A 71,007-nucleotide genomic window follows, 5' to 3' on the forward strand; every position below is an offset into this window, starting at 1 on the left:
TAGGCGCGCAAAAACCCAAAGAAGTAGATACCTCGTGTCGCGTTCGTCCGTAGTCGAACCAGTAGCGGGATGCTGCGGGTGGAAGCCAGTCGAAAGGAAGAAGCCTCGTGTGTTGGAAGGCCCTGATATTGCAATCCCAAGATATGGCGCCGCTTACAAATCCATCCGAGCTGGCTTCGACGAGTCGTCTACTGACACAGCAGAGTCGGATGACTCCTCGCAAGAAATGGCAGATGAGGCGGCTGACAGCCGAGTTTCCAAGCTGTAGGGAAACCAGGCGGCTATAATTGGTAATAGTGTTTCCGAGGGTATAACTGCGTCCAGCAACAATTCCTTGGCTACCTGACCTGAAAGCACATTGAAAATTTCCACTTTTAAGCTCGGACTGAACAAAAAACACCTGAGAAGAAAGTGATCAATGACGCGGTGCCTGCGACGCCTGGCAAAGAGTGTAGATAATATCTTCACCTTTCTGAAATGGTGGCTTCCTATGGTTCTTGCAAATTTATTCCGTGATTAAAAGAATGAAACACCAGTTCTAACACGCGTTGTGTTTGCATTTCAGTGCCTCACAACAAGTTGCACTTAATCAAGATCACTTTCTTTGTGGAAAGGAAGAATGACATGCCTGACTTCTTCCTCATCGCAGAGAGCCAGTCCCCAGGACTGCAGACGCTTCCTGAGCTGCATCGGCTGACCCAGGACAAAACCGGTGATCCGAAGGTTCTCCGTAAGGCTGAAATCGTCTACAGTGAGTATTGCAACCAAGTACCGCTCCTTGTAGTGTGAATAAGGAATTTTTCAGGCCAGCTGTACATCACCTCAGAGACACTTTATGCACTGATGATTGAACTGCTCTCTGCGGACCAATTGCTAGCACAGACCGTGCCTCCAGGCGCCACTTTCCTAACGTCAACCTTTGCTGCCCTTGATACCGATCCTGCAGAGAGAGTTGTCTACATCTTAAGCGTGCATGCGGGCACGGAGTGGCGAGCGTTCGACATGTTCAGCACCATCCTGAAGAAACATACGAAAAAAGTGTATGAATCCTTCATAAAAGCGGGTAGGCATTGTCAAAATTATGACTGGAGTTTTTTTCTTACGGTACCAACTGTCCGATTGCAGGTGGTTCGAGAAGGTTTGCCGCCATGGGCGGTTCATGCCTTACTTAGTCCCCTCACAAGAAAGTTAAGACCACGCCCGTCAAGATCTTGGCGCTTGCCGCCGGAGTAAAGTAAAACTAACATTGCTTTTTCTGTGGCAAGAACTACAGGGGGAACATCATGCGGTATCTGCGGTTTGGCCACATGCAGGAGCCTTAAATCAAAGATCTGAACGCTGAGAAGCCATCCGCGGAACGAATGAGAGCTTTCTTCGGTCAGCTTACTCATCAGACAAGTAGCCAGTGAGTTGCAGCAGGAGCGGTTCGAGGATGATGCCGAGCGTTAATTGTGGACCGAAGAGTGCCGGTTGCTGAACAAATACCTGGAAACGAAGAGGTACCGCATTTATGCGACCACAAGGGCTGCTAAGCAAAAGAAAACTTGTGAGAAGCTCCACAAGACGCATGTGTCCCCCCATGACCTCAATTGAACAACGCGCACCTGGAAGGAATGTGAAGCTACCAACACATGAACCTGCAGAAAGCGAGGAAGCAGTCTGAGGTTGAATGTCACTACAAGGCGTTGGCAACACATTTGAACCTGGCTTTCTGTTCCTTCAATGCTCGCAGGGCTACTGAGGGAAGCTTTGTTACTTTGAAGAACTATGAGCAGAGAAATAACTACTCGGGGAAGAGCAGTGATGCGCTATCGAAGCTTTATGGCATTTGGCCATTAGAATCATCATCATTTACTTTTGTAGATGACGTCTTTGAATGGACTCCTGAATGCGATGTTGTGACGAATCTGAGGGCTGGCACCGCGGGATGCGTGTTCTTTGAGGCTACGAATGGAATCGACTCGCTCGAGCTAAGCTCGGACAAAGGGATTTTCATCTACAACGTGAGTAAAAATTTGTCAAGTGTTGTTGTATTATATATTCTTTAGTTTTGAACGTCGCTGCCATTAAAAAAATGATAGTATCGACTGGCAATTCAACCTTGACCGTTGTTGTGGGTGAGGAAAGTTAGGAAAATCGCTCCATTGTCTATGCCGTCGTTTACGACTGTATCAACAGAAAGTTTTTTTTTTTAAAAAACTGATGTACATACATGTTAATTTCTTTTTTAATTTTTTTGCTATCAGCACCAAATCATAGTTCACATCAGCCTGTGCCAATGCCAGCAACTCAACTGCTGAGATGACTTCTGGTATTTTATATGATTAAATTTTCCCGTCATTTTTCTTTAGTAATTTTTTTGTGATAGGATGTGACTGTTTCGCTTGCAGTACTGAATCCTTTTGATGCGAAATGTGCGAATCAAAAGGTAAATTATTTAAAATGTGTGGTAATTTTATTTCTAATTTGTAATTTTTTCAGGTTCGGGCCACAAACCGAGGCGATGGAGCTCGAGTACTGACATGACCACAAGCGAGAATACAACACCAACCACAGTGACGACCACGACTTCACCGACATCGAGCTCGGATCAGAGTCAGCCAAAGGATCCGCGGATTCCCTTCAAAAGTGGTAGGTTATTTACGTTTTTTTTATAAAATTGGATATTAATTTATTTTTTCTCTCTTTTAAGGGATTGTCACTCTGGCCACGTTTGCAGCCATAGTTCTGCTCGCGTTTGTGGCAGTGTGGGAGTTGCTTCGCCGACGACGGGTGAAAGCAATGAGTGTGGCGGAGGATGTGGAGATGCAACATGTCCCCACTAAACAGGAGCATGACACACAAGAGCAAGCTCCAGCTGACCGGCCCCCATCAATCCCAGACCCCCCGGCAAGCGAACCAATTCAAGTGGTACGCATGACGGAAAATCAGCTTAGCGAGGAGGAGGATGACGATGGTGTGCGGACCAATATTATTTTTTCAATGGGAAAAGGTGATTGGCGCACGGTATATTAACTATATATCGATTATTTTTTAGGATTTTATTATGTGGTGGTGGTTTAGGAAATTAATATAAATTGATCGTAGATTAGATTGATGTATTTTTAAAAAAATGAACTGTTGCACGATATTTTATTTTAATTGGTTGCTTTTTTGTTATGTAAAATAATTTTATTTGAATAAATTATTCCTAGACGACGTCCACATCGTGCCCCGGGATCGAGCTCGATTAATCGAGCTCTAATTACAAATAGCTGCACTTACCTCCACTTGGTCCTTTAGTTTGTTTACCGCCGTATGGAGATTCCTTACCGAGAAACACATCTTGCTCAACGCTGATGATCGCGTAGTATATTTTATTTTAAAGGATAATGAGTGGGAGCTGGGGAAGGGTTGTTTTCACCTCCAATATTTGTTAAAAGGGTGGTTTTTTATACGGATTAAGACACAAGCTGCAGCGGTAGCTTTTTTTCTTTTGCTGTTCTCGGTTTTGTGATTATCATATCACTATAAGATAGGAAAGCTTAAAAACTACCTTATAAAATAGCTACCTGATATTGCCATTCAAAGGGATGACTTGTACGATAAATTGATTGACATTTGATATTGATAAGCTTCAAGCATTAGAGTCGGTCTGACAATTTATGACATAACATGTTCCTTTACCATTTGGTATGTTTAATTTGTGAAATAAAGAACTTTGTATAAACTCGAATTGTTTTTATTTCATCACTTTACATTTATAGATTTATTTTTTACTTAGAATGACATTGGGAACATATAACAGAAATCTCAAGGTTATTTATTACATAATTTTCCCTCCCACTTTCATGAATAAATAGGAGTGAGTTTAGACAGGAGCGATCATTAGCTTCGGTGGAGTGCTCGAGTATGCTTCTGACGCGAACGTTTGGAAAAGTCAAGGTTGGAATTGGCGTTTTTGAACTCGACGACGGCCGAAACACAATTGTTAGGATCTACCCGTGTTGCGTTATTGAACAAGAAACTTATGACGGATGCGTTGATTTTATATAAATTGAGGAGTATGTTCAAAATTCGGAGATGATGTTAGATTGTATGAGTGAAAAAAAGAGTTATAGAATAGGGAATTTTATAAATCTTCTTTATAGCGAAAATCACGGATGTTATTACATCAAAAGAATTTAGAGGAAAGTGTCTCATCCTTTCCTACTCAAGATCACAATGAATGAATTTAAGACAATAATAGAAAATTATGTAATCATTGCTGAATATTACAATTTTTTGAGTGATAATATTTGGAAACTAGAAGATTGCTGTTTTAGACATTATGGTAGCGATAAGTCGTTAGAGAATAAATGTTTGGATCTTCTTCAATAAGCTAAGGGGGTAATCACTTGAATTGTAATTTAGTTTTGGTTTGTGAAATAAAAGAATTTCATTTTATTCGTGTTTGTATGATTTTTTATACCAGACTTTAACAGAATCATCGAGTGAGGCGGGAGAAACCAAGTGGGAGGGGGGGACGTTCAAACAATCATATGCGGTGGCCAGAATCGGTTAGAATTCTCTACTACCACAACCATTCGGCCTAGGGGACACAGCTGAGGCCTAGTACTGGCTGGACTCCCACAGTCCAGGTGAGAGGGAATAATATGACCCCTCAATCTACAACCCTGGCGAAGCTCGTCTAGTTGCCCACATTGCTTTCCTCGTCTCTTCACGGGTTGGTGCAAACAGATTGTGTGTCGTTACGGCATGAGCCGCGATACGAAAAGTTTGTTGTTGCTTTGAATGAATTTCTTCACTGGAAGAAATTCTACGATTCTGTTGAATTCTTGGAATTTGTTAAAAATTTATGATTTTTGTGTGTAATTTGTGTGTGCATTGCAATTGGGGGGCATATATTTAGAATTGTAACAAAATCTGATGTATAACCTTGCCAAAAGTCAATAAAGAATATAATAATAATACAGGCGTCAGGTAATTTATTAAAGCAATTGATGGTTATTTAACTGTCTACTGTAACACTTTATTTATGATTTCAGATGGAAGACATTGCAAAACTGCTGCCTCCAAAGATCCCAGTTCATTGACGACATCCTCGGTCTGGAGAGGGATATTTTTGTTTTTTCACTTATGCGGGCTGAGAAAGGAGGGGTCTGCTCAAGAAAAGCTGAAGCAGTGGTTATCAAGAGGGAATTCGCGCACGACGAGCATTTGCAGCCAGAAGCCCCCTCCTTCCTCGGCTTCATGTAACAGCTCAACCGTGCTAATGTGATGCTAAGCTGAGGTAAGGAGGTTGTCATGATTGTTGGTTCCAAGGAGCATTACCTTCTATCCGACGCAACCCACTGGCGACTAATTGCGGACAGATGTGTCAGCTTGGAAGTGGCTAACTTTGAGTGTTGATTGTGCCTTTTGTGTTTATTTATGTATTCCAGCTTGCAAGTGCCTCGTATTAAAAATATTTCTTTTCATAACTGATCCTCATTTAACCATATCAAATTTGGATCCGTTATTACATGCTTAGCTTTATAATTATATTTAAATATTGTTACAACTTTTGAAATTTTACGGGTCGAGCAAAACACAAATCAATATAATACACTGTTTCTTACATGAGTTAAATACCATCTATAAATATATGTAACATCAAAAATTATGACAAAAATTTATGACTAAAATTTGTCTCTTTTTCGGGTTGAAGAAATAATTTTACATGAAAAAAAGAATTTGTTTAATTAAACTAGCCATATTCTGATTGTTGCATCAGTCAATAAAGATGATTATAATAATAAAAAAGCAACACTTCATTGTGAACTATTGCTAGCATCCAGCACAAAACGTCGGTTACACGCTACAACACTATGAGCCAATGTTAACTTTGATCAATGCGATTATTTCGGTGAAAATTGAGATTGATCACGTATAATATGGCTTTGTGATTACCCAAAAGTAAAAATATTTATCAATTGCACGCTCACAACAGCCTAAACAACAGACTAACACTATGATCAATATCATTTTTGGGCTAAAAAGTGACATTGATCAATGCTATTTTTTAGTTTAAAATTATGAAGAAAATAATTTGTCTATTAGCGTTTGATATAGTAAATGTATTTTTTTTTTCAAGTTTTACGCAGTTTAATTCCCAAAATAAAAATCATTTTACATATTAAATGGCTTTTACATCACAGATTCATATGCGGAAATGTTTTATTTTAAATTGAACCACTTTTGATTTGTTAAATGTTTCTGTTTCGTTTAAAATTTGTGCCAGTGCCTTTATAGCTTATTAATGATTCGAAAAACGGAGCAGCAGGAATTTTGTGTTTAATTGATATATATATATATATAGATATATATATATATATATATATATATATATATATATATATATATATATATATATATATATATATATATGACCTCCTGTATTTCAAAAAGTGCCTAGCAGGAGTAACGGACTACGACGCGATGGCACGAATTACCCCTGGCCGCGTGCACCGTGGAGACAATCCATTGCACCCTCGACTTCAGCAGCCATCCGCCCGCATCGATCTCGGGAAAAACATCTTTGACTATCGCGTCGTTAAGGAGTGGAATGATATGCCGCCCGCACTAAAGGACTGCTCAGCGGCACAGTTTCCGTCCCTCTGCAAGGCGTATGTGAAAGCATGATTTTAGTGTGATTACTGTGATGTATTTTAATGTAACTAGTCTGGGCTCATTTCGGCTATGTCCTCCTGGACAAAGTCTTAGAAACTTGTTTTCCAGAAGTGTCGCCCTTTCTCACAAGCTTTTTTTCCTATTTGTAAACTGACCTGTGATAACATGAATGTACTTTGACAAATTGTGAGAATAAACAGCTAATAATATATATATATATGTATTTGTCAATGGTGTAATATTTCTTTATTGATGCTCTCAATTTTCAACAACAAACACGCTTCATCCAAGTGTCTTCAGATTTTGCACTTTTGTTTCTTCGCGCGCAAACCGTTCATGCTCTAGAAAGCTGGTTTTCCTTTAAGTGAAAAGGGCGTGGCATTGTTTTGAAACGTTGCGTGCCGATAAGCTTACTTAATTGGAAACTAATTAAAGATGCTGTCGCTGATTAACTCGCTGTCAGGACAAAGATTCTAAAAAAAGAAGAAAGTATCATCAAAGCTAAAAATGCCTTCCAAACATTAAATCGGTCAAGTAACGTTCACAATCGAAGACAATGATGAGGAGCAAGGGCAGGGGTGTGGGAGGGCTGCTAAGAAGACAGGAGCCGGCTAGGAGTTATAAACTGTAGGTAGGAGATATTGAGGGGTGGGGGTTAATGACTTATTTGGTAGGGAAGTAGAAGCTACCTTCCTGTGTGAAGAGGACACTGGGGCCAAGGAGGATGACGGAGAGAGGGTGCGGCGTGCGTGAGGGGCGGAACCATGATAAAAGGTTGAGGAAGGACGGACAGAGGAGAAGTGTGAGTTTCGACATAGACCTGTAAGTGCTATACTATCGGAGTAAACCCTATTGTGAGACTTTGGCCTGTAGGTGCAGACTGGAGGCGCTAAAGCGGTTTTCCCAGGTAGGCAGCCTAATTATAGGAGGGTGCGAGACTCGGCCTAGGACGTCCGTCAGGGTTGGCTGGCCGGCGCCGTAAGGTACGGAAGTTGCCAGATTTTGGGGCGCGTCACACTTAGTATATTTTTTAGGTGTTCGGCTAGTGACGCGACTTTAGGAGCTGAATTCTTTAACTAGAGGCGTGTATTTTTTCCTGGATTTCCCTCAGCGGAGTGGTTCAGCTCCGCGCCATTTATCCATAATTTTCTTTTGGACTTAGTGTTCTTTAGAATAAAATTGGTCATTTAAAGTTATTTGTGCGCTGATTTTATTTGTCTGTGCATTCAGATTGGAATTTTAAGAATTGAGATTGAGAGGTATTTTGTTTTATTGTATTTCGCTGACTTGGCTGGAGAGAACCCACTTTGGAGTTGCAGGGAAAATTCCTAAAATTTTAGTCTAGCAACAACAACTTGATTTACCTCTGCGTTGTTCGTCCTCTCAAAGGTGAAAAACTGAATTGCCATTGTGTGTAACACAGTGTGCGATTAAATAATTCACTTTTATTGGATAATAAAATATAATTCTAAAATACAATTCTAAATCTAAATTACAGGACCGTTTAAACTGGACGCCCCATCATGGCTGAATGATGACTCTGTTGTGAGAATTACTACTCTTGAAGGAGCAAGATCCGTTGACGATCCTCTTATCAAAGAAATAACTATTGCGAATTTCAAAGTTCTTCTGGACAGCAACGGTTTTGCTTATGGAGGACATATGCGCTCTATTTGGTACTTCGTCAAAGTTCCCTCAAGGTAATCGGTTAGAAGGAGAAACCAATGTTTACGATTGTAGCCAAGTCATCGCTGTGGCGCGTAGGCATTCAACTAATTGGTATGGAAATATTCTCGATGTATTAAATAGCTGATGCTGAGTTAATGAAATCATATCACGGGGTGCTTCCAACGTCGATGCATCAGTTCTGTGTGGAACGCTCGATCAAAGGAATTTCGTGGGCAGAAGTACACATCGTAAGCTACATTAGAAATTGCCCAGAAATATTGTAATTTAATGATCCTTTTGTAGCCGGATACTGAAGCAGAGTCAACTTCATCTGTTGAGACCATGATTTGATGTGCTTAGACGAGTCTCGTCTTTCCCACCACGTGCCCGGGAAACAAGTAATAAATTTGTTATCTTGTCCCGAACGCAGATTGCCTATTTATATTATTTCATAGAGCGAGCAAATGATGGAAGCAGAAGAAGTGGCCGACTTTTTGAGCCGTGCTATACCAACTTTGCCATGTAACGAATGCTCGTTTGACATGAATTTAGTATTTTAAAATTCATCATAAATGCTCTGCCCCTTCATTTATTTTATCAACACAGGACAACCCTGAGGAGCTCCTTCATTTTTCTGCCAAGTTGCACTGCAGTCTAGGAAGAGTGTTACCAACTCTAAAAAGTTGAGCGAAATTTTGGTTCAACTTTTATAGAGACTGGATGATTTGAACAAACAAAACGCTGCACTTGAAAAAACCCACGAAGAGGTGAAACGTCAACTTCGTAAGTATTGTCACGATTATTTATCTAGCAGCTAATAACCTAACTTACAACTAGTTATAAAAACATATCAACACGACCAAGATTTCCAGTTCAAATATCTGAAAGAGGAGGATATTCCAGCAGAAAATGTATGTTTCCTTCCCTTGTTAAAATAATATGAATTATCTGATGTTTCCTTTGAAATAGCGAATTACATATAACTTTGTCAGCACCCACAAAAAACCACAAAAGTCGATCTTCCTAGAAAAATGTGCTGCAGGACCGGACGGCATCCCTGCAGTGCTGCTCAAAGACTGCGCTGAGACGATCTGCCCCAGCCTCGCCCACATTTTCAACCTTTCGCTGCGGACACGCGACTTGCCGGCCGACTGGAAGTGTACAGCGGTGACGCCGATCCCAAAAGAAGGTAACAAAATGATTTCAATAATTACCGCCCCATCAGCGTCACCTCGCTCGTTGAAAAACTCTTGGATAAGCACGTCCGCAACCAGCTTAAATTCCCTGCCAGACTGCCAGCACGGCTTCCGCGAGCGGCGCTCGTGCACGACAATGTTGCTGAAAACCCTGAACAACTGGACTGCGGCCCTCGACAGCCACAGCGGGCAACACGTGCACGCAGTTTTCCTCGACCGGGCGAAAGCTTTTGACAGGGTTCCACATGAGCGGCTACTGTCCAAGCTTCATCACCATGGCGTTGACGGCGAGGTCCTCGGGTGGCTGAAAAACTTCCTCGTTGGCCGCAGCCAGTTCGTGCGTTTCGGCAGCGCACGAAGCGAACCATGTGAGGTCACGAGCGGCGTCATCCAGGGCAGCGTGCTGGGGCCGCTGCTCTTCAACATCTACGTGTCCGACCTGCCCGCAGCCCTGAAAACTAACCTGGTGCAATACGCCGACGACTGCACCGTGTTCAGGGTAGTGAGCTGCCAAGATGACGTCGACGAACTGCAGGATGACCTCGCCCTCATCGACATTTGGTGCACCAACAACGGCATGCAGCTGAACGCAAAGAAATGCGTCGCGATGGACATCTCGCGCGCGAGCCAGTCGTGGACGCCCCAGTACACGATTGGCTGCGTGGCGCTCGACTACGTCTGCACGCAGCGCCTGCTTGGCGTCCATATCGCGAGAGATCTGCGCTGGAACCACCATGTCGACGTCCAGCGAAAGAAAGCAGCGCGTACTCTTGGATTCGTGGCCCGCAATTTGCGTGGCTGCACGCAGAGAGTGAAAAGGATGGCGTACCTGACTCTCGTGAAGCCCAAGTTGTTTTACGGGACTCCGGCGTGGCACCCATGGACCAAGGCAAACATCGGGAAGATGGTTAGAACCCAGAACAGAGCCCTCTATTTCATCCACGGTCGCCACGTCCCGCCACCTGAGAAGCAGATCATGCTGTCCGTGCCGGCCCAACTTGGCTACAACGACCTGCTATTTTTCAAGAAGAGTCTGTGGCCTCACAGATTACGACGCAATCACGCGCATCACCGAGGGCCGCGTGCACCGCGGTGACGACCCGCTGCATCCGCGGCTGCAACAGCCACCAGCGCGCACCGAACTCGACCAGTGTGTGTTTGATTTTCGAGTCATCGCTTTTTGGAATGCTGCACCACCTGCATTGAAAGACTGTTCAGCGGCACAGTTTCCTTCCAAGTGTAAGGCGTATGTGAGTGCGTGTTTCTAGTGCAGCTTAATCCCCTCCCGAACAGGCCCATTCTGGCTCTGCCCTCCCGGGTAGAGTTTTAGCCAGATGTTTGCCAGGAATGGTGCCTTTTCTCACTATGTACTTCCTATTTTTAATTTTTGACCAATTGTTTTTTTAACATTTATGTACATCTTTTGGTGAGAATAAACAAGCAATAATAATAATAATAATAATAAGAGTCCGATTGTTGCCGGCAACAAGAACGGACGCACTTCAAATTCGCTCCTCAGAATTTTCCCCTTTTGGCCCCGACGTTGAACTTTGACTGGAAGAAACTGGCATCTCCTTGCTCAGCTTTTCACGCCGCATCGATCGACGTCAAAATTTCTTCTGGGGAACAAGATTTCGGCCCAAAATTCTGGTTTTGAAGTTCTGCCCGGCGAGTGAGTACGATTCCATCCAAGCAACAATGGCAAAGACCAACAAGCGCCCGAGTAGCTCGCCAATGGCACCCTGCGAATTTTCGCTCGCGACACCGCAGAATCGCGCCGAGGGGCTCTGCCTTGGCGGAGAGGAGTCCTCTTTAGCCGGAGGATGCGGCTCTTCGTCCAAGAAACCGGCCACCGCAACGACCATCGAGGGATCTCAGCTTGGGACGACCCAGAGTCGACCCCGCCGTGCCCTCAACCCTACCATCGAACGAGCGACAGCCGGCACTCCTGAAGAAAGAAATTCATTTTCGGACGAGGGGTGGCTCTAAGCCTGCGAAAAAGACTGGCCGGGGGAGTGGAATCGAGTTCCAGCGCCAAATCTCCCTGACGAGTTGCTGGGGGCCAGCGTGGAAGAGCGACAAGCCTTGGCTAACGCCCGGCTGCTCACCATGCTTCTAACTCAGCCAAGTCAACTTTGAGAAAACCAATCCGAGCTGAAGACGAAGTTTCTGGCCATCATCCTGATCAGTCGAACAGGCCTCACGGCTCCTGGTGGGTGATGGCTGCGTGGGACCAAGACTGAAGTGAGGACCGGCGCCCTGAACTCGCCTTCGGAGACAACCCCGGCTAATCCGATTTGTCCAGGCGCCATTTCCCGACTTGGCCTCTTTTGTAGGCCCGTCGGGTTATGTGTATCTCTGTTCATCCAGAATAAATACAGAATAATAATAATATAAAACAACGCAAGAGCTGTTTATCGAGCGGAAGTTATATTTATATGGCCAAATCATCTGTTCAAACTCTATTCGAAATGTACGAATTAATAAATTCACACCACATGCACTTGATGTCGATAGAAGATGAGGTTAATAAATTGAATAACATTTACTCGAATCTAAATTGCAAATTTGATATACTAAACTTGGCAGATGCTATTGAACGAAAATTGTCTGCTCACGAATTCATTCTCCATTCTTCCACCAAGAAAAAAGAACTGGGGGGAAATGAATAAAAGCGGTACCGCTCACGGGTACCGACCAAACGTTAAGATGCTCTCGACGCGATCGTTCACGCTTACTAGCAACAGAGATGTCACAATAGGACTTGATGCGGAAACAAAAGTTCCTTGTATATTGTTATACGGGTTTTCAACAATTCATCAAAAAGTCAAGCTCGAATATGCAGAACTGCGTCGATGGATTGAAAACAACGGTTTTTACGGCATATTTAACGACACCTTCACAATGCACAGAACCGATATTGTGAAGATGAAAAACACAAGTGGAATATTTTATGTAAATTCATTTGTGTTTGAAAATCTTGTACTTTTACTACCCATCATGGATCTATATGTATTCAAGATAACCGTGTAAAATAAGATATTGTATTGGTTGTGGTAACAAAAATAAAAAAAATTATCAAAAAAAATTGTTATTTACTTTTCAACAACATTTACAACGCAAGGTTAATTCATTTTATGCTTCTAGATTTTTTATTCCTAGATATTATAAAAAAATAATATCAAAACACCTGAAGAGTATGTAGTTTACAATGTGAAATCGCACTCATCTCTGCAAGCGTGATAAAAAAGGGTGTTAATGAGCAACAAAAGCTAAAATCAGATGACGCTGACATCGCTTGATAATAATATTAGTTGTATTACTACATATTTCACACAAAAAAACATCCACCTTACTTATTAAAACATTACTTCAAACTGCATATTTTTGTGTAAATAGGTCATAATAATTATTAATACAAATTGAACGCTCATCTTAACGAATCGAGGTGTCTATAAGCGTCACACAAAATAAAATATTTAGAAATGTTGAATAAATAATTAATATTAATTGTATTGAAATATTTACTTATAAATATCATATGTAAAGATGTAATTACAATTGGTATTAATTATTTATTCAATGTTGATAGTTATTTTATTTTGTGTGACGCTTATAGATACCTTGATTCGTTAAGATGAGGGTTAATAATAATAAACGTTAAATATATAAATAACAAAGTTAAAATATAGCGCTATTATTTAACGTTATTATTTATTTATTTATTTAACGTTTGTCATTACTAACGCTAAAGATAATATTTAGTCGGTTCTTGCAATATAAAATCAATAAAAAAAACGTTGCACTGAAATCGATAAAAAAGATTTGTATATCGATGGAAACAAACTAGTTTTTACCGTGCTTATATGAAAATCTCATTTTTTAATTCGGAAAGGTATGATTATTTTAGGTTAAAGTAACTTTTAAAATGAATAGTCGAAAAGTTCGTCAAGTTGCAAGATTAACGAAGAGCGGTCGGTTTGCGATATTGCATCTCCTTTCCACACAGCGTCTTGCGTGATTAAAAAAGGGTGTAACTTGGGAGTAACAAAAATAAGAGTGAAAGTAAAGGAGTTGAAATGCTGCATAATATCGAGCATTAAGTTTTAGCTACTATCTTAACTCCTCAACATACGCTCAACTGAATGCGGGAATTTTGAAATTAACGTGTGAGTAAGTTTAGGAGCAGGAACACTCAAGCATGTTAGACTTAGCTATCTTAACTCCTCAATATACACTCAACCGCATGCGGGAATTTTTAAATGAATGTGTGAGTAAGTTTAGGAGCAGAAACACTCCAGCATATAAAGCTGTTGTATTTCAACTCCTTAACTTACACTCATGATCACACGCCCACCGACTCACTGATTTGCTTGAGAAAATCACGTTGGTACTCTCGGTCAACAAAAATGGATTCCCGACTGCGAATGCTTGTGTTGATTAGCATAATATTCGCTGGGGTCAATAGCATCCGCGGCCTAGATTTCGCGCACGGACGTCATGAAGTTAAGTGCATAAGCAATGGGAGCGAGCGATTGATGTTTTCTCCTTCCGTGCTCGCTGTCGGCAACAAAATCGGATCGGTAAAATTACGCGCGATGTTTCTTATTTGATTTTTAATGTTATTTTAAATCATAGATTGACGTGAAAAGGTGGATAAGGACTGATCAGCTTCATGCCGAGTACGAAATCGACGGATTCAAAACGTCAAGAGTGGCTCATGGTAAAAAAATGAATATTTTTTCAAACATTCCTCTGATTATTTCTATTCTGACAGATCTGCTAACCAGCAAACTTGAGCGGACTCTCGGCTGGACGACTACAAGCGCGTATTTGGAAACCCGAAACACCGCATCCTGGCTCAAAATCGGCACCAAGAAGATTCCCCTGGATCGTAATGTGAGTTATTCAATTTGAATTACGCTTTAAACTATTATATTTCTATTTTTTCAGAGTCGTGTTTCCATGGTCAAAAGATCTAGAATGGTTCTCGTCTTCGTAAATGGCGAACGCAAATATGAGTGACGCTGCAAAACCGCTTCACCATCGGAAAAGGTTTAACAGTAGCCCAAGGTAAGATTAAATGAAATAAACAAATATTTAAATAAATAAAGTAACATTAGAATTATTAATTTTATTTAAAAATATGTAATGTTAAAAAATTTAAATATATTAATGAATATTAAGAAAGGTACACATGATCAATGAATAAATAAAGATTAAAAGCAATTTAATATTCATGTGAAATTAAATATTTATTTCTAATTCGTCTAAAACTGTCAATTAATACATTAAAAAATGTTGAATGCAAATTAATTAATATGAAAAATGTATGATATTAATTTTAAAATATTTTACAGCTGCTCTGATGGAGTGGAAAGCTTATCTAGCGCCGTATGGACATTTGAGCAGTGAGGAAGCTGGTTGTGCCTTTTACGAAGCCTCAGAAAAAATTGAAGGTATCAGCATTGAGCAGTTTGATGGAAAATCAACCATATTCATTGTTTTTAATTAAATAGAAGTTAAATTAATTCTTTTTAGAACTCTCAAGTGTTGAACAAAGTCATCATCCCTGCTGGCAAGTCTCTCATCAACATTGTCGAGCGCGAGACACACGGAGATAACTTCATACTTCTCTACAGATCAGTCTACAACTGCCAGAATGGTATGTTTCTTGATTTTAATAATTATGTTTTTTATTGATATCTTATTTTTTTAGACATTTGGTCGTCTGACTATGAGAATGTTAAAGGTTGTACGAATGTGACTCACACCACTAAGATCTCCACACTAGGTTTTTTTTTAAATCTGCTTTTAAATCAAAAACTAATTTTTAATTATTAAAGGATGCCCGTGTTTCTCCTCCAACCTCACATCCTGTGATTGTGCTCCCTGTATCAACAGTTACACACCAAGTGAGGCGCCGTAGCGAACTATACCCATCCTTGCTACACACTTTACACATCCCGAAACAAACACCTCCACTCTAGAAGCTACCCCCACAGAAACCCATTTGACGGGAAACGAAATCACACCTCCCCTTACAAACACGAATGCTCCTGTGCAATTGTCAATTTAAACCACGCCCCCCCCCCCACACAATCGCGACGGGCTTGCCTACCCATACTAGCAGTGCGCAACCTTTAGATTTCGAATCCATTGAGAGTTCTTTGGAAGCGATTAAAACCACGCCAGTAGAGGATTTATACCGATTCTGGCCACCACTAGTCGATCGTTCCCCACTCTCCCACTTGGTTTCTCCCGCTTCACTCGACGATTCTATTATCTCCCACCTCACTTGATAATTATGTTGGATAAAAAAATGAATAAAATGAATCAGCATTTAATAATTTCTGAAGTCAGGTATAAAAATGAATAAAATGAAACAATCTCAAATAAAATTGATTACCTTTTATTTCCCAAAACCAAAAATATGTATACAAACTTGTAAAAGTTGGAAAACACAGTTAATATTCCATGAGATTACTATAATACCGTCGACATAGTTTCATTTGCTCCAATTCAATCAACTTGAAACTCATATTTAAACAAGTAGACGAGTCTTCAAAATATCGCTCCTCCAATTCCTTCAATTTGGGAACTGTCTTTTGCAACAAAGAGTGATATGAAGAAATTCTACTAATTTTTTTCATCAATATTCTATATTCAGATTTTGATAACACAAAATAGCAAGAAGATTTCACTTCTCGCAAGACAATTCCGCCAACACAAGTTTTTACGTAAAAGTAACGAGTCTGACCACGACGATTTTCATGAAACATGGTAAGGATTTCAATCGAATTATAATACATTTTCTTCAACGTGTCGTCAGAAATACACCACTTTCCATTTCGTTCACAATACAAATAAGATAAGTTGTCGTACGTAGGTCGCAACACAATCGTCGGAGCGATCATTTTCATTATCTCAAAAGGGTTTCCGGTATGAACGAGTCGACCACCATTAAGACGAAGGAAAACCTCCATCAGATAAGAGAAATCCTGCAACGTGACCGTAAACTCATCACCATACACAATCCACTCGAACGAAATGTCCTGATCCTCTTCATCGTGCTTAATTTTAAAGTGTGTTGTTTCACCACCATACTCTAAACATGATATAATGTAATGATGCTCTTCTGCGAGATGTGTCAAGGTGTCCGCGAAAAGCTCACAACTCTCCTGCGATTCTTTGTCGTATAAACTAATATCAATCTCGGACTCACCACATTTGTAGGATACGTACAAGTCCTTCTCACACCCGATTGAGAACTTTTTCTGTAAACGCGCCATGAGTGAATGTTAGTGAAAGAATCAGGTGACGGTATATATTCACGGCAAGGAGAGGGGGAAAAGGTAGCGACGGTTGTACTACGCATGTCAAAAGAATAATCCAAAAGGAAATCTTTTCACCCTCATACAATCTCCTGCTCCATTAATTTATAATGACCGTAAGGAAGAGTAGAGTGGTCTGGTAAAATAACTCGTTTATCATCATGTGGGTCCAAAGCTAATTTACATATTTTTGACGTATACAACTTATGATGAGTAGAGGTGATATTCGAAAAAGTAACATATTTTTTATCGTTTTTGAGCACACAGTTAACATAATCTGCGTGACAAAGATCGTTTTTTATAGCGCATTTTTTAATCCCTTTAGCTTTTTTACACTCTCCGTCATCGCAGATATAACTATACATTTTTGAACGAGGAGCTGCAAACTCGGTGATCAAGGACCCTTTTAATTCATCCTTGAATTTACCATATACTTTTGAATTTTCTGGCGAGTAGAGTGGGTGGTTTTTGGGCAGCGAGCTAAAATCGAAATGATGAGATATTTGTTTAAGTTCACTGTTGAAATCGGTTGTTTTAAACGCGGCGATAATCCCGTCAGTGTCGATTAAGCATAGCGAAAGACGATCACCAAACTGCTTTTTTAGCACGTCATAAAAGAACCAATACATGTAATATTTACTGTAATATAGTATGTTCATGCCTACGATAATAGGCCGATCCATGACAATTGTTCCTCTTTGCATTTCTACTATCGCCATTCCTCCATCGAGAAGTACTCGATCTATAAATGTCGGTTTCCGTACTAGTTTAGCAAGAGCACGTTCATTGTTTACTAATTTTACGTTTATACGCTTACGTAAATTTTCTATCGTTCGACCGAATACCGAGTTTGTAAACAATTTATACAGATTTTTTTCACAGTCGCTTTTCGCAGCCGCGCGAAATTCCTGCATTATTTCCACGTATGGCCTCATAAAAGTCTTTTGTTTGAACGAGAGCACTTTATGAACGCGTACAATCGAAACTCCGAGCTTTTTAGCCTGCTGCACTAGAGGGAGCGAAGCCTTACACTTGAATTTAGGAAGCAGATCTAATATCAATTTAGGAAATTTCGAGTTTTCATTAGGAATTTTATGTACAGGAAAAGGTGGCAAGCAACTTAAGTAATCATGATGCTCTCTCGGGTACACACAATCAAACTCGAGAACAAAACCAGTGTCACCCGTCGGATCCGTATTCTCCCAATCGAAATTAACCGGATCGATGAATTTATACTCTGCATATGGTAACTTGTACGTCATCATGCAGAAGCTGTACAGTGCTGTACAATCAAAATAACCGATTTTCTCCGTATCGCTAGACTTTAAATACCTACGTCCGATTTGACACATGCCCCCAGCAATTCCTGATTCGACAAAATCGAATATTTCATCATCACTGATCAATTCAATTTCAACCCCCGTTAATTTCAACATTAAATTAATCGACAAGTGGCTGATTGTGTAAAAATGACACAAATCAATCTTGAATTTCTCCCAAATGATCGAGCGGAAGAATAAAAGCACGTCGAGCATGATCAAGACGTCCTTCTTAAGGTATACTGAACAATAATCACGCATAGTGGAGCAATTGAAAACTCTCCAATGAGTCTTGGCCACCTCGTAATCGTCTTGTGACAAACTTTCCTTGCTCAGATCGTTATGAAAATAATCGATATCAGGTAAATCAGGATGCTTCAATTTTTCTAAATCAGTAAAGAATTTATAGGGGAAAATCCCTTTCCCCGTAACATGCCCGTGAACGTCGGCAGGAAAATTTTTTTTCGTCTCTATGAATAAATGGTTTGGTAGCGCTTCGGATAAAGAATCTAGAGATTCGCTGAAAAATTTGAACATGTCTAAAAATCTTACCTCGACATCATTAATCCGAACCGAGAAAGAAATGTACCGCTCGCGCGTGGATGGTATTACACTCACCTTAAAATTTCGTTTCAGAAACATCAAAATCAAGAAATGACCATCATAGTTAGCGTTGTTATGGATGAAAACAGGCACGAAATGAACTCTTTTCATATTTAAATTGCATTTGGAACAACAGGCCCCATTACGTACATTGTCACGCGACAAGCAGTGGTCATGTTCCCTGCATTTAACGTTAATCTGATCAAAGGCAACTCCACAAAAGTAACAATTTGTCGCAGCATCAAACGCAATCTGCTGACTCTCGCTAATGCTAATTGGAAATTCTCTCTGAAATACCTTTTTAATAGACAATGTGATTCTGAAAAAATATTCGATTATCGCGTTTTCGAGTTGTTGTTCATCTGAGATGTGGTAATAATACCCGAGCGGTACATCCTCCACCTCTTCGCGGTCATAGATCGAATGTAAAAAAGCACCGAACGCGAAAGGTTTATGGTGCTCGGTGACCGTAGACGAACTCGTGTTCGGCTCGCGGTGAGCAGTGAGAACAGGTACTAATAAGGCTTCCATATCGAACGCTATCAGAAACGGACATTGAAGGGCAGAGCTAAATTTCTCAAACTTAAAAAAAGAAGACGGTTTTGGCATTAGTACGCGCGTGTATCTCCCGGTCGGACATCTTACTTCATGATCGGTCAACTTGCACTGCTTATTAAAATGCATCAGACATCTTACACAAATAAACTTCTTGTGCCCGTATTTATTCACCATGCTCGAAACGAGACGGCTGAGGTCAGAAATCAAGGACCAATGCGCATGCCTACCTTTAACCAAATACAAAAGGTCGAAATGATATTTCTTTCTTTCAAATGATGTCTTTACAGGAAAAACGAGACATTTCTCGTCGAGTGTGAAAATATTGATAGAAACGTGTGAATTTTTACGCAAGAAAATTTTTACCTCCTTCATCGAGACGGGAAAATCGATTTTCCAATCGAATAAATGTTCAAATTTAGCCTCAGCCGTTACGTTAACACGTCCGTGGCTTTTTTTGTACATGGACGAGAGAATGCAATGTTTGAAGCACTTGACGCAATCTTTTCTTTTACACTTTAGGTTTACTACGGCTTTTTTCAGCAAGATGCTCTTCGGCAATGGGATATATGCGCTTCCGGGAACGAAACGATATTTACTTACTCTTATTTCCAAGCACTTAACGCGGCTAAAGGAAAACCCGCTCCCTTTGAAGGCGTAATTTTCGCTCTCCTCGACCAGCTTTGTGAAGAGCGAATCCAGATTTTCGTCAATATCGATTTCGTGGAAGAGAGTAGAGTTTTGTGTTTTGAAGTTCGTATCTTTTGAAACATCTAACGGATTTGCATAAACACAAACCATAAACAAGTTGTATTTTAACGATTTTAATAAAGCCAACTCGGATTCCAAAATTTTAACCACTCTCTCGTTGTTTAACGTTAAAAAAGATTCAATCGAGATTTGCTTCTCCTCGTTAAGTATTAGGTAATCAGTGTAATTCCCACCAAAAAGCGATTTTCCGACATAAATATTATCTGAATTCAGCTCGTAATGAAGGTTGCGTCTCCTGATCAACACGTCCTGGTCGGGAAGATCACTGACGTTCTGCATGATGTCCGCGTCGTTTCTTGTGCTGAATGATAGAAGATGAGCTTATATACGCTCTCCGTCTCCCTGCCACCACACCACCGTCAACCTTTAAAAGATACACGTCAGAAATATGATAAATATAGATAAAAAAAATTTCTGTATTACCATCCCACCAGTCGATCCATGCTCAGCACCTGATGACCCTGAAGCGCTTGAGCCATCAACCTTTTTTAAAAAGCGTCTGTCAGAATTATGATAATTAGTAAAAAAATATTTCTAATATTACCACGCTATCGGTTAATCTGTCTGCGGTGCTTGAAGCATCTGAAGAACCGTCAACCTTTAAAAAATATAACCGCCCATCAGAATTATGATAATTAATCAGTAAAAAAATAAGCGTCCATTAGAATTATGTTAATGATTAAAAAATATTTCTCAGCATTACCGTGTTGTCAGCTAATCTGTCCACCGCGACAGAAGAACCAGACGTGTCTGCTGCACCTGAAGCACTTGAGCCGTCAACCTTTTTTAAAAAAAGTGTCAATCAGAATTAATATGTCAAAATTATTGTCCATCAGAAATATGATAATTAATAAGAAAAAAAATATCACTGCATTACCGTGTTCCCAGTTAATCCGTCTACCACTTCTGAAGTCCCCGAAGCGCACTGGTCGCCAGTCTTTAAAAATTAAGCATAAGAATAATGATCACAAAAAATCTCAAAGCATTACCATGTTGACACCTGCAGCAACTGTCGCGCTTGAGCCGGCAACCTTAAAATCACCTGTCAGAATTTAACTATAAAAAACACTCAGCATTACCATGCCGACATCTAATCCATCCGCGGTACCTGCTTCTGTTGTGATGGAAACCTTGAAAAGCTTTTATCAGATTTATGATAATTAAGTAAATCATGGCTTTACCCCTGGAATAAATGAGTCTATTATGCTAGTCCTCCAAGAAGGGTTGGATCCTACTCTGAAGCCGGCTCTAATACCCGCTCGGACGCCCACTTTAATTCCAGCGATGAAACCTGCTTTAACGCCTGCCGCGTCGACAAAGTCGCTTTCGATGCGAACGGTGGTCTCGGCAAAGACGACAACTCCGTCGACTGCTTCTCCTCCCTTGAAACGTAAAAATTAATAACCACTGTGATATTTTTTTTTAAAAATAAACTTTAATCAATCGCTTGTGTTAATTACCGAGTTGTTAACCTCCGTCTGATCATCGTCGTCATCTGTTTCACCGGCCACGTCTCCAACCTGTAAATAAATTCATTTACCCTTATACTACTAATTCATCGATCATTACCGTGGTTTCGTCTTGGTCTTGTCCTACTCGCGCGACAAAGACTTCTGCTCCGACATTATCAGCTCCGTCATCATCGACTATACCATCAACCACCTTTTTTTTAAAAAAAATTAAATAATTTAGATCGATTAATAAGATCAATAAATTAAAAATAATTATACCACGTTTTCCTCACGATCGATCTCGCCACCACCGACCACCTTTTAAAATTGATCAGATCGATTAATTAGAGCAATAAATTAGAACAATAAATCAAATTAAAAAATATACCGCGTTTTCATCGCCAGGCTCGCCGTCGATCTCGTCGTCAGCCTCGTCGTCGGCCTCATCATCGCTCCCACCATCGTCATCACTGCTGGCGCTGCTGTCAGCACTGGCATCGGTTGCACTACCATCGTTAGCATCACCGTCAGCTCCGCTACCATCGCGATCTACATCCTAAAAATATACAAAAAAAAAAATCCATTTAAAAATTACGGAATCAAAAAAAAAATAAATACCTCATCATCGTCTGCAATTTCCCCCTCCTCGAGACCGTCGGAATCGTCTAGATTCACCGGTCGAGCTTTCGTGTCCACAAAGCGAAAGTAATTTCGAAAAACCTGCTCAGCGCGCTTTTCTAACTCGAATCTTTCAAAAGGATTCAACAAGTTTGCCAAGAAAACGTTGACTATACGATCTTCGTAAAGCGTGCGTTCAAAGCATGGTTTCATGGTCAGTTCTGTGTATGCTTCCACTCCATTGTTGAATGCATTAGTTCCGATCATGTAACGAAGAGACGCTTTGATACTCGGATAATCCTTGCTCATGGTGAGCGGAGTGTACATGGCAATGTTCAAAAAACCAAAGTGGGGGTGCTCTTGCGCGTTGGGACATGGGTTCCTGTGGAAGATTTTCCTCAGCTCTACAAAAGATTTTTATTAGTTTCTTTTAATACACGTGTGTGGAATAATTAGTACCTTCCTCCACCAGTTCGTATTGGTTTTCCCCTCCTCCGTGAATTTGACGAAGGTGGTTTCTGAGAACATTTTCCACACCAGCTCGATCGCGACGAAAGCCTCTAACGCCCCCTAGCGATTCGGTAGGTAACGGATACCTTTTCACGTCGATCCTCTCTTCCGCAGGCTCGGGTACTGTCAAAATTGATATATTACGCTTCGATGAAAATATTTTTTTTAAAAAAAATTACTGGTCGCTAAGGAAACGGGTAGAAGAAAGATCGCTTTCCTGCTGCACGTGCATCTGCAGTACATGCATTTTCCTTTGAATCCGCTTAGGATACAATTGACGCAGGTGGCGTGTCCGCATTCGCTGACGGCGTCGGGTGTTCGTCCTATGCACACTAGACATGCGGAAGGAAAGTCCATGTCCCTCCGCAGCACGGCGATCTGCCAGTCCGGCAAGTCATCGTACATCATGCTGCTCATGGTCACACGTTCGCGAAAGTGAAAGAACATGTTCATGAAAGGACAGTGCGGGGCGACGGCGCGATGAATCTGTGCGACTCTCTCTGGATCTAGAGCGTAATTAGAAGAGATTCACAAAAAAAAAAAATTAATACTCGTACCGATAGTCGAGAGGAAGATTTTACAGCAGGGGAAAAAAACCCCCGGCGTACCGCACAAGGTAACATACGGATATCCGCCGGCTTTGTAAATCGCCTTGGCGGCGCTTTCGCTGACGCCGAGTGCGTGGAAACCCTCTTTCACCAGGTCGAACACACCGGGACGTGTTCGCGCCTCGTAGCTGAGCTCGGGATCTAGGTGCACGACATCTGCGGGGATATTTATCTGCAAAAGATTGTAAAAGAGATGAGACGAGAAGGTATAAAAGGGAGTGATCTGACGATGATGCACAAACGCGAATCGTACATCCGTACAAAATGTTTTTAAAATATAGCCACCCGACGACAATGCTCATCAACGGAAATTCCGGTTGCGGAAAAACCTTTCTAACTCTAAAACTCCTTTCGAACACTGAAAAATATTTTGACAAGGAAATTCACGAAATTATCTACTACTACCACATCTGGAACCCGTGCTTCGCAGATTTTCCGCACATAAAATTCGTACAAGGGTTACCGGAAACGCTACCGGACGATAATCTGAATCGCATTATGGTTTTGGACGACTCGCATGACGAAGCTTTAGCACTTGCGGCTAGTTTATTCGTTCGCGACAGCCACCACCGCTCGATCACTTGCATATTCCTTTTACAATATTTATTCCTGAATTCCCGCCTCAGGATTATTTCCTTAAATTCGAAGAACATAATATCGTTCGTCAATTACAGGGATGGGTTAAGCTTCAATTCCCTCGCACGCCAGCTTCCGTTTCCGACAAAGTTTGTCCAAGGTATATATAGAGACTGCTCGCGAGCGAGATTCGGTTACTTGGCCATAAACCTCTCCAACGATTGTCCGCAGCAGTTACGCTTCAGCACGAACATAACGTCTGAATATCCCACTTATTTCGTCCCGTCGGAGCAGTACCATGGATCGCCGATCGAAATCGATCTTGAATAGAATCTTGAACATGCCGTCGGAGGAGAGACGAGAGTTGATATCGCACCTCGATAAAAAATTGATCAGAGCTCTTCTCGAAATTTTACATAATATCAGACTGAAGAACATAGAATTGAGTCAGTCCGAATCCGGCTTGATAAGGGAAAACACCGCAATTTGCAGGTGCTTGCTTCGAAAAGGCGTTTCGTGTTCGAAGAGAAAGGAGTTGATACTGAAATTGAACGATAAAGTTTTGAATCTCTTGAAGAAAAAATTGAAAAATGTTTAAAAAGCTATTTCTCGTCGACGAGACAAGTCTCGAATTGATCAAGCGACGCAAAGAACCGAAATTGATTGATTACGAAACGTTGTACGACGCGTTGATGACCGAGGAGCCCCAACCGTCGCCGCCGCCGCCGCCGCCGCCGCCGTCCGTGGGACCGGAAACGTTACCGCCACACCCACCAGAGCCGCGAGCGAAAACGCTGGAGTTGATATCGAAGCCACACCCACCGGAGCCGCGGGTGAAAACGTCGGAGTTGATATCGAAGCCACACCCACCGGAGCCGCGGGTGAAAACGCCGGAGTTGATATCGAAGCCGTCGCCGGAGAGCACGCGCACGGAGCCACGCTGGAAGCCACGCCCACAGCCACAGCGCTCGGAGAGACCTGTGACTCGCCGCCAGACGCAACAAAAAATCAAATCGGATATTATCAAAAAGATCGACAAGCTACCGATTGGGTTGAGAGATCGTGCCAAAAAGCTTTTCAAAACGATTCAAAATTCTGGCAAAATCGATATGAAGGATTCGGGCGTGTTTTTCAATAAAAAACGAATCGGTGACGATCTGTTCTCTCTGATCTTAAACTATATAAACCCCGAGGATTCGCTGCAGATCGACGATAAGCCGTTCAAATCGGCTCTACGCGACATCAGCTCGAAAAAGTGGAATAAACTCGACTTTTGATCATGGAGAGAGCGTTGAAGAAAAGTTATTACGATCTAAATTCGTCGTCCGCCTACACCAGCAAATCTAGATTGATCGAACAACATAAAAACAAATACGAAAAATCGTCGATTTTAGATTGGGCGAAAGGTCAAGATAACATCACCAAGTTCGCGCCGAGAGTCGTCAGATTTAAAGGGAACCCGACCTATGCGTGGGTGTTGGACGGGGTCTGGCACTTGGACCTGATGGAAATGCAGAAATTACACAAAGAAAACAAGGGTTATAGATATTTATGCGTGTGCGTAGACGTTTTGAGCCGATATTCTTACGTGTTCCCGTTGAAATCAAAATCCGCCGATGACGTTTTTGAAGGATTGAAAAATCTGTTTAAAATCGCAAAACCGTCATTCGGTATTTACGTCGACGCCGGGACGGAATACAACAATAAAAAGGTTAAGGATCTCTTGAAATCGTTAAACATTGAGCTCATGATCGCACGCAACGAGGAGCGGAAGGCTAGTCTTTCCGAAGCAAGGATCAAGCTGATTAAAAGCAGATTGTATAAATACATGGCTCACAAGAAAACAAAAATTTGGTATGACGTTATTCAAAAAGTAAACGATGCTGTCAACGCATCATACAATAGAAACATTAAAATGACTCCGTTGCAAGTGCGTCGATCAAAGGAAATGCAAAAACGTGCGTTTCTTAATCTCTATTCGTCATATTTAACGAAAACGCCGGAAAAACCAGTTCACGACGTCGGTGAAAAAGTGAGGCTGCCTTATTATAAGAAAGTCTTTCAAAAGAAATATCTCCAAGGATGGACCACGGAGTCCTTCATGGTATATAAGCTCCTCCCCAAAAAATATCCCTTGTACAAAGTGCAAGACGCCGAAGGCGAACAGATTCTCGGCTCATTTTCGAAACAGGAACTCGAGCCCGTAAAATGATTCTCTTCGCCAAGTCCGACTCTTTCAAAAACTTGTATCCGAACAGCCACGAGAAATTTACCCTACTCCTCCCAAGCGAAATTGGTGTAAACAAAATCGCGCTTTTGGACGCGGTCATACCCACGCTGAAACCTCTCACTTTTCTATATATAGAGGTGAGCGGATTGAAGAGCTCATTCCTATTCGAGCAATATAGACCGATTGTCTACGCAGGTTTCGCAGGTATCGACGGATTGATCAAAATAAAAAACCCACAATTTGTAGAGTTTGAAGTTGCTTCCGTTCAAGAAATCACGATCACTATTCACGCAACTTTCCTCAAACAAGAAAAAAAGGAATTACATTCTCATCTCTGTTTTAAATTGAAATGATACCCGGCGGCGATAAATGCTTCCCCCTCACCGCGACGCTCGTCGAACCGACGGTAAAAATTATCAAAACGATCGGTAATGCGTTGAAGAAGAAGAAGAAGAAGAAGAAGAAGAAGAATGCGGTCGTGCGAGGCGCGGGTATTAAAAAAAGAAAGACGAAGAAGAAGCACGTGATCGGTGCGGGGTTGAAGAAGAATAAACGTGGGTCCAAGCACCTATATATAAGACGTGTCAAAACGAAAAAAGATCAGTTGTTTTAATACGCAACATGGAGCAACAATCAATCATGCAAAAATATCGTCCGCTTAACCCAATCACGAGAGGGGGGAAAATTATTTTTAGCATTCCCAAGCAGGAAGATTATTCGCTGGACTTATCTTCAATCAAACTTTTGGTAAAATTCAAGATTCTTGATTCCGATGGTGAAAAGATCAAGCTCGAAGCTGGAGAATATTTGTCTATTGAAAATTTGCCGCTGCACAGTCTCTTCTCCCGCCTGGATTTGTACTTGAACGGGACTTTGGTCTCTAATTCAAACTTGTCTCATTACATTTCGTACTTTTCGAATGCTCTATCGAACGATTTAAGTTTTAAAAGATCGATTTTGAGCAGTGGATACTCTCACGAGCGAGCTGGTAAAAGGGGGGATAGTTCAGATCAGGGCGTCAAAAATAGAGCGAACGACGTGGCTAATGGAAAAGAAGTTTGCTATATCGGTCAATTGCAAAATTCGATTTTGAAGCAGGGTAAGGTGCTTCCGCCGAATGTGGAGCTCAACATCGTTCTTGAGTCGAATCCCGATAAGCTTTTTATTCTAACGAATAAAGACAAAGCCGACGGTCCGCATCCACAAGTTCATATCACCGCTTGCGAGATATTAGCGAGACACATTAAACTCGAGCAGTCGGTAAAGAATAAAATGAATGATATTTTAAACACGTCTTTCTACGACATCGATTACGATAGAGTGGTTGCGAAGACAATAAACATACCGAAAGAAACGACAACGTACAGCAATCCGAACTTTATTCTCGGTCCGCCTCCTCAAAAGGTTTTGATGTTTTTTGTGGAAACGGCGGCTTTCCTCGGAGAATACACTAGCTCCTGCTATTCTTTCAAGCACCACGGTCTCAACAATTTCAAATTTACATATAATAATTTACATATTCCTAATTACACGTTACCATTCGATTTTGTTTCCGGTGACGTGACCGAGCTGTACGACTATACAATTTCGCAGCTCGGATTAGACAGGAGTGGGGTGAACGTTGGACTGGGGCTGGACGAGTATAAAGTAGACGCGTTCTTTATAGCCCAGAACCTGGTTAAGGACGTGTCGACGAATCAGTTTAACAATTCACTCAGTCCTGCAATAATCGGTTTGGATTTGCAATTTGCGACGCCGACGACAAAATTGATAACTCTTGTCGTGCTCGCACAGTACGATAATAGCAAAATTCAAATAAGTAACAAAGAGATTAGGGTGTAATGAACAGCGCGGAGGTTCAAAAATTGATTCCGTTTGGAAAATTTTTGTCGCTCGACGAACTGGTGCACGAGGAACCGTCATTTCCGGCGTACTACGTAATCAACTTGTCGAAACGGAAAATCGGACATTTTGTAGGTTTGGCGTTTGTAAAAAAACGCGGAATGATCACGGCTTTTTATAATGATAGTATGGGGATGATGCCGTTCGTCAAACAACTAGCAGATTTTATCAACAAATACGCTCAAAAAATTATTTGCAACAAATTCCCTCAGCAAAGCGAAGAGAGTGAAATTTGTGGACCGATATCGGTGCTTTTCTTACATCACATTAGACGAGGTAAAGACGTGATCTTGTTCTACGAATCATTATTAAATGAGCACGCTGTGAATGATGCGATCGTAAAGAGAGAGATGGGGGAAATCGGATAAAAGCCGAGTCGTCACGAACGTAGCATTCACAAGCGAGCAACATGTTCGAGCAGAAGGTTATCAATTTGAACGCGTCGTGCACGAAGCGGATCGCAGTCGGCTTTCACAAGAACGACAAGCTGAGCCCGGTGATCCTCCTCAAGGACGGCCAATGTAAAGTAATTATCACACCAGCTACTTGGAGAGGTCTAGCGATCAGACGCGAGCGGATTTTAAAATGCATGAACGAAAATATCGCCTTCACTTTCAAATTTCAAGATGAGGGTTTGTACACACAGCTCTCATCTTCCATGATGGAAAAAAAACCGCTTTTGTACATTAAGCAGCGCCCGAAATTTGAATCTAGCGGTGCGTATATCTACATGGCTCTAACATCGGTTCAAACTCTATTCGCCATGTACGATTTGATCGATTCTCACTTGACTTATTTGATTTCGATCGAAGACGAAAACAACAAACTGTACGGTATTTTCGTAAACTTGAATTGCAAGCGCGATATAATCGACACCGTGGACGATGTGGGGGGAAAGCTCAGAGCTCACGAAATGCTCCTTCATTCGTTGATCGAGGCGAGAGTGGAGGAAATGAATAAAAGCAGACTCACGGCTGAAAATCGAGCATAGATCATCACACACTCCGAGATGACTTTTCCCATGCGCTCACCGAGAACCTTCCAAATAACTAAGAATAGAGACGTTACCGTCTTTTTGGATCCTGAAACCAAAATTCCCTGTGTGCTCTTGTACGGCTATTCCGACTTTCATCAAAGGGTTAAGCTACCCTATCTCGAACTGCGTAATTGGATCGAAAAAAACGGATTTCACACCGTCTACGACGAAACTTTTCTGAATCACAGACCGAACATTGTTAAAATCAAAAATAATACTGGCGTGTTTTATCTGAGTGTTCACATCTTCGAATTTCTCGAGATGATGTTACCCCTGCTCGATCAATATGTATCGAGCATTACCGAAACCGAATGATTTATTTTATGTTGGTGACCAACGGTGTCGGGATTTGAATTGTATTGTTTTTTTTTTTTTTAAAAATATTGATATACTTCATGGATTTGTATTGGTTTTTTAAAAAATATGTATTGGATTTGTGTTGCTTTGAAAAAATAAAAAAAATAAAAAAAAATAACCAAAAAATATGATTTTCAATAAAGCAAATTTCCTTTCATCGAAAAAGTAGTATGAAGAACGTAAATAAAAAAATCATTGAAAAATAATAAATTAGTATACAAGAACGCAAATAAAAAAATAGGATAAAAGAATAGTAATAAAAAAACGATATGTGGCCGGCGTCGCTTCTCTCTCACCATACGTGTGAGCAAAACACATCGTGCGCGTCGCACCTCGCTCCCGAGCTGAGTGTACGCAGCCTGCTTTACCTGCTGACGACGGTACGATAGCTCGCGCTCACCGTAGCAACCACCTGTTGCCACCTGCATTAAATGCGGAACGCTTGTCTCGGAAAGACGTGGTGAATTAATGCGTGAACCGACTAACAAACCGAATTCGTCAGATTCGATCAATTTTCATTCGTTAGCTAGTCTTTTGAATTTAGCGGAATTCAGATTTATTTCCTAATTGAGAGATATGACTGGTAGCAGTAGACGGTACAACCACCTGACAAATCAATTTTTTTGATAAAACTCACACAAATCGTCTAGAATTGATGATTACATGTTTATTTCCGATATAAAGGAAAAGAAAAATATGCTATATATTTACTAGTTATTGAAATAATGAATACACAACGATGATTTATGCTACTAATTTTTAAATATTCATCTTTTCCGGTTTTTAAAGCACACATTAAATTAAAAAAATGTAAAGGAAAAAAATACACTTGATCATACTAGGACCGTGCACAAAGCTGTTTTTATAAAATACCAGCCTGTTGCTATGTCGACAGATGAAGATCGAGCGAGACGCGTGATGAAATTGAGAAAATGGGTGCGCGGCCATTTTTTTTTTAAAAAATCGTAAGTGTCTTCCCACAACTTGTTGCTATGCTAGATGTCGGCATCAATCGAGACGCGAGAGGAAATTCATGAGATACAATCAAATCATGTTTATTTTCGATATAAAGGAAAAGAAAAAATATGATATATATTTAAAAAAACATTTGATTTACTAGTTATTGAATTAATGAATGCTCAACTGTGATTTATGCTACTGATTTTTAAATATTCATCTTTTCCGGTTTTTAAAGTACCCATTAAATTACATATCAAACATGCGAACGATAAAATTAATTAAAAGATTTTTGAAAAATTTCTATAGGAAAAACTGATCGCGTGATTTCTGTCAGAGGAAAAAATATTAAAAGAGCTAATCCGAAACGCCGTTAAAAAACCTAAGCATTTTTTCATCGCATTACATTCACGCATTAATTGGATGAAAAACAAACCAGTTGAAAATAGATGACTTACCGAAAAAACGCTGACGGACTAACACGCTCATTCTAATATGCTGACGATAAGAGAAGTTAAAAACAAAGCGCTTAATAAAATTAAATATGAGACGGCGTGATCGTGGTACGACGCTACGAAGCACAAGCGACGCTTTGCGCTTTGGCGATTGAGAGTGCTTATCGATACTTATAGTATCGACAATTATCAACTTTTCTGATTTTTCTATTATTTCAGATCGAACACTGTCGAATTAAATTAAATAACGCTTGAATTTAATTAAATAACGCTTCAATTAAAATTATTTCGTAATTTACTTGATTTTATTAATTTGATATATCGATATTCGATACATTGATAAATATCGATACTTTTGTGTTGTTTATGCAGCACCGCCTCCCAGATAATATGCGGTTTGTTTACAATTCTTTACTGAGCGCGTGAGACGAAAAAATTGAGTTAAAATGAAGCAAATTGTACTCTTCCTGCTGGTGATCGGTTACGTAAGGTGTTTAGAGTTCACCAGGAGATATGATGGAAGTAAGTGTACGGATGGAGGTGACGGCAAATTGAGGTTCTGGCCGCGGACTCCACCAATTCCAAATTCTGACAAGGTAAAGCTCCCAATTTTTTAATGATATTATCATAATTTATTTTATTTCTAGATTACGATCATTGGTTGGGATAAGAGTAGCGTTATTCGGAGTGATATCAACGTGAAGGCTTTCAGCAGTTCGCGATTGGCAAATGGTATGATTGATGTTGATGAGTTTTTTCATATTTATTAATTCGAGAGTATTACTTTATTAGCTCTGACTCACTACACAGACGGCAAAATTGACTGGAAATCAAATGCCCTAGTCATGGAAAGTGGAAATGAGAGTGGAGGTCAGTTCTCATTTGGTGCAAACAAGGTCGAATTAGCTCCAAACGTGAGTTGAAATTTTTTTATTTGATTTTTCGATGGTGCTAACATTTATTTATGTTTATAGGAAGCTTTGATCCTCACCAGAGATGGGGGATATGTGAGAGTGGTCAGATCTGACGGTCGGGTGCTGACATTCTTAGATGAAGGAGAGGAATTGTTTGTGAAAGATCTGTTCGTCTCAGTCGGTAAGTATTCCCATCGTTATAAATATTGTTATTAACTCATTCTGAATAGGTGAAAATTGAAAATGAGTGGGAAAATTATTAATTGATGCTATATATATTCAAAGAAAATTATTTTTTAATTTTTACAATTTTTTTTAAAGCATTTATTAATTTATGTGATATTCATCTCTCTGTCGTGATGCTATAAATATTCAAAGAAAATTATTTTTAATTTTTACAATTTTTTAAAGCATTTATTAATTTATGTGTCACTCATCTCTCTGTCGTGATGCTATAAATATTCAAAAGAAAATTATTTTTTAATTTTTACAATTTTTTTAAAGCATTAATTAATTTATGTGTCATTCATCTCTCTTTCGGAAACTAATTTCGACAGTGTAAATTTTGATATTGTCACTTTCTAAAATTTTTATGTGTCATTCATCTCTCTGTCGTGATGCTATAAATATTCAAAGAAAATTATTTTTAATTTTTACAATTTTTTAAAAGCATTTATTAATTTATGTAACATTCATCTCTCTTTCGGAAACTAATTTCGACTGTGTAAATTTTGATATTGTCACTTTCTAAATTTTTTACAATTTTTTAATTATTTTTGTAGACGACGTCTTTGAATGGACACCGGAATATGACGATGTGGTGTATCTGAGGGTTGACAACGCGGGTTGTGTGTTCTTTGAGGCTTCAAATGGCATCGACTCGCTCGAGCTACGTTCAGACGAAGGGGTTTTCATCCACACTGTGAGAGTAAAAGTTTGACAAGTGTTTTTGAATTATTTATTCTTTGATTTAGAACGACGCCGCCATCAACAAAATGTCAGTTTCGTCTGGGAATTCGACCTTGACTGTTGTTGTGGGAGAGGAAAGTGAGGAAAATCATCTCATCGTCTATGGCAGCGTTTACGACTGTGTCAATAGTAAGTTTTTTTTAAAAAAACTGATATGTACATACATGTTAATTTCTTTTTTTATTTTTAGCCATCAGCACTCAATCACTCTCCCCATCAGCCTGTGTCAACGCTAGCTACTCGACCGCTGAAATGTCATCTGGTAATTTATTCGATTAAATTTAACTGTGATTTTACTTTAATAATTTTTGATATAGATTGTGAATGCTACACTTGCAGCACTGAATCCTGTCGGTGTGAAAAGTGCGAATCTAAGGGTAAATTATTTAAAAAGTGTGGTAATTTAATTCTAATTTACATTTTTTTTTTCAGGTTCGAGCCGCACACCGAGGCGTGAGAGTATGAGTACTGACAGGACCTCCAGTGAGAATACGACACCAACCACTGCGATGACCACGACTTCACCATCATCATCGAGCTCGGATCAGCAGATCCCCTTCAAAAGTGGTAGGTTATTTGTGTTTTGTGTTTTAAAAATTTAATATTAATTTATTTTTCTCTCTTTTAAGGAATTTTCGCACTGACTACAATTTCTATCATCATCCTGCTCGCGTTTGTGACTGTGTTGGAGATGCTTCGTCGGCGACGAGCAAACGCAATGAGTGTGGTGGAGGATGTTGAGATGCAGCAGGTTCCCACTACACAAGAGCATGACGCGCTAGACGAGCAAGCTCCAGCTGACCTACCCCCATCAATCCAGGACCCGCCGGCCAGCGAACCAATTCGAGTGGATTGTGTGACGGAAACTCAGCTAAGCGAGGAGGATGATGATGATGGTGAGCGAGCAAATGTTTTTTTTTAATGGGAAAAGGTGATTGGTGCCTGGTATATTAACTTTTAATTGATTATTTTTAGGGTTTTTTATGTGGTGTTGGCGGATTAGGTAATAAATATTAATTGAATGTAGATTAGATAGATGTATTTAAAAAAATGAAGTGACGCATGATATTTTATTTTAATTAGTTGCTTTTGTAATGGAAAATAAGTGGCGTTGGTGGATTAGGTAATAAATATTAATTGATTGTCGATTAGATAGATGTATTTTTTTTAAAAAAATGAACTGATGCGTGATATTTTATTTTAATTAGTTGCTTTTTGTAATGGAAAATAATTTTATTTAAATAAATTAATCCTAGATGATGTCTACATTGTGCCTCGGGGACGTGCACGATTGATCGAGCGTTAGTTAAAATTAGCAGCACTTACCTCCACATGTTCCTTAAGTTTGTTATCAGCCGCATGGAGATTTCTCACTGTGAAACTCATCTCACTCAACACTGGTGATGAACTGATGTTAGTCTAGTATATTTTTATTTTAAAGGATAAGGAGGGGAAGATGGGAAGGGTTGTTTTCATCTCCAATATTTGATAAAAGGGTGGGTTTTTTTATATATGGATGAAGATGTAAGCTGCAACGGTAGCTTTTTTTCTTTTGCTGTTCCTGGATTTGTGGCGATCATATCTCCATAAAATAGATTTTTTGATATGGATAAAGATGTAAGCAGCAACGGTAGCTTTTTTTCTTTTGCTGTCCCTGGATTTGTGGCGGTCATATCTCTATAAAATGGAAACGCTTAAAGCCACCTTATAAAATAGCTACCTGAAATTACCCTTCAAAGGGATGATATGTATGTTAAATTGATAGATATTTGATACTGATAAGCTTAAACCATTAGAGACGGTCTGACAATTTATGCCGCAACGTATTCCTATCACATTAGATGATTAATTTGTGAAATAAAGCACTTTATATTAACTCATTTTCTTTTGCTGTTCCTGGATTTGTGGCGATCATATCTCTATAAAATAGAAACGCTTAAAGCCACCTTATAAAATAGCTACCTGAAATTACCCTTCAAAGGGATGATATGTATGTTAAATTGATAGACATTTGATACTGATAAGCTTAAACCATTAGAGACGGTCTGACAATTTATGTTGTAATGTATTCCTATCACATTTGATGATTAATTTGTGAAATAAAGCACTTTATATTAACTCAAATTGTTTTTATTTCATCACTTTACATTTATAGATTTTTTTTTATTTGAATGACATTGAGAATATATAACAGTAATCTCAAGGTTAGTTATTACATTATTTCCCCCCCCCCCAACTTTCATGAATAAATAGGATTGAGTTTAGACAGGAGCGATCATTAGCTTCGGTGGAGTGCACAAGTATGCTTCTGACGCGTACGTTCGGAAAAGTTAAGGTCGGAATTGGCATTGTTGAAGTCGACGACGGTCGAAAACAAATTGTTAGGATCTATCCGTGTTGCGTTATTGAACAAGATCCTTATGATGAATGCGTTGATTTTATATATATTGAGGAGTATGTTCAAAATTCAGAGATGATGATAGATTGTATGAGTGAAAAAAAGAGTTATAGAATAGGGAATTTTATAAATCTTCTTTATAGCGAAAATCATGGATGTTATTTCATCGAAAGAATTGAAAGGAAATTACCACATCCTTTCCTACTCAAGATCGCAATGAATGAATTTAAGACAATAATAGAAAATTATGAAAACATTGCTGAATATTACAATTTTTTGAGTGATAATATTTGGAAACTAAAAGATTGCTGTTATAGACATTATGGGAGCGATAAGTCGTTAGAGAAAAAATGTTTGGATCTTCTTCAATAAGCTATCATCAGAATTACTTGAATTGTATAATTTATTTTTGGTTTGCGAAATAAAAGGTAATCAATTTTATTTGTGATTGTTTCATTTTATTCATTTTTATACCTGACTTCAGAAATTATTAAATGCTGATTCATTTTATTCATTTTTTTTATCCAACATAATTATCAAGTGAGGTGGGAGATAACAGAATCGTCGAGTGAAGCGGGAGAAACCAAGTGGGAGAGTGGGGAACGTTCGACTAGTGGTGGCCAGAATCGGTATAAATCCTCTACTCACGCCTCACTCAATCCCGACAGAGCGAATAGTACCGACAAAAACCAGAATTGAAAACAGTGTGCATTGTCTGTCATGCTCGAGCAAATTGTCTACGGTGATGGACCAGTCTATGGAAATGGACCATGAATACTTGAAAGTAGATACTACCCTACATGCTTATCATGCCCCTCACACCCTTCCTACCGAACCACAGCTTTCAGCCGGTGTGGCTATTTCATGGCTTAGACATTATTTGCTCGATCATCCAGAGGATGCAAATTCTGATCCAACTGATTTAACCGGTATAGGAGCCTTACTCCTATTGTGCTCGAATGATTTAAGATGAAGAGGGATTGATGTTGGGAAGAAAAACACGGCGTGTCTGAAGTACTCGTATATTCACGTTTGGTGCACATACAGGACTGGAAATTAATATACAATAAATTACAAAAATGAAGTTATGTATTGCCTCGCGGTTATGTGTCAAGTATCTATTTAGACGAGCAGAATTTTATTTTACATGGGAATTAACTTAAACATAAGAAAAGAGCTCGGCTCTTGCGATGAAAAAGAAAAAGGAGAGACCACGAGAATTTAGTCGGGAGTTTAAACTGCAATCATCAAGTTAATAATACATGGGTTCAAACACATTTAACGCAGCAAAGAAAATTGTTCCAAGGTAAAAGTTTTTGATTGGTTTGAAAGCGTTTTGTGACTTGATTAAAATTTTCTATTCATTAGCGGGGTGCACAAAACCAGTATTGGTGGCTGGCTTGCCTGTGTCTCTCAGTCCTTTCAAGCAACGGAAGTCACCACTCAAGCTGCTACCTATGGGTCCAAAGAAAAGCCTCCATTATTGCCTCTACTGCCCTAAATGGTCCCATGGAAACATGCAGAGGCACATCAGACTTGTACACAGTGGTGAACAGCTTGTAATGGAAGCGCTGGCCCTTCAAGACAAGGGAGCCCAAAACAAAGCCATCTACAAGATTGTTAAAGCTGGTGATAAGAAACACAATGAGCAAGCTGAGAAGGAAAAGAAAGGCTTCATCATCCCTTTCAGGAGAGGAACAGACAGCTCCGGTGGGATCAGATATGAGTGCATGTTGTGCCACTCAATTCTTACAAAGAAGGGCTTCAAATACAGCCATGCAAAGCACTGCAAGCCCAACAAAGAACAGGTTGCCACTGAAGAAGTGCTTGAGTCTGCAGAGAATTTTGCGGTGGTCAATCTCACAACAATGAACCACATGGCCATGTCCAAATCTGGTCAAATGGATTCCTACTATGCTGACTATGTCGGTAAGCTCTTGCACGGGATGCACGCCAAGAATAGAGAGAGCCTTGCAGAATTTCTGTGCTCTGGGGACCCGCTGGTTGAGGCCGTCATCAGGACCATTGTAGTCAAGCGTGAGCAAGGCAATAATGCCATCTTGCTGGGCCGACGCCTAGCAAAACTTTTGCAGCAGCTATATCACGGTTTCAGGGATCACCTCGACATCAAGGACTTGGGACCAGTGAAAGAGCTGCGTGACCTTACCAGACGGTCAGTGTGGAAGGGCACCACTGTAAATGCGAGCATCCATGCAGAGGATCGTCTAATTTCTGTGTTACACAAGATTGCCGGGGGCAGTGTTGCTTCCACCATGTTCAAGCGGCCGAATGATGTCATGGCCCGTACATCACTTTTCATGCAGATCGCGCTTGCACGAACCACACAGCGTGTAGGCGAAACCCCAGAAGAGCAGGCCAAGATTAAAGAAGCAATCGAGGAGTTGACAGAAATCCATGCTTACTTGGAATCAGCACACTACACATCCTACACAACTACTCGGGCTGCCATTCAGAAGAAGAAAAATGAGAAGTTGCACAAGCCACGAGTGAATCCTGACGACCTCAAGTTGTACAAAGACTAATTGAGCAATGGTTGCCAGATACATGCAGCACTACTGCGCACTGCTGTATAAGAAAAGGATAGAAATAAGGCAGCCAATCAATACCGGCTGCTAGAAGAAAACCTAAACTTGCTCTTTACCACCTTCAATGGCCGGAGGACAAACGAGGCTGCTGCCATCACGGTTGATGAGTACAATGGGAGGAACAATTTTGCCAACACCCACAATGAAATTCTCTCCGAGGTGCAGCAGGGAATGGCCAAGAATTATGACATTATTGGCTCTGTTGGCAAGGGGGGCAAAAAGGCATGTATCGTAGAACGAAGACAAGTTTATTTTCAAAGCAGGCAATACTGATAAAAATAAAGCGAGTGGATTGATAGAGGAAAATTAATAAAATATATATTAAAGTACATGGAATAAATTGGTCTGTTAAGGGCTAAATTACCATGAATTTTTTAAATTTTTAAAATAACAAATACAGTATTATATACCGCTTTAAAGACCCAAAATTAATAATTTCTGTCCATGTTATTCCTTCTTTTCCAGGTACTGTCGCTGATTAAGTCTGAGTGGCGCGAGTATTTCCAATTCTGCGCGGACAGTGATGTTCGGAGACTGGCTGGAGTGCATCAATGCAACTTCCTCTTTGGCACACAGCATGGCAATCGCATGAACACTTCAAACAGGCATAATGGGGTTCTGAAGGATCTCCATGGTGCCCTTCATGATGCTTCCACGCTGAGACCCCGATATTTGAGAACAACCCTGGGAACCAATTTGGGGACATTAAATCTCTCGCATGCAGCAAAGAAAATGCTCTGTCTCTTGATGGGCCACGAAATGAGCGTGCATGATAGATACTACGAGCTTCCCACAGGTCTAGGATTCGGGCTGATGATGGGGCGCGCCCTAGAACTCTTTGAGGGTGGCATTGAAAACCTCAGGAAGCACAAAGGGAAGACATTGGAAGAGGCTGTTGCAATGGAAGCGCCTCTCTTTGAGAAGGAGCCAGAGGAGCCTGAGTGAGTTTTACCTGAAAATGTATTTTTTATATTATGAGAAACACCCCATTCCAAAGAATCGACCTTGAAGTCTTGATGGAGATGGAGAGGCCGAAGCGGTCAGCCCGGAGAGGAGATGCACCTGTGCGAGGAAGACAGATGCAAAAAGTCGCTGACAGTGGACCTCAGGAAGCTGTCCAGGGCGTTGGTGAAGGAATTCATGGAAAAAAGAATTCCCAGAGGAAGCGTGACTCATCAAGCTCCTCATGCTCCTCCACTGGTAGCAAGAATTCCGGGTTGAGTGCCCTCCTGAGTGACCTTGATGACATGCAGCCACACAATACTACCAGGACTAAGAGTAGCAGGGCTACTCCATCGACATCCAAGGCTCTGAGCGGGTGAGATGAATGAGCGATTTTATAATTTTGCAAGCTTAATTCAACATTTTGAAAACCATTAGTGCATCCAAGAAAAAGCTGGTCTCTGGAAGAGCACCTCCCAGCACGTCAGGGGGCCTGAGCAAGCAGGCAAATAGAAAGCAAGGGAAACAGGCAGCCAAGAGGTGAGCATATATTGCGGTTTGTTAATATTTAAAAACCCTCTTCCCTAGATGTCCTAAGAAGAGAGGTGCTGCCCCCAAAAAAGCGAGAAAGAGTAGCTCGAGTACTAGCAGCAGCAGCAACAGCAGCAGCGACTCTGAGACAAGCGAGCTCCAGAGTGGACCTGATGTAATGAGTTCTGAGTTGACCATTTTCATAACCCTAGACCAGCTACTTCTGCATCCCTGAAAAAGCAGGTCTCTGGAGGTGCACCTCCAGAAACATCAGGGAAGGTCAGCAAGCAGGCCAATAACAACCAAGGAGGGAAGGCAGGCAAGATGTGAGAATGTTATATCGAAGTTTTAATTTTTTAATATTTAATAACCTTCTTCTCTAGAGCTCCCAGAGTGGAAAATGACAATGCTCAAGAGCCACCCGTAAAAAGGAAGAGGGGCAGACCACCCAAGACAAATGTGAGGTGGGTACCGCCACATTTATATGATCAATTCCACCCACACTACTCTATAATGTTTATTCTTTCCAGCAACCCAGGAAAAGTTTGAGCAAAGCGTGTGCCTGCAGTAAAGGATTACACGTGACAGAGTCATTTCAAACATATCAACCATTTGATTGGCCGTTTTCTTTTTTGGTTTTTCTTTTTTCTTTAAAAATCTTCGCTAAGATGCTGCGCAATTGTGGGGTTTCGTAAATTAAATGCAAAAAAGTTAAAAAGCTAAAAAATTTATTTCAAGATTTTATTTGAGTAACAACTACCCGTGCAGAAATTTATTGGCAAAACATATTCCAGGAATAATCCAACTTTGTCAAAGAATATTCCGCGAGAATATAATTCGATTAAGAAATGTTTACGCTTTATTTAATCCAGGATTAATCCAGAGAATATTCCAAAAAAGATATTCCAGGAATGTTCCTGGATTAATCCAAAAGAAGAACTTTCGAAATATAAAATTTCTCCTTTGGTTTAATCTAGGAACAATCCTGGAATATCTTTTAGGAATATTCTTTGGATTAATCCTGGATTAAATAAAGCGTAAACATTTCTTAATCGAATTATATTCTTCTTATGTAGCTTATAATATTCCTAGAATAGTCTTTTTTCCCCTTTTAGATAATCTTAATTCCCAGAACATTTCCTAAGGGTGAATTGGGTTTTATTAGGTAATTATTTAAATAATCAACAACATATTTTTTAAATTAAAAATTTGCAAAATTTATTGATTTATTGACGCATTTCACATTTTATCAATTCATTACATTTACATTTTTTGGTGTATCTTTTAAAAATCTGATGACAACGAAGGGTTTTCGCGACCGCCATGTGATTTTTTTCTGCAAGAAATGATAACACACAACGGGGTTAAACACAAAACAAAAATATTTTGCTCACCAAGCGTTTTACCGTGCACAAAACCATAAATAATTGAACGAAATGATTTCGTTTAAAATATAAGATTGTAGGAAATACACAAACTTAACATTAGAATATGACACTGTTCGCTGCTTAAATTTAAATTTATTTAAAACCATTTAAAATTTCAGAAAAATATTTTCAAACAAAAAGTCGAATTCAACAATACTGCAAGATCTATGATGTAAATAAATGTTAAGTTCAAAGGTACAAAAGCATACATGTTACATACATTTATTATGCCAGCCCAATCTTAAGTTTAATTTAATGATGTTAACAATATTTGTTTTATGTATCTAAACGCCTTTTTTGTTACTGAACTTTCTTGCATCATAAGCATAGTATTAGAAGACTCTGTACATGATATTAGAAGTGATAAAAATTACATACAATACATGGCCGGAATAAAAAACTAATATGCTTACATTTATTTCAAAGGCAAAATCGAGTAAGTACATACTGCTGTTACGAACGATGCTTGGACACATTAAATAACATTGTTCAAATGTAAATTAATTAAGTTACAGTAGTTAATATATAAATATTATCCAAGGCAACTACACAATTATGTATACAAATAATATACATACATACATATTACTGAATAGCATTAATTTTACATAACATGAACTATGCATTATAATTGCGCAGGTTCATTCAAGCATTCGCGATAGTGTTTCCGAACACACATAAATGATAATATTCTAAAATACATAAGTTAACCACGTATACATACCTTTTACTGCTCATGATGAGGTGACACTGATTGTGAGTGATTGATTTTGCGAGTACTTATTCAACTGAGACGGGATTGCAAATGCAAAAACATACGCTGGATGCGACTACCATGCGCGCGTCAGAGCGTCTTGAGGTCTTCAGTCTTGATGAGGATTGGTATGCGGCGCTTGGGCGCTCGTGGTTCAAGGACAGTGCGCATTGAGGAAATGGAAGGAATCGACTGTAATTCTGACATTCCATCAACGGCAGAAGCGAGTCCTTGCAAGTTTGGGCGACGGCAGAAACCCAAGCAGCCAACCGCCTGCTGCCGTAATCCCCTCCTACGCTGGACGATTGAGCGAGAGTAGTGTAGCAATGCTGCAGCTCTAACGTGCGCGCTCCTTTCTTTCCCGCCAAATATATTTCTCTCTTTATCTCAACAAAATAAAGAAAACTTGGAAACTTATAAAAACCTCGATCTCTACGCGTTCTCTGAATCTTCTACCTCAACACCATAAATTGTATAAAATAGTGCGCCCTCTCTATGCCTTTCGCCACCCATTATATGTAGGAGCGTACATGCTTGTGCAGTCGCCGCAAACGCGAGCAGACTATAAAAGCCCTAAAATCCTCTTTTTAACCCTTTTTGTCTTTCGTGACCAGACTTGTTACAAATTTGAGTTTATTGGTTATTAAATACAAAAGAATATTCCTGGAATATTCCTTGAAATAATTTTTTGGATTGTTCCTAAACTGATCCAAAGAATATTCCTAGAATAATCACGAATGCAAATTAATTTTTACACCATCAGGATTAATCTAGGAATATTCTTTGGATCAGTTTAAGAATAATCCAAAAATTTATTCTAAGGAATATTCAAGGAATATTCTAAAAATATTCTTAATGATTAATCTTCAGATTGATCTCCAACCATTCTCTGACTTAACCAAAGATTAATTTTGGAATAATAAAAAGATATTTCTGGATTAATCCAAAGAATAATCCTTTGGATTATTCCAGGATCATTCCAAGATCATCTCGAAGACTATTTTTTCAGGATCATCTTAGAATGTCCTTAGAATAGTCAAAGATTAATCTAAGATTGTGTTTTTGGGAATATTCTGTTCTGCCATCCTCAGAATATTCCGGAATATTCCGGAATAATTTTTGCCAAAAAATTTCTGTGCGGGTAGTATCAAATAAAATGGGACTTTGGAGTGGGAATTTGTTGTAATACAAATATACTTGTGCTGGATGAGCCAGTGAAGTACCTAAATTCAAAATCAGATTCCAATCCAAAATTTATTCATAACATATTACAACTCTTAAGTCGGGCTGCCAAGCTGGAGAAACTTGTTCCTAGCTTGCGTAAGGAAAGGCCTCAGATAATCACGTGTTAATCTTTCTCCTCCAAACTGTAAAACCCTCAAAGCATTGGCAGGTCCGCAATTACCCTTTGCAAGCCTTTCTCCATATTTGTTGAGCTGATCTAAAAGTAAAAGGCAGTTGAGTGACCGTGGGAACATTTTTTTGTTAAAAAAAGATATATATTTAAATATTTCAATATTTGAAATATTTAAAAACATACGGTGCAGAGCGAGTAACAGCGGCTCTGAAAACGCGTGAAGATCCGAGTTCTGTTTTCTGCCTTCTCTGTCTGTGTTACAAGCAAGGAGAGCTGCTGGGCGGCAGTGTGCCAAAATCAAGTTAAGGAAAGCATTTTGCGGATTACTTCCTTTGTTAAGCGCATCCTCAACAGCAGCCCGGCTCAAGTAAAACGTGCCTTCCGGAAAGATGTATGTGATGCGCTTGAAAAGTGGCATGAATTCATGGTCATTAATATTTTATACAGCGAGAACAACACATCTTCTTCACTTAACTGACTCTCTTCAGTGTACAGAATCTGTTGGTGCTCTGTGAGGCAACTTCCGAGGTCCCCTGTTGGGATTCAATTAAAAAATATTTAATTTAGCATGATATGACGAAAAGCATCATACAAAGGCTGTTGACAATTTCCACCTCTTTGCCCTCAATCTGATATAGCTCGAGTTGAGCTATGCCAATTGCTTGATTGACTGCAATGCACCGCTTTTTCCAGGTGGCTGCTGCAGTCATTGCCGTACAAGTGCCATCCCAAAAGTGCGCAGCAGCCATAACGCCTCCTTCCTTGAATGATTCATTGTCCTTGAATGAATAATTGGAAGGCTCATTGTTGTCAACGGACCCCATTGATAGGCGGCCTCTCTCTTGCTCAGTCAAAAGCTGTACGCCATCAAGCCATTGATTTACCATGGAGTTCTTATCCTGGTGTTCTTGGACAGTGTCTTCTTCAATAATGTAAAGGCGCGACCAGCTCTGTTCAAGAGCCTTCTGCAGCCCGTCTGGAATATTCCTTGGAATAAAATGCTATGAAATAATGTTTGTAGTGAAGCTTATTAAAAGACAAATTAGTTAAGCAAACTTACTAGCCCGGGGTGCAGATTTTGCTTAGGCCACTTGACATTCTCTTCAGCTCGCATCTTCAGTTGCTCAAGGCCGTTCCTAGTTCTTGCAGCACCAAATTGCTGCAGGAGTTTCAAATGCGATTCTAGAAAAGACGATAAGATTGTTTCAGTTTTCAGACAATTTTTCTTTATTCCTTCAAAACCTACCTGCACATGCAACTAGGAAAACCTCAAGCTGAACACCAGCAACAGTTGCCTGGCCATGATACTCAAAGTCGCCTGCGCTTATCCTCAAGTCCATGAGGACACCCTTGGACAGGCCAGGATCAGGATGGCCCATGAAAAGCAACCTGGCCCAGCAGTGGTGCTTAAGTCATGCCGGTTTCTCGTGACTTTCACCTAAAATGCGTCATGCACAGGGTTAATGTTCAAAATTGTTCCTGAAAGTGCTAAAGGCTTCAATTTAATATGTATATGTTTATTAACCTCCGTCAGCGCTAATCACCACACCAGGGACAAAGCGGCCCTCGTCAAAAGCTATAATAACTTGGCCAATTGAACAGACTGCACTGGACGCTGGGAACCACTGCAGACTCTGGCTCTCCACTTCCAACTCAACTCCAGTGATCACATTTTCCAGTAGAAGCTTCATACTGCGACGATTGTAATGTTCAAATCGAAACAAACTGTACTAACTGAAGGCAACAGTCGCCTTGAAGTAAATGTGGCGGCAAAATCTGAAACGAGCGGTGGCAACAAAGAATTTTAATCTTTAAGTGCGCGTGCAGCGCCCCAAAATTAAAAAAAAAAACAGAACGACGCCAAAAAGGTTGTAAGTAAACAACAATGAATGCATATACTTAATTTAATAATAGAAAAACAGGAAATTTCGGGATGTCAACCTCACAAAAATACTTTAGTGTGTACATCCCAGGTAGCGCAGATTTGTCCCCAGGTGGCTATTCCCGGAATGATAAATTGTAATTTCTTTGCAAATGAATTAATTTCATTCTAAGAAACTTTGGAAGAATTCGTGCTCCACAATGAATCCAAATATGCTGAGGCCTGCCAAGATGAAATATCAGCCCGCAGCAAACTAATTTGCGATGTTGAAAAATTGGAAAAATTGAACAATAGAATTGAATGGGTCAGGTTAAAGGTTAAAAATTTGACAGCAGAGAAGGGTAAGGAAGAATATACTATACAGTCGCATGCAGGTATAAAAATGTATTATTAATTTATTTCAGACAGCCTGTTGGATTCAGCACGGAAGGCACAGCTTGTCCACCATTCAGAGGATTCAATTGCAAGCGGGGTGAGTGGAAATGGCACTGTTAAAGAATTGCAAATATTATCAAAATGAATTGTTCCTGCGTGTCAGTTGGTGGACAGCTTCCATGCTGACAACATGCTAGTTTTCATTGACATGGGCCTCGTTGTGCAAGCTGCCGAAACTTCACAGACCCCATCCCAGGCTATTAAAAAGATCATACTTGGCCACTTCACAGAAGATGCTATCATGAACACCACAGTTGTTGGCTGCGATGGATTGATGTCACTCTTCCCCGCGCTGGTGCAAACTTTAATAAGTTGTTTATTTTTTAACACAGTTTCCGCAGCAGTGCATACTATTATCCCTTTAATTTTCAGGTACTCTGCAGCAAGAAGACCTTTGCATGAGATTTGGTCCGGAAAAATGCAGCAGACATACAATGATAACTGCCATCAGATCATTGAAGAGCAATCTCCGCTGCAAACTGATAGGCAGATCAGGAAAAAACAAACACAGGAAGTAAACAGCTCTGATATGAATGGCACTGGTCACATATTTTATTTAATATTTCCAAACTGGGGTTTGACTTTCTAAAAATTATTAAAAAGGGGAACTTTTGACAATTGTTGATTTCACAAACTCTTTCAAAACACCCCGGGTTGAACTCTACTGCGAAGAAGGGTAGCCATTAGTGCTTGTTGAGGATCCCTGACTTTGCCATCCTGCAGTAATTCATTGCTGAAACGAGAAACCAATGCACTCTGCCAGAAGGGGTGGCACAGCATTTCCAATCTGAACAAAATAGATTAGATCTTTAAATACACAGTGGATAAATGCACTTGCCAGCCTCTGAATTGCCCTTGGGGTGCCTCTGAAGACAAAGTTGTCTGGAAATGACTGGGCGCGAGCGATTTCCCTCAGCGTAATGGTCCGGTCAACTTGTGGGTGAATTAGGGTTCCACTCTTTGATGCCAAATTTTGCGAGGCAATTATAGTTTTAAACTTCTTGTTCCACTCGAGCCGTCCATAGGCGCCCTTCCACCAGCCATTGCGTGGCCCTGTTCTGGAAAGCATGTTTGGAGCCAGATTTGTCCGTTGCAGCCCGCTTAAAAGCAATACAATAATGTTAAATTCCTGTTGGGAGAGCAGTAAACCACATTTCCTACCATTGATCTGCAGGCTCAGTCAGCAAAACAGACCAGTCCTCTCCAGGCTTGATCTTGCTTATTCTGACCTGGTCTACTCGAGATAGTGGTTTTACCATCCTATGAAGTTTAACTCTATCACTGCCTCGGCGCATCTGCAAAACACATTGCTGCTCAAAGTACAATGAACACTTTTATTTCATTAATTTTGCAAGCGCGGAGGGAATTTGTACATGATCTCAGTAGGGCACATTTCTATGGTGCTCCAGACGCATATTGTTTCTCCCGCAGGGTTAAAATTACAAAAATTGAAAAAGCAACACACATGGTCCCCCCCCTGGAGACGGAGTTGAGATCTTTGAACAGATTTAGAAGTTACTTTGAGCCAATAATTTGCAACTGCTGTTGTATAGGAGGGACTATAAGTTGTTGCAGAGCGAATAAATGATATTGAATGACACGGCAGTCGCTAAAAAATATAGCAACTCCGGTAGCAGGGGGGGACCAAAAGTGGTTCACATCATAATTTGATATTCTTGTTACCTTTGCCTGATAGGCAGACTGCACAGGCGGGTATGGTTTCGCCCCGAGTGTGGTCTCCAAGTCCTTCAGGTCACTAATTGCATCCCGGACAGTAACAGGTCCAAAAATTGCAGGCTCTTCATTACAGAAATCCTGCAAGAATCATGCCATTAGAATAGTTAGAATATTTCACAAGTGAAAATCGAGAAACCAATGGGCAACTGCCGCACTGCAGTTTTTGGCACTTCCTTCCAGACAGGTGTGTTCTCCGCGGGATGTCAGGGAGTTCTTCATTGCCAAGAGCCCCAACAAGGAAATTCAGGAAAATAAATAATCGCCTGATTTGTGCAAATAATTATTTCATCTTCACATATACCTCTGCCTAAGTTGAGGTACTCCAAAATCATCGGCTAGAAGCACCATCATCCTCGCCTGGTAACCGTGGTCCAGAGCGGTTTTTAGAGATTCCCTGAGATGCTTCCCCTTGTCATGTGTAACAATTTCCTTCACATTTTCCATGATGAAGAAACGGGGCATGAGAAATTTCACTACATCCATGAATATTCCGGTCCGGCTGATCTAGAGAAATGCACATTTCTTAATAATCTATCTGTCATAACTCATTCTTTTATTTCTTTTGCAACATGGTAACCAGGTGGATCTATTTGTTACATCTTAGAGAATTAAAATAAATCTAATTATTCTGATCACATGCGTTATTATTGTAATAAAAATAGTGATTCAAGAATTAAAAAAAAAATCGTTTAAATATTTCTCATCCCGTAATTTAAAAAAATACAAACATTAATTGATGCTCTCTTGCTTTTCTTCTGCCCGTTGCACTGAGAAAATCCTTGACATGGAGGACCGCCGATAATGACCTCCACCTCACCCTGCTGTTGTAGACCTTGTCCCAACTGGCAAAACAAGAGAATTTCTAATGAGAAAAATGGCATATGATGATATGAAAGCTCTATACTCTTTACACTTGCTGCAGCCAATGCTCGACATAATCGCAATATACGCTAGCCTGGGGAAAATTTCGCTTGAATGTGCTGCAGGCTATTTGATTTGAATCCACTGCCCACAAGGTTCTGGTCAGCGAACTCATTTCAAGCCCGACACTCATTCCTCCGCAGCCAGCGAACAGATCAAGGCAGCGCAGAGGTCTGCGAGGGACAGTTGAAATAGCAGCCATGATTTGATATTTTGCAGGGTGAGCAATTTCTTGCACGCGACCAGATTCAGCTTCTTTCACCGCACAACACGAGAAGGATGGAACGCCTGTAAAGCTCGTTGTTGGAGTAACCAACATTTCCTTCCTGCTTGCAGCAAAGAAGACCTGCACAACGCGCTGAACACGACTCAGTGGAACGATGCGGGCTGCAGAAGGAATTATAATACATATTAATTCATTTAATATATATCTTCTCAATGCAACATACAACAATTTGTGAGAATTTGCATATTTTCAGCCTTGCCATTTCCATCCCTTTCAAATGCTGCAGCCCTCAGCCTGATTTTACAAGCAGATCTTGAACTACCTGCCTTCACACCCTCTGGTAGAATGATGCCTTCAACCCTCACAATAGAAAGCAGCTCTTGTTTTTCACATTCAACGGCAACACAAGTGTGTCTTGAGATAAACATGCCTAAATACTCCACAGTGGGTTGACCATTAATTCCGCTAGCCACAATTTTTGCATTGCCAATTTTCCACCACGCCCTTCCACCCGAGCATTTCAGCCCGGACACAAATTCGACTGGCAGCTTGAATGCGTTATTCATTTCCAACCTTTAAAATATATTTATTAATAAATTTATAGAACGTAAAGGTGAGGGTTGCATTACTTTTATTGTACATATTTTAACTTAATCTCACTTTACCTGTATCTACAGAAGAACATGTCTTCCCCTTCAGCTTGTGTGGCACCAACACTTACACAGCACCTCAGATCCTTTTCCACTACCTCGCAGCATCTGTCAGTTTGGAACAGTTCCCTTCCATCCGCTTTTTCTCCAAGTAAAGAGAACGCAGCCCGCCTAAAATATAATTTTTAACAGCATCCTCATCATGCACCATAAACTGCTAAAAACTTACCGATATATGCATCCATGGTATCTATTACCATCTCTGAATTCTTCTTCAACCTTAAAAGACACAATCCTGATAACTTCACCTGCACCATACTTCCAGAATGTGCCAAGAGGCTTCATTTTCTTCGGGCTGCAGCATCAACAATAAACAATAAAAACAAAACACTTGAACACATCCGGTACGCGCCATAACAAATCAATCAAAAATTGGCGCGCTTTTAACAGATGCAAAAATTTGATTTTTGATTAAATACTAAAATTTCACCCGACATATTTAAAATTTTTACTACAAAGTATCCTACAGGCTGCTAGCGATTTATCAGATTTTTTTAGCCATCTTGAACCGCAAACAATTGTTGAAAAATGTGGATCTATCGAATTATGGGTTCTTACATTGACTCGATCACACGCTATTCGCTCCCAAATTTGGTTTTGGAATTTTTTAATCACACATACAGCCCGTCCACTTGTTTTGCACGGTTCATCAGAGCAAAAAGCAGCTTATTTCTGAAAATTGCAATATTTTGCTCGTGCTGCCGCGCAAGCTGCATGAGAGGCATAGGGTGTGAAGGCGCCTCTGTCCGAACAATTTGCAAATTGCCGTTATTAATTGTTATACCACTGCAGATGGGTTCAAAGGTGATCAGTTGTCTTGCGGGATGCTCTTTTAATATTTTCCACGCTAGCAATAATTTTTAAATCGCCAATTTTGAGAAATACGCATGGATCTATGGTGAAAAATTGACAAAAAGATGATAGATCCCGGCCCAAAAATTCCAAAAACTGTCAAAACATGCTTTTCCCGATTTATCAGATTTTTCTGGCAATCTGGAACCGCAAACAATTGTTGGAAAAAAGTGATCTATCGCTGCACAAACGTTTTTCATTTAGATCTGTTTATTCCATTTTTCTTTCCCGCCCCTGCACATTTCGCACCAATTTTCAAATCCTATTTCCTACCGCGCCGCTCTTTAGCCAATAACATCACACTTTCGATTTCAAAGCATCACACTTTCAATTTCAATGCACCACAAGCGACACCACCTCCTTGCTCACTCTCACTTTCATCAGCTGATTGTTATTGTGCATCGTGCTTCACACATTGAACGTAATTTCCCTCAAGCCTACAGGACACACACACAAAATGGAAAGGCATTGGGAAAGGGCAAAAGACTTCCCCAATTCACGCGCGTTCAACTGGTCAGATTGCCTCGGTTTTGCTGGAAATGACCTGGAGGAACGTAACAAGATTACAGACGCAGGCAAGCGATCGAGCGCCTACCTGGTTTCGACAGGGTAAGACACACAACAAACATAATAAATTAATTCCTTGCATTAATTGTATCTTTATCCTTTACACAGACAAGAGTCGGCAGCTTGAACACGGTTTGGAAGGGCACGTACAATGGCTTCATGCTTGGCCAGTAAGTACCATAATTTTATACTATGTACCGTTCTATTTGAAATGCTAGAATAATTTTAATACACGGGATGTGACAAATTGATAGCACTCATAATCAATTCCTCACCAATTCCTTCCTAAAATGTCTGATTTTTATTTTATCATGAACATCCCGCAATTATTAAAAATGCTAGCATAATTTTAATCCACGGGATGTGACAGTTTTCCTTCATAAAATGTCAGATATTTATTTTATCATTAACATCCCCTTCCTTACATCTGTGTTCAACATCTACTTAATATTCCAGACCTATGCCGGACTATCAGGAGTCGTACCCGACCGTCAAAGAGAGGATGCGCGAAAGGCAGCAACAGTATATTGACTGGAAACGTGCTCGACTCAACCCAAATGTAGACGTGCCATTATTGAAGATGCAAAGGCGAAGTCCTGAGTTGCCGAAGCTGGAATTCCATCATCAGGCATGGCTTGAGCTGTCCGCAAAATCGGTGGCAAAAAAAGACCAGTAAGTCAACACGTAACCTCCTTATTTTTTCCTTTTTATTAATTAATGCTTCTGCTTTTCCCCTAGACTTGCTGCACTGGACTATCTCAGGTCCTCGCATCCCCAGGTCAATAGAGAGCTTGACGAGCACAACGCTCTACAGAGGTAAGAATCAATGAAGTTTACATATTAAGCAATTCACTAAACAAATAATTATTTCCCTCTAGAGATGCCTTGCAGTGCCGCTCTTGGAGTATAAGTGGCTACAGACCGCACTCGACGCAGTGTCAGGCGAATGCACTCTTTTACGGGATGACGAAGACCTTTGGATTGCTCACCTCAACATCGACTTGGATGCAGCCGTCTACCAATGCCTGCAGGAGGCAGTGGGAGTCTGGGCACACTTCACTTTGCCAGGACGTGGCAAAAATTCAGACAAATGTAGCAATTATTTCCATACCTCTACCATGATATTAATTCTTTTATTCCACACAGACAAACTGCTCGTCAAGGCCCTAAGCAGCACTAGTCCATCTTTGCAGGTGAAGATTGGCTTCAACAACGCCACCATTGACCAGTCGTGGCTCATCCGTATGACCCGGGGTGTCGAGCTGAAGTGCCTGATTCACCATCGCAACTATCGTCTACCAGATCCCTTATGCAGCCACATTAGACGCACTGACAGCCTTGCGTCACCTGTTCTTTCCAGGAAGGGGTCCACCAGAAGCACAACTGGGATCGCCGCTGGTAAATTTTTTACAATTTTTCTTGTACCTAATTTGTTACTTAATTTCAAATTCCTAAATTCAGGTACCGCAAGAGGTTATTGACGGGTTGCGCAACGGACATAAACAGCTGATAGGAGGCCCACTCAATGATGAGCAGCTGGACGCCGTCTGCAACATCCTGACCCACAGCCGCCTGCACCACGTTTAAATTTGGTGGGACCGCCCGGAAAAGGGAAGACGAGGGTTCTCGACGAGTTGCTGCTCCAAATTTACAAACACCACATGGAGGACAACCCGGCAGATGCCCTGTAAGTATAGCACTCAATTAAACCAATTAATATTTACTCATTCTTTAATGTTTGCAGCGTCCACCTGGTAGTAAATAGCAACAAGGGTATTGGCGCGACAGTCAGGAGACTCCTGCATAGAGACGTCGACCGGGCCGCCATCGTGAGACTGACTTCTGAGAGGGAACTGGCAAACTGCCCAGAAGAGACCACGGACCTGACCCTGCGAGCATCAAAGGTTCAGTACAAGAGGGAACACCAGATCATAATTGGCACACCAATCTCTATTGCGCGGATCAGCTTATCAGAAGGTGCCAACAACCGCCCGCCACTCATCACATTGATAAGTTATATTTAAAAATATTTAATTATAATTGAAAATCTTTCAATCTTTCACGGGATGTTACCACTGCTAATATATATCTGATAAAACTTGATTTACGATTTCCAAGCCAACCAACTGTCACTCATCCACCCCGAATATTTCATATTGACAATTTAATAAAGCAGCTCTATTCTCCACAGCTCGACGAGGCAGGTTCCTTTTCCTTCCCTGACATCGCAGGAGCCCTTACGATGAACGGCCAGGCAGTCGCAACAGTCGCAGCAGGAGATCCACTTCAACTCACCCCCAGAAGCATGAGTCCCGTCAACGCAGCCCTGGATGGTGGGAAAACCATCTCCCACCTGCTTCCCCATACTGGAGATTGGATTGGACCAAAGTAAGTGTTTAATAGTGGCATTCAAGTTCAACACTAATTTAATTTCTTTTTTCCAGCTACATCCCCCACCCAGGCTGCGGCACGTACCTGACGAGGAATTACCGTTCCCACTACAAGATCGTGGAAGCAATCTCCTCTATTTTCTACAATGGCAAAATGGTAAGTTTAATTAATTTATGATATTTTAATTTCCATCAATTAATTATTTCCAATTATTTTCAGACGGCAGCCCAGCCCACAACACCAAGTGACGATCGCTGCAAACTGCGCGAAGCATTACAGCCGTTCGGCCTGGGGGACACGGCCGAGGCCTTGTACTGGCTGGACTTCCACAGTCAAGCTGAGAGGGGTCTATATGACCCCTCTCTCAACAACCCTGGCGAAGCTCGTCTTGTTGCCAGCATTGCTTCGCAGGTCTCTTCACGGGTTGGTGCCAACAGAGTGTGCGTCTTGACACCATACAGACGTCAGGTAATTTATTAGAGCAATTAATGGTAATTTAACAGTCGAATTTAACACTTTCTATATGATTTCAGATAGAGGATATTGCCAAACTGGTGCCTCAAAAGATCCCCGTCCAGACAATTGACGACATCCTCGGACTAGACAGGGACATTGTTGTGATCTCCCTTGTGCGGGCTGAGAAAGGAGGGGTCTGCTCAAGGAAAGCTGAAGCTGTGGTGATCAAGAGGGAGTTGGCGCACGACGAGCATTTGCAGCCGGAAGCCCCATCCTTCCTCGGCTTTATGTCTCACCCCAACCGTGCCAATGTGATGCTAAGCCGAGGTAAAGAGGTTGTCCTGATTGTTGGTTCCAAGGAGCTCTACCTTCGATCGAACGCAGCCCACTGGCGCCAAATTGCGGACAGATGTGTGAGCCTGCAAGTGGCAAACTTTGAGTGTTGATTGTGCTTTTTGTGATTAATTGTGTGCCAGCTTGCGAGTGCCACGTATTAGTAATATTTATATTCTTAACTGTGCCTCATTTACCATCTCAATTTTGGATCCGTTGTTACATGCTTAGCTTTATAATTATATTTTAATATTGTGACTTCTTGTGAAATTATACGGGATGACAGAAACATAAATCAATATAATAAATACACTGTTTCTTAAATGACTTCAATACATCAATAAATATGTGTTACATCTCAAATTATAACAATAATTTATGACTGAAATTTGTCTCTTTTACGGGTTGAATAAATTATTTTACATGTAAAAAAGAATTTGTTTCATCAAAGTATCCATATTCTAACCATTCCATAATTTGTTGGTTGTTTGTCAATAAAGATGATAATAATTATAATATAAAAGCAACACTTTATTGTAAACTATTGCTAGCAACCCGCACAAAACATCGGTTACACGCTACAACACTAGGAGGCAATATAAAATTGGATCAAGGCGAATATTTAGGTGAAAATTAGGATTAATCACGTACAATATGGCTTTGTGATTACAAAAAGTATAAATATTTATCAATTGCACGCTCACAACAGCCTAAACAACAGACTAACGCTATGATCCATATCATTTTTTTGGAAAAAAATGCTGTTGATAACATCAAAATCTGCATGAGAGTTGCTCTAAGATCAAAATATATGACACTACACAAATCAATTGGGCAATAATGACAAGGAAATTAAGTGATCGATGCCATTTGCCAATGTAACAATTGCATTCGATCAACACTTACATCAGCAGACAACTCTTATGTATTAATAAAAAAATTTATTGCTGTACTTTTCCAATTACAAATCTCGCCTACCATTGCCATAACTGTTAATAGGACAGAGCACCTTATAAAAGAACAGATTTTCCCCCGCGCGCCAAAAACTTTTCAATTCACTAACCACACACCAGATGGCAGCACTATTCAGTCTAGAGCATTTTAATCTCGGTATGATACAACCTATCAACCACTATATTAACCGGTTTTTACCAGTAAAACTGGCTAAATATACCGGTAAAAACCGATACATTTGACCGGTTTTACCGGTTGTTATAGCCGGTTATACCGGTTATTTTGACCAGTTAATATCGGTTGCATGCATTAGGTCACGTGGTACCTCAATACTGCCAACTCAAAGTGCTGTTTTGAAACAATTTTTTTGGAACCCAAAAAGGGTCCCATGGGGCCCCCTACTATTTTTAATGGGTTCCCCAACCTAAAATGTACCCCCACACCAAATTTGAACAATATTGGTTTTAAGTGCTTCGTGAGTCTCTTCGTGACTGTTTTTGAATCTATGAGGTTTCATGGTGTCAATTGGCACTGCCTTCATCTTATCACGAAGGGCAGCGTAGGTAGCTGGTCGCAGGTTGTCAAGGAGGGCCTGCTTAAGTTTCGTGTATGGAAGGGCAGCGGGAGAGTCAGCGAAATGCTGCGCAGCCAGTTCAGGAAGATCATCATGGATGAGAGCTGAGGAGAGGTGAAGGTAGCGTTCCTTCTCGTCAGAGATCTTGAACTGGTCAAACCTTCCCTCCAAAATGTTAAAAAAATTATCAGCATGGGCACTGGCGTAGATGGGTGCCTTGAAGGTTTGCTTCTCCTTCTTGTCGTCAGGGAGAATCAAAATGGCGGAGTGACGCTTTGGTCCCTTGAGGAAATGTAGGAATTTCGAGCTTGGAAGTCGTCACCTGTTGAGGCGGCGTGAAATCGTCGGGGTCACCATTTATAGGAGCCTAACTCCCATGATGCTCGAGTAATTTTGGTTGCGGAGGTATTGATGTTAGAGAAGAATAACACGGCGTGTTTGTACAACTCGTATGTTCACGTTTGGCGAGTACATACAGAACTGGAAATAAAATATAACAATAAATTACAAAAGTGAATTGAAGAATTGTATGGCGGTTATGAGGGTTATAATTGGGCATTGGTTTTCATTAAACAAAATTCCTAAGTAGAATTACCATGTACCTTCTTTGGGCGTCCTCGCCGTCCTCTATTCTTCATGTTAGGCAAATGTGCAACACTGGAACAACATTGATTTAACTTAATTTGTTTTAATATTCTGAAAAGAAATACCTGCTCATTTTGGTTTTTACGCGCTTCTTGGGCAACTGTTTGTCCTGGATTAAGACCTGAGCCGCAGCAACACTTTCTGGCATCACAGGGGCAGATACTTCCTTTCCTATACAAACATTTTTGTTCTTGGAGCCACGTCGTCAGCCTGGGCGTCATTTCTGTGGTTGTGTCAGCGTGGAAAGCTCTACCTGTGCTTGCGCATTGTTTGTTTCATGCACGGATCTTTAAGGTGGTATTAGCTTTGCGAATCTAGTCGGTTATAATAAATTACCCTGAACCAACAGAGATGTTGCTCTCTGCGGCGGACTCGTCGCTGCTAATTTCAGTTTCTTCTTCCTCACTGTCGGACTGCGATTCCCTGTTAAAATTTTAATTTTACTTATTCATCCTACCATCAAGATCCCTCGTTTTACTTTTTCTTTTCCTTGCGCAGCGTCGGTTTATTCAGTCCTTTGACCTTGTTCTTGCTGCCAGGTTTGCGTCCCCGCCGGGGTTTATTTGGTTGTGTTTCCGCAGCAAGCTCGGCCTCTGCTGCTTCCTCATCCACGTCCTCCAAGAGAATGGCATCTTAGAGGTCCTCAATGCTGAAGCTGATGGAAAAAGGTGGAAGCTACTATTAATACGTTGAATTGGAAAAAAAACATGGAAGCTTATTTTTCACCGGTACATTGTAGGCGGCCGTATAATTTTTGTTAAGGGGATATATACAAACTCATCTTCCGGGTCAGCATTGTCCGGGTGGGCAGTGGTTGTCCTGATCTCTGCTGCCTGTTCCAAGGTGGTGCTAGTCGCCTTGTGGCTTTCGCGCCGACCGCCGGAAGATAGGCGTGGAGGCGAGCAATTAAATATCAGCCAATCGCAGAGCTGGGCCGCCCGGCGGTGAAAAGTGCAAGGAGCGTAGAGAAGCGAGCTGGGTTGCTGCTAAGGGGAGTACTTATTCCACCAATAGCAGGATGAAGTTCTTAGCTCCTTTGTGCACACTACTCTCGCCGGAGTGTTCAACTCTGATCAGCTGCAGCGATGACAACAAGCTTCCGCTGCGAATTATTCTCAGTGTAGGGCCCTTTTTGGGCCGGGTTTTCTCTCAGAAAAGGGTCTCGGCAAAAGTTAAGACATATGAAAACGCACTGTTTCGCTAATAAGCCGTCTGGCAAATTTATTTATCTCCGTCTGACAAGTGTAGAAATTGTGTTGATTCAGATTGTATTTTTTGTTGATTATGTTCTGCAGCGTGTTGTGTGTATCGACGCCGCTGCCATATGATGCTTGCGGATCAGGGGCTTCTGGACGGCAGGTCTCCAACTCTAATGCTGGTTTCCTCTGGTCTTCTTAGGGCGTAGGCTGCGCCGTTTCCGGTCTACCCGAGCGCCTCAGGTAAGACTTGGCACAGTAGTTGTCCCTCCTCGACTGAAGTTGCGAATCCTCTCCCACAGCCGCGAGCTCCTGGTAGGCGCCTGCTGGCCTCCTGACCAAGATGGCCTGCTGCGAGGGGTTCGTAGTCTCCAGAGTTTCCTGGTCTGGACTTGGAGACAGCTTGGCCTGGCGATCAGGAAGTGTCCTATGCCAAGTCAAGGATTAGGTGAGTGTCCTCTTCCTTGGGGCAAGGTAGCTCTGAGGTTTATGATAGACAGCTCGCTTTCTGCCCCGAGTCGTGCGCTGCCTGCGCTTATATTAGGCTGCCCCTCCTTCGGTCGCTGCTGGGAGAATGGAGGGTGGGTTCTCCCTCAGTGGCGGCCCTCCCCTACTCAGGGAAAGCCCTGAGTGAGGTGAGGGTGAGTGGGAGGGGGCGTGGTAAGCCAGGCCCCCTCCTTTTTCCTTTTTCCTTTTCCCATCCAGTCAGGAATGTTCTGACTAAATTTTAATTTGTGTTTTGAAGGTCTGAAGTTCTCTGCTGCTCCTGTCCTGCTCTCCGGTGACCACCGACGGCTGGTTCATGGATGACGTTTTTCTGGGCCGGAATTGTGACCTGCTGGTACCACCATCAGTGGTTACCTTGTACGAATATTACCATCCTGGAATTTTTTATAGTGCTCTCCTGACCATCAGATTGAACCCAAGGCCCGTCGGAAGATCGTAGTAGTGGTCATGGACCGTGATGGAGTGGCCCATTAAAAGTCACAGGAGCTTCTTCGCAGGTCCACTAAGCTCCATCTTCTACTACCCCAATTCCCGGAGTGACTTCACCCTAAATATTTTTAGGCTCAAGTTGAACCTTTTTTGGTGCTCATGTAGAAGATGCTATAAGTGACAGTCACTTACGGCATCACGCGAAAATACATAAACAAACGATTTCTAAAGTTGGCAGCACTTAGGCGTCGCCTGTTTTGGGGCGGTACTGGGCGGGGCTACTGTTTCGGTTCGCGACGCGTTCACCGGCTGGAACAACCGTTGCGCAATAATCGTAACCGGTATTTTAAACGGAATCACAGAGTTGAAGGTGTGTGCTGCATCGCTGAAACAATTGAGCATCGGCATCCGCATCGGCATTTTATGCTTCTTCAACCACGTGTTGTCAGCGTGTTTGCATCGCGAGCGGCTGTAGTTTTTTGTTATTTCGTGCGTTTTGAGTGCTCTTTGGTGTAATTGGTGTAATTAAAAGCATCGCACATGTGGTGAAGGGTTTTAAGGTACTAAATTAATGTTATTGATTAACGTAAGTCTCCTTTTCAATTTCGTCTTCTTCAGTTGGTAGGAGTTGCCCCCAAGACGGAGTCAAAATCATGAACTTCATCAAGATGGGTGGTGTTTATGACTGATGTCAGAGGCCTGCAGCACAGAACCGAAATGCCTAATAAAATAATAATTTGGCTAAAATGAAGGAAAGTGGTATCAATTATAGACTGGTATGTGATCAACAAAAAAGGGATTATACCACGCGTATGAACACTAGTAGGTGTATCCAGCGATACAGCTGCTGCCGCTGCGCCCTCTGGCGAGCGTAGCAGCTGTTAGTTTGTATGGCTACAAGTAACACGGAGAAGGATAGGACGAGTGCCCATTTCATGATGATCACATGGTCTGAGAAAAAAAGTGAGATTGCCCATTAAATCAAAAAGTCTTTATTTGGCGCCTGAAAAAATCGCATCCTCAAAATATTAAGCCGTCTCTTAGAAACAAGCGAACAAAGATCACCTGGCAGTCGAGTTGAGGCCGCCAGGCTCATATAAACGCATTAAATACCCTTAAAATTATTTACATAACTTTTTTCGACAATTGGAACAAATTTACACCGGCTAGCGAAAGGTTTCACTGTTTTTTTATGACTGTCAAGACTGTGACAAAGCGTCGTGGGAGCGGAAAAATGCGCATGTAGCTCAACAATCAAACGCGAATTTTTATTGCAAGAAAAGGGACACAATATCGATTTAAATTACAAATTTCGTGTTTGTAGAGCGCTGAGCAATTTTTCCGCTTCCATGACGTGAGTATGTAATTCGAAAACCGTACAAATTAAACCAATGTTTCGTATTTTTCTTTCCAAAACAGGCGGATGAGTAATCATAGTTCTTGGAGCTGAACCTTCACCGCGGCGATGGCCTTTATTATGTGGAATCCGTGGAATCCAACCTCAAAACGCCTAAAACTATTTGTGTCATCAATGTGTTAGTTTCGCCAGCCTCGCCGCCAGCCTAGCCGCCAGCCTGGCCGCCAGTCTCGGAGCCTGGCCGTCAGTTTCGGAGCCTCGCCGCCAGTATAGCCGCCAGCCTAGCCGCACGCCTAGCCGCCAGCCTAGCCGCCAGCCTGGCCGCCAGTCTCGGAGCCCCACCACCAGTCTAGCCGCCAGCCTGGCCGCCAGTCTAGCCGCCAGCCTGGCCGCCAGTCTCGGAGCCTGGCCGTCAGTTTCGGAGCCAGGCCGCCAGTCTCGGAGCCTGGCCGACAGTTTCGGAGCCTCGCCACCAGGCAAGCCGCCAGCCTGGCCGCACGCCTAGCTGCCAGCCTAGCCGCCAGCCTGGCCGCCAGTCTCGGAGCCTGGGCGCCAGTCTCGGAGCCTGGCCGTCAGTTTTGGAGCCTCGCCGCCAGTCTCGGAGCCTGGCCGTCAGTTTCGGAGCCTGGCCGTCAGTTTCGGAGCCTGGCCGTCAGTTTCGGAGCCTCGCCGTCAGTTTCGGAGCCTCGCCGCCAGTCTCGGAGCCTGGCCGTCAGTTTCGGAGCCTCGCCGCCAGGCAAGCCGCCAGCCTGGCCGCACGCCTAGCCGCCAGCCTGGCCACCAGTCTTGGAGCCCCGCCACGAGTCTAGCCGCCAGCCTGTCCGCCAGTCTAGCCGCCAGCCTGGCCGCCAGTCTCGGAGCCTGGCCGTCAGTTTCGGAGCCTGGCCGTCAGTTTCGGAGCCTGGCCGTCAGTATAGCCGCCAGCCTGGCCGCCAGCCTAGCCGCCAGCCTAGCCGCCAGCCTGGCCGCCAGTCTCGGAGCCCCGCCACCAGTCTAGCCGCCAGCCTGGCCGCCAGTCTCGGAGCCTGGCCGCCAGTCTCGGAGCCTGGCCGTCAGTTTCGGAGCCTGGCCGTCAGTTTCGGAGCCTGGCCGTCAGTATAGCCGCCAGCCTGGCCACCAGCCTAGCCGCCAGCCTAGCCGCCAGCCTGGCCGCCATGCAGGACAGCGGTGCCGCCGGTGAATGAGGCGCTACTTCCGGCGAGACTCAACGCCGCTGCCGGCGAGAAAGAAACTCCGGCTCTGTTAAAGTAATTAGCACTTTGCTTCTCTATCTTATTTTATTTTAATTGATCTTAAGGTTTTTAATTTAATGAATTTTATTCTGTAGATAGTGATATATGTATGAAGGTAATTATTGTAATTAAGGGAAAATATACCATAAAATTAATTAAAATTCATATTAATAAGAATAACGTTTCAATCTTTATTGGAGGCGAATTCTGTGTCGAATTGCAATTCTGTCGTGTACCAGTTGTTCTATTTTATATTTCCTTTGTAGTCCAAGGAAGGCATAGAAGTTTCTGAGTCTCAAATAGTGCCTGTTGATGGCAAACTTGCGAGAAACCTTCTTTGGAATATGTGGACATTTTCTTTCTGCCTTCTCGATGAATCTATACGAGGGAATTTTATCAACATCGGGAATTTTTTAAACTTATCATCACTTATCACCTTTGAATCACTCCTGGCCCAAGGTCCAGCTGCTGTTGGTGTTGTCTCAAAAATATTTTATCAAGCTCTTTCACATGCAATGAAAATTGGCATGAAGCCTTGTAACTTGATTTCAGGTGAATGCACCAGTCTGGGCATTCTTTTTCAGCGTTTTCAGTTCGAGTTGATGTTGCTGTATTTATTGAATCATCAGTTGTAACGTAATGTGGAAATTCTTTGTAAAGTTTTTCGGCAAGCCTGTTTGCCAGCTTCTCCAGTCCTTCTTCATAGAATGCAGAATCTTGTGCATCTGCTGCTTGCCAGCCATAGAATAGGTCCTTCTTTGATGTCTGTTGATCCTTTTCAGCTTCAACATCTCCTCCCTTTGTTTGCTCGGCTTCCTCGTGTTCTTCATTAGCATCCACCTCGCCATCATCTCCTTCCTCGCCATCACCGTCGTCCGCGCCGTCATCTATATCATCGTCGCTCACAGTATCACCAACAACGACATCCTCACCATCGTCTTCCTTTGCGCCTGAGCTTGTCAGTGTCATCACTTTGGCAGTGACCTGTAAATTATTATCAATATTATTTAAAGCAATTAGAGCTAAGACTAAGTGGTGTTTCGTTCCAGCCAATCACAATGAAAAATAATTCTATATTTTTAGTTTTTACGGTTTTACCTTAGACGACAGAAGCTGGCAATCTTCCTGACCTTCCTGATCTCCATCAAGGGCAGCAATATTGGAATGCTTCCCAACAATTGCTTCAGATTTGTCCGCTAGGACCATCTTCTTCATTCTGTGAGTTGCCTCAACACGATCAGGATTTGAGTTTGTCCGATTCCATGATCGAAAAAGTCCGGAGAACCTCTCTAAAGGATCTTGGTTTGTGTTGTAGGTAATTAAGCTATTGTTTTCGCCAGGAAACTTTTCGTCTAAAAATTCAAGTAGCTGGGGCAATGCTTTGCACGTCAGGAGAATAGCCTTTTGGAACCCCATTGCATTTTTCTTTACTTTGCCATTCTTTTCGCAGACACGCATATTCATTGCTAGAGAAGCCATACTATTTAAAATTGCGTCCTGTTCTTCCTTGGCCTCTCCGTAACGGGCAGTCTGAGGGCGTTGCTGTGGATCTTGGCAGGATTGCTTCATGGTGACGTTTAAAAGTTTGAACCAGTTCCCAACAGTCTTAGCGAAAAAAGCGACCTCCTGTTAAATACATAGCATTATCGCATGAAGCTTAGCATATTTTTATGGACTTGATTGCAACAATTAACAGCAAACATAATATAAAAACCAGGTTTAGCACACTTAAATTGTTTAGGATGTCTAAAAATTTTTAATGATCTAATTCGAGCTTGTTTGTAGAGCAATTTTTCAACTTTGCTCAATATAATTTTAATTTATGTCTCAAATGGCCCAAATATTGGATGTTCACTGCAGTTAACAGTTAGATGAGTAAAATCTACTACAACTTAAAAAGCACTTGAAGGAAAAAATGATATGAATTAGATTAGCAAAATTTATTAAAATATTACCAGCGCTCCTTTCTCAGAAATGTGACCATCCTTGACCGCCATCTCAAGTGCCTCCGCTGTTTTCAATGAGAGAAGCTGTGCAGCTGGTTTCACTCTCTGTCTATCGGGGCCTTGAAGGAGAAGATGTTCTAGGGTAACATCATGAGGCAGAACATCTCCTCTTGCAACTTCCACCAGGTTATGGAGTGCATCCTTTTTCATGTACACCTTTTTGCCGTCCAAACTTGCTTCGTAACCGTTATTCAAGAGGTGGTTCCGGCACAGTTTCAGTAAGTGAGGCGTGTCAAAGAAGCAAAAGATTTTCCAATCAGGTTTAGCCGGGTTTTGGAACCATGGATATTCTGGGGTGATATTCAGGGTTTTAAACACTAAGTGCTCATTTTGCTTGCCCATGTCGCAGGACATTCCCACGACGGTGAACCCTCCATGGTCCAGTTTGGTGATGATCTCCTCCAAAATTGCTTTTGTTACCGGCACGTCGAAATCGAAAAAAATTGGGTTCTTCCAATTGGAAAAGAGCCCTCGAGCAAGGATGACTTGCATCTGCCGATTTGGGGTGAAAACTCTATCTTCCCTCATGGAAAATGCAGCCTTTCTCCTGATCATTACTTCATCGAACGAGAGCCACACCAATTTATCCTTGCATGATAATTCATTGGCAGACATCAAGTTGATGACAATGTCCATTACTCCCGTCGAAATTTCGTACTGCGCAACAAATTTTTGCACAGCACGTACACAGGGGAATGGAATTTTACTTTGAATCAAATTATACGACTTGTGGCTCAAAGCTAGAAGGACAATCGCAAGCTTGTAGTCCTCTTTTGACCACAATGTTTTGGTGTTGGCAATCATTCTGTTGACTTGAGCTTCCGACAAATGACGAAGAACGGAGTCGATGATGGTTTTAGCATGCTCTTTTGAAGTTTGCAGCTCTTCTTTCAACTCTTCATTTTTTTTCTTGTTCCCCTAGCTTGTTCTCAAGCTCCAGGCATTTCTTCATTAGCTTGTTGTTTTTTTCCTCCAGAGATTTCATTTTGGAGTGCACGTCCTTCAGCAATGAGCTAATTTATATCTTTCATTTAGCAATTAAATTAGATGAAGTATTTAAAAATTATACCTCGGAACATAGTATCCAGGGAATGCGCAACGAATGTCGAAATCTAATCTTCCATATACCGGAACATTGCTTCTATCACCATCACTACCATATAGGTCTGCTGATACCCTGGAAATTTTTTAATTTAATCAATTTAAGTTTAATCCGTACGTATATATAATTATTTCCAATTTACCACTTAAGGGGCTCCGAGTAAGGGAGTTTCAAATGCTGGAAACCTCTTATGGCGTAATCCCCAATGGGAATAATTCCCAAGGCGCCGCCAGCAGCCGTTGATATCACGTCGCTACACTCTTCCTTTTCTTGTTCATCGTCTTCGGGTCCATCGCCGACTTGCTGCTCGGCTTCATTCTCATATTCTCTGGCATCTTCTGCCTTTTCTGTTTTTTTTTCTTTCATCAAAATTGGAAAAATTGTTTGATTCTGCCAGAACAATCAAGAAAATGTACGTACAATTTATTTTCATGGTTTTCATTTTGAGCTGATGTGGCTGGGGATCTGGACCTTTTCACTGCTCGGACATCTCTCTGGGCTTGCGCAGTGGAATATTTTTTATGAGGAAGGTAGAACTCAGGGCACGCTGCCGCAACCAGAGGCCTTTTATTTTTGGGGACTTTTTCATACCGCTCCACAATTTTTAAGTCGTAACTTGATAAAGCAAAGTGTTTGCTGCAATAACGGAGATTCGATTTTTGTTGAAAACTCATGTTATCAACGTCTGTTCTGCCGCATTTGCTTGCCCAATTTTCCACTAATTCTGCTGGAGGGGTAAAGAGTCGAAGCCCTACCGATCTCGGAACCTAAAAATTTTAAAGGACGCGAAAGACATTACTATTGATGAGAACATCTATAACATTATTTTTGTTTCTTAATAATTAAACAGATTTAACCTCTTCAAAACCTTCGCATGGCAATTTTGTCTTGGTTGATACGAGACAACCCCCAATTGCGCAACTTGGCATTATCGCTTATTCTAAAGGCTCCAAACGTATTTATGGGTGTTTTATTGTTTTGGGGTTAAATTGTATTTGCAGCTGACTGAGTTTAATTGTTTACGTCATTACATTTCAAATCCTGACATGTTTCAGATTTGCTCAAAAGAGTGGGGGGAGTGGGGGAGAGGTTGAAGCAGCGAATCCATAGATGACATTCATTTAGATATGAATTACGCTTTATGCATTTAAAATTTCCCAGATTCAGATTCAGATTCAGATAGTTTTTTATTTTGTTTAAGTCAATATTTACATTGGTGACTTATTAAAATACGTCAAACTAAACCTAATTACAGCTAATAGTTATAATTATATTAGATATCATTATCCTAAAGCAAAATCACAGGTATAATAATCGGCAAGGTCGTAAAATTGGTATTGCATCACTACTCTCTTTATAGTATTTATAAATAATTGGTCATCCTGTATACATTTAATTTCAGTCGGCAGGGTGTTGAATAGTCTAGGAATCATGACTGTTGGGCTTTGGGTCGACATGTGTAAAGAACACGGCGCAACATAGAGATCATAAGGGCTAATGTGTTTGACTGCGTTACGTGTAGCGGGGCCGACATTTGGCTTTTCCCGCGCATACCTGAATTTCGATCTATTTTTAACTAGATATTTCATACATTCCAGGATGTACAATGAATAGACAGTCATGATTTCAAATTTTTGGAACAATGGGCGGCATGAGTCGAGGGCACAATTTTTCCTCCAATACCTAACACCGGCCATTGCTCATACAACTCTTTTTTGCGCAGTAAAAACTTGTTTCAAATGGGGCGATCCTCCCCATATAATTATTGAATACATGATGTGGCTCTGAACATAAGCGAAATACACCTGTCTTAGCACACTTAAGGTTACTTTATCTCGGAGGATAGTAAACATATAAGTCACGCTTCTTAGTTTGTTAATGACTGATTCACACTGTTCGCTCCAACTTAAAGTGTCGGAGATCATGACACCTAAAAGTTTGCCTTTTTTAACTACATCGATAGTCAGGTCATCTATTTGGATTTCAGGGTACACAAGATTTTTCGCTTGGGGAACATGCATTTTTAAAACTTTGGTTTTGCTCGCATTTAGGCTTAGATAATTGCGATGCGTATATTCAATAATCTGGTTATTAACAATGATAGCGTTAGAGTTTGCCGATTCATTATCAGTGCCTTTGACAATAACGCTCGTGTCATCAGCAAATAAACATAGCGTTGCAATAATAATTTGAAGGTCAATGTCGTTAGTATAAAGGTTGAAAACAGTGGGGCCAAGTGTAGTGCCTTGTGGAATCCCCATATAAGAGGTTTCAGTTGGGGAGTTAATATCGACATATGTTTTATTTTTGATATTGAGATCTGTTAGATGTACAAATTGCTTTCTGTCCAAGAGAAAACTTTCTAGCCAGTTGAGGGATTTGTCATTTAGACCATAGATTTTTAGTTTGTGTAACAATAGTTGTGGGTATAAATTAATTTAACGTATAATATGCTCAATTTCTACAATTATATCAAATAAAAGGCCATGATTTTTTGTTTAAATAGGTTTGCTTTATTCCAATCAAATGGATATGTCATAATTAAATCCAACCACGTGAATCTAAAATATAGAATTCAAATTAAAGAAGACAAACCGCTAGTAATTTTATTTTATTTTTAAAATATGTCTAACTAATATATACAATGAGCAAGAAAATGTACTTAATTAATTTGAAATATTGAACCATGACGATCATACATCAGAATTCACCTCCAATAAATATTGAAACGCTATTCATATTAAAATGAATTTTATTTAATTTTATAGTATAATTTTCCCTTGATTACAATAATTAACTTCATATACATACATATATCACTATCTACTGTATTAAATTCAATTTATTAAAAACCTTAAGATCAATAATAACAAAATGAGATAAAATCAATTTTAAAAAAATTACTTGCAGAGCCAGGTATTCTCTCTAGCCGTTAGCGAGGCAGGTTCATGCTGGCGGCAGAGCGATGCTTAATCAGGCCAGCGGCGAGGCCGGCAGTGGCGCAGACACTGGCGACTCAGTTGTCACTGTATGAGTCTCGCCGGCAGCGGCGTTGAGTCTCGCCGGAAGTAGCGCCTCATTCACCGGCGGCACCGCTGTCCTGCATGGCGCCCAGGCTGGCGGCGAGGCTGGCGGCAAGGCTGGCGGCTAGGCTGGCGGCCAGGCTGGCGGCTATACTGGCGGCCAGGCTCCGAAACTGACGGCCAGGCTCCGAGACTGGCGGCCAGGCTGGCGGCTAGACTGGTGGCGGGGCTCCGAGACTGGCGGCCAGGCTGGCGGCTAGACTGGTGGCGGGGCTCCGAGACTGGCGGCCAGGCTGGCGGCTTGGCGTGCGGCCAGGCTGGCGGCTTGCCTGGCGGCGAGGCTCCAAAACTGACGGCCAGGCTCCGAGACTGGCGCCCAGGCTCCGAGACTGGCGGCCAGGCTGGCGGCCAGGCTGGCGCCCAGGCTGGCGGCTATGCTGGCGCCCAGGCTCCGAGGCTGGCGGCTAGACTGGTGGCGGGGCTCCGAGACTGGCGGCCAGGCTGGCGGCTAGGCTGGCGGCTAGGCGTGCGGCCAGGCTGGCGGCTTGCCTGGCGGCGAGGCTCCGAAACTGACGGCCAGGCTCCGAGACTGGCGGCCAGGCTCCGAAACTGACGGCCAGGCTCCGAGACTGGCGGCCAGGCTCCGAAACTGACGGCCAGGCTCCGAGACTGGCGGCCAGGCTGGCGGCTAGACTGGCGGCCAGGCTGGCGGCTGGACTGGTGGTGGGGCTCCGAGACTGGCGGCCAGGCTGGCGGCTAGGCTGGCGGCTAGGCGTGCGGCCAGGCTGCCGGCTTGCCTGGCGGCGAGGCTCCGAAACTGACGGCCAGGCTCCGAGACTGGCGGCCAGGCTGGCGGCTAGGCTGGCGGCTAGGCGTGCGGCCAGGCTGGCGGCTTGCCTGGCGGCGAAGCTCCGAAACTGACGGCCAGGCTCCGAGACTGGCGGCCAGGCTGGCGGCTAGACTGGCGGCCAGGCTGGCGGCTAGACTGGTGGTGGGGCTCCGAGACTGGCGGCCAGGCTGGCGGCTAGGGTGGCGGCTAGGCGTGCGGCCAGGCTGGCGGCTATCGGCTATACTGGCGGCGAGGCTCCGAAACTGACGGCCAGGCTCCGAGACTGGCGCCCAGGCTCCGAGACTGGCGGCCAGGCTGGCGGCTAGACTGGCGGCCAGGCTGGCGGCTAGACTGGTGGCGGGGCCCCGAGACTGGCGGCCAGGCTGGCGGCTAGGCTGGCGGCTAGGCGTGCGGCCAGGCTGGCGGCTTGCCTGGCGGCGAGGCTCCGAAACTGACGGCCAGGCTCCGAGACTGGCGGCCAGGCTGGCGGCTAGGCTGGCGGCGAGGCTGGCGAAAGTAACACATTGATGACACAAATAGTTTTAGGCGTTTTGAGGTTGGATTCCACGGATTCCACATAATAAAGGCCATCGCCGCGGTGAAGGGTCAGCTCCAAGAACTAAGATTACTCATCCGCCTGTTTTGGAAAGAAAAATACGAAACATTGGTTTAATTTGTACGGTTTTCGAATTACATACTCACGTCATGGAAGCGGAAAAATTGCTCATCGCTCTACAAACACGAAATTTGTAATTTAAATCGATATTGTGTCCCTTTTCTTGCAATAAAAAAATTCGCGTTTGATTGTTGAGCTACATGCGCATTTTTCCGCTCCCACGACGCTTTGTCACAGTCTTGACAGTCATAAAAAAACAGTGAAACCTTTCGCTAGCCGGTGTAAATTTGTTCCAATTGTCGAAAAAAGTTATGTAAATAATTTTAAGGGTATTTAATGCGTTTATATGAGCCTGGCGGCCTCAACTCGACTGCCAGGTGATCTTTGTTCGCTTGTTTCTAAGAGACGGCTTAATATTTTGAGGATGCGATTTTTTCAGGCGCCAAACAAAGACTTTTTGATTTAATGGGCAATCTCACTTTTTTTCTCAGACCATGTGATCATCATGTAATGGGCACTCGTCCTATCCTTCTCCGTGTTACTTGTAGCCATACAAACTAACAGCTGCTACGCTCGCCAGAGGGCGCAGCGGCAGCAGCTGTATCGCTGGTTACACCTACTAGTGTTCATACGCGTGGATTATACATATAACTATATATAATGTTATTCTGCCACAGCATCTAGTGGGGCAAGGAGATACCCTACTCATAGGGCATGCTGAATTCCATTGGGGCTTCAATTTACAACCTACACTCAGCATCAGTCGGTACATGGGTTCCACAACGTGGTAAGAGCACGTGGAATCCATGCAGAAATACAAACCTAAGAAGAGGGGCTGACCTAATTTCATGGAAAAACCACAAGATGCAATTCTTTGCAAGCCATGCAAAAGCTCATTCGAAGCATTTGTCACAGCTATTGGACAGATGGTTAAGGTAAACTCAATATAGAATAAATTTTAATCAAAATTGACAAATTGATATTATGCAGCGAGGTATGACACAATGACGACGAATAATTGCCATGCTAACCAAGGAGTGGATCCTGCATAATATGAATGATCTCAATGGAAAGTTCCTAGATGAATAACTATGTTCCTATTTTATTTCGTTTGAATATTGTTTTTGCTATTGATACAACTAATGCACGGCTTTTGCACGAATTGATGCAACTAATCAATAAACAGGTGATTATACTTGCTGAATTTTTCTCTTTTCAAAGTTATCAAATCACCTCTGCCATGGAAATGATGTGACAGTTTTCGTGGCCCAGAAGCGGCTGATTCGTGCCCTGGCGGGCGAGAGGTACTGGAAGGGGTTGACGCCGCTGTGTTCTGCGAGACCACTTTTTGAGCGGTACAACCTGCTTCCAGTGTTTTCAATTTATTTGTTCGAGGCATGTAAATTTGTTAAAAAGACCCCGCCTACTTTAAAAAGACCAGGTGAGTGCACGGGCATGGAACGCGCCGCGCGCCTGAATTGTATATTGCTCCTCAGAAATTGATGATTTCGCAGAAAAATCCATTTTCAAGTGCTGCAATTGTGTACAATGCTTTGCCGGTTTCGCTACGGCATGAGCCGCGATACGATAAGTTTGTCATTGCTTTGAATGAATTTCTTCACTTGAAGAAATTTTACGATTCTGTTGAATTCTTGGAATTTGTTTAAAATTTATGATTCTTGTGTGTAATTTGTGTGTGCATTGCAATTTGGGGGGCCTATATTTAGAATTGTAACAAAATCTGATGTATGACCTTGCCAAAAGACAATAAAGAATATAAAAATAATAATTAACCAAATTATGCTGCATGCCTCCAGACATCCTTCAATCAGCTACCAGGTCACGAAACTGAAAAGTACGACCCTTCGTCTACGATCCTAAATTGGCAACAGCATAGATCGATCACCCCGGAAAACCCAATTTGCAATTCCTAGAAGATTCAGGTGGTCATCATACCTACATAACAACATACATAGCTTTTAGAATCGAAATACGTTTCCTATGACCACTTTCGAGTAATACACTTGAGATTCGGCATCCTGAATGTGCGCCGGGATCGTGGTCAGGTCATGCATCCTTACACTGCGGCTAGATACAAACAGATGCCTGCCCTCGTGGGTTGTCCGGACCCTGGTATCTAGCTCATGGTACTCATTCTGCCTCTCTCTGCACCTCCGGTTAAAATCTTGGTATCCGCGTTGGCTTTCCGGGAGCCACCTGAAACGATTTAGCATGCAAAATAGCCCACCAATCCACAAATACATTCGATCACCTTACATTCTCAAACCGGACCCCTCAACATCCCGATCTGCACAGCAGAAAAACACCCAGGGAGCACCTGCAAAAATTACAAAACCTATGTCACCCTTAAATTACTAACATCCGGCAGCTAATACTATACTAACAGCATGCGAATATTCATGGACAAAACTTACCGGAGTGAAACCAGGCAGCCGCTCGTTCATGCATCGCCTCTTGTTCAACTCATTCCTCTCTCTCACGCCCGACACACGACCAAGGTCAAACCTCCAGTCAAGGGAACACCCTTCACGTCCGTTCTGCATTCCGAATTACACCAAAGATCACTCAAAACGCACGAAATAACAAAAAACTAAAGCCGCTCGCAATGCAAACACGCTGACAACACGTGGTTGAAGAAGCATAAAATGCCGATGCGGATGCCGATGCTCAATTGTTTCAGTGATGCAGCACACACCTTCAACTCTGTGATTCCGTTTAAAATACCGGTTACGATTATTGCGCAACGGTTCCGGCCGGTGAACGCGTCGCGAACCGAAACAGTAGCCCCGCCCAGTACCGCCCAAAACAGGCGACGCCTAAGTGCTGCCAACTTAAGAAATCGTTTGTTTATGTATTTTTCGCGTGATGCCGTAAGTGACTGTCACTTATAGCATCTTTTCCGTCAGTTATGGCATCTTTGTTGGGATGCTATAAGTGACAAAATTTTAACAACAGATGCCATAAGTGACAGAAATGATGCCATAAGTGACATTACTCAAATACTCTTAATATTTTGGTCAAGCATTAGTTCAAAATTTTATGAGTATTTCGCTAATCTCACTTATAGCCTCTTTTCCGTCACTTATAGCATCTGTTTACATATTTTTGTCACTTATAGCATCGTTTGTTTAGATGCTACAAGAAGCACAACAGATGCTACAAGTGACGAAAAAGATGCTACAAGTGACGAAAAAGATGCTATAAGTGACATACTCTTGTAGCATCGGTCAAAATATAAACACGAGTCGTGTTTAGCGCGCAATTTCGAACTTTGTTAGGTTGGCACGTCAGCGACGAGGGCGGAGCCAGTG

The 71,007-nt window shown here is 41.8% G+C and overlaps 6 protein-coding genes across 7 annotated transcripts; 4 read left to right on the forward strand and 2 right to left on the reverse strand.

Moving 5' to 3' along the window:
• Nucleotides 1-15,911: 15,911 nt before the first annotated feature.
• LOC135946460 (serine-aspartate repeat-containing protein I-like) lies at nt 15,912-30,926 on the reverse strand. 2 transcript variants are annotated; one of them, XM_065494680.1, is made up of 17 exons: nt 30,801-30,926; nt 23,234-23,456; nt 22,856-23,182; nt 22,626-22,799; nt 22,167-22,570; nt 21,937-22,104; nt 21,831-21,866; nt 21,667-21,759; nt 21,558-21,617; nt 21,279-21,479; nt 21,177-21,227; nt 21,087-21,128; nt 20,975-21,034; nt 20,801-20,878; nt 20,642-20,695; nt 20,521-20,580; nt 15,912-20,461 (listed from the first exon to the last, which is right to left on the reverse strand). In XM_065494680.1, the coding sequence occupies exons 3-17, from the start codon at nt 23,127-23,129 to the stop codon at nt 20,360-20,362; spliced, it is 1,857 nt and encodes a 618-aa protein (XP_065350752.1). In that variant the 5' UTR covers nt 23,130-23,182; nt 23,234-23,456; nt 30,801-30,926; the 3' UTR covers nt 15,912-20,359. The 2 variants fall into 2 exon arrangements, with proteins under 2 accessions (XP_065350752.1, XP_065350751.1); XM_065494679.1 differs by having other exon boundaries at nt 21,828-21,866.
• LOC135945169 (arp2/3 complex-activating protein rickA-like) lies at nt 24,451-25,137 on the forward strand. The gene has a single exon (XM_065492636.1). The coding sequence runs from the start codon at nt 24,451-24,453 to the stop codon at nt 25,135-25,137; it is 687 nt and encodes a 228-aa protein (XP_065348708.1).
• On the forward strand, nt 27,551-34,798 carry LOC135946461 (uncharacterized). Its single transcript, XM_065494682.1, has 11 exons — nt 27,551-31,393; nt 31,445-31,529; nt 31,590-31,711; nt 31,772-31,892; nt 32,494-32,633; nt 32,686-32,809; nt 32,871-32,942; nt 32,998-33,057; nt 33,113-33,247; nt 33,310-33,576; nt 33,937-34,798. Exons 1-11 carry the CDS (start codon nt 31,244-31,246, stop codon nt 33,984-33,986), a joined length of 1,326 nt encoding a protein of 441 aa, XP_065350754.1. The 5' UTR covers nt 27,551-31,243; the 3' UTR covers nt 33,987-34,798.
• A 10,941-nt stretch (nt 34,799-45,739) lies between these two features.
• Nucleotides 45,740-48,891, reverse strand: LOC135945170 (uncharacterized). The gene is made up of 8 exons (XM_065492637.1): nt 48,776-48,891; nt 48,562-48,717; nt 47,567-47,591; nt 47,071-47,253; nt 46,696-46,827; nt 46,174-46,307; nt 45,851-46,112; nt 45,740-45,799 (listed from the first exon to the last, which is right to left on the reverse strand). Exons 1-8 carry the CDS (start codon nt 48,889-48,891, stop codon nt 45,740-45,742), a joined length of 1,068 nt encoding a protein of 355 aa, XP_065348709.1.
• Nucleotides 48,892-58,859: 9,968 nt separating this feature from the next.
• LOC135945173 (mucin-1-like) lies at nt 58,860-59,864 on the forward strand. Its single transcript, XM_065492640.1, has 3 exons — nt 58,860-58,864; nt 59,051-59,343; nt 59,404-59,864. Exons 1-3 carry the CDS (start codon nt 58,860-58,862, stop codon nt 59,862-59,864), a joined length of 759 nt encoding a protein of 252 aa, XP_065348712.1.
• A 6,308-nt stretch (nt 59,865-66,172) lies between these two features.
• LOC135945174 (circumsporozoite protein-like) lies at nt 66,173-66,843 on the forward strand. The gene is made up of 2 exons (XM_065492641.1): nt 66,173-66,235; nt 66,415-66,843. The coding sequence occupies exons 1-2, from the start codon at nt 66,173-66,175 to the stop codon at nt 66,841-66,843; spliced, it is 492 nt and encodes a 163-aa protein (XP_065348713.1).
• Nucleotides 66,844-71,007: the final 4,164 nt, after the last annotated feature.

The sequence above is a fragment of the Cloeon dipterum genome, chromosome X (assembly GCF_949628265.1).
Source record: "Cloeon dipterum chromosome X, ieCloDipt1.1, whole genome shotgun sequence".
In the NCBI taxonomy this organism is placed as follows: Eukaryota; Metazoa; Arthropoda; class Insecta; order Ephemeroptera; family Baetidae; genus Cloeon; species Cloeon dipterum.

What these genes read in the sequence shown, in the direction of transcription:
- LOC135946460 (XM_065494679.1), bottom strand. Translation starts at nt 23,129, where the DNA reads ATGAACATGTTCTTTCACTTTCGCGAACGTGTGACCATGAGCAGCATG. An exon ending in AGCCTGGCGATGAAAACGCG is followed by an intron (nt 21,867 to 21,936) that starts GTATATTTTTTA and finishes CAATTTTAAAAG; the next exon opens with GTGGTCGGTGGTGGCGAGAT. An exon ending in AAGACCAAGACGAAACCACG is followed by an intron (nt 21,618 to 21,666) that starts GTAATGATCGAT and finishes ATTTATTTACAG; the next exon opens with GTTGGAGACGTGGCCGGTGA.
- LOC135945169 (XM_065492636.1), top strand. Translation starts at nt 24,451, where the DNA reads ATGTTTAAAAAGCTATTTCTCGTCGACGAGACAAGTCTCGAATTGATC.
- LOC135946461 (XM_065494682.1), top strand. Translation starts at nt 31,244, where the DNA reads ATGAAGCAAATTGTACTCTTCCTGCTGGTGATCGGTTACGTAAGGTGT. An exon ending in AGATCTGTTCGTCTCAGTCG is followed by an intron (nt 31,893 to 32,493) that starts GTAAGTATTCCC and finishes TTATTTTTGTAG; the next exon opens with ACGACGTCTTTGAATGGACA. An exon ending in GCAGATCCCCTTCAAAAGTG is followed by an intron (nt 33,248 to 33,309) that starts GTAGGTTATTTG and finishes CTCTCTTTTAAG; the next exon opens with GAATTTTCGCACTGACTACA.
- LOC135945170 (XM_065492637.1), bottom strand. Translation starts at nt 48,891, where the DNA reads ATGAAGCCTCTTGGCACATTCTGGAAGTATGGTGCAGGTGAAGTTATC. An exon ending in ACAAGGTCTACAACAGCAGG is followed by an intron (nt 47,254 to 47,566) that starts GTGAGGTGGAGG and finishes GCATTTCTCTAG; the next exon opens with ATCAGCCGGACCGGAATATT. An exon ending in CAAGGGCAATTCAGAGGCTG is followed by an intron (nt 45,800 to 45,850) that starts GCAAGTGCATTT and finishes TATTTTGTTCAG; the next exon opens with ATTGGAAATGCTGTGCCACC.
- LOC135945173 (XM_065492640.1), top strand. An exon ending in TTTCGGAGCCTCGCCACCAG is followed by an intron (nt 59,344 to 59,403) that starts GCAAGCCGCCAG and finishes CCTGGCCGCCAG; the next exon opens with TCTCGGAGCCTGGGCGCCAG.
- LOC135945174 (XM_065492641.1), top strand. Translation starts at nt 66,173, where the DNA reads ATGCTTAATCAGGCCAGCGGCGAGGCCGGCAGTGGCGCAGACACTGGC. An exon ending in CTGGCGACTCAGTTGTCACT is followed by an intron (nt 66,236 to 66,414) that starts GTATGAGTCTCG and finishes ACTGACGGCCAG; the next exon opens with GCTCCGAGACTGGCGGCCAG.